Source organism: Schistocerca gregaria, chromosome 4 (genome assembly GCF_023897955.1).
Source record: "Schistocerca gregaria isolate iqSchGreg1 chromosome 4, iqSchGreg1.2, whole genome shotgun sequence".
Classification (NCBI taxonomy): Eukaryota; Metazoa; Arthropoda; class Insecta; order Orthoptera; family Acrididae; genus Schistocerca; species Schistocerca gregaria.
The window spans coordinates 470691584-470763672 of NC_064923.1; the positions used below are offsets into that span (position 1 = coordinate 470691584).

The 72089-nt window shown below is 41.8% G+C and overlaps 3 non-coding genes across 3 annotated transcripts; 2 read left to right on the top strand and 1 right to left on the bottom strand.

Annotated features, from left to right (window-relative positions):
* Positions 1-17466: 17466 nt before the first annotated feature.
* Trnas-cga (transfer RNA serine (anticodon CGA)) lies at positions 17467-17541 on the bottom strand. The gene has a single exon. It is a non-coding gene; the product is annotated as a tRNA-Ser (tRNA).
* A 5912-nt stretch (positions 17542-23453) lies between these two features.
* On the top strand, positions 23454-23528 carry Trnas-cga (transfer RNA serine (anticodon CGA)). Its single transcript has one exon. It is a non-coding gene; the product is annotated as a tRNA-Ser (tRNA).
* Positions 23529-23753: 225 nt separating this feature from the next.
* On the top strand, positions 23754-23828 carry Trnas-cga (transfer RNA serine (anticodon CGA)). The gene has a single exon. It is a non-coding gene; the product is annotated as a tRNA-Ser (tRNA).
* Positions 23829-72089: the final 48261 nt, after the last annotated feature.

Below are 72089 nucleotides of genomic sequence, written 5' to 3' on the forward strand. Positions count from 1 at the left end.
TCATTCGGAAGGACGACTGTTCAATCCCGCGTCCGGCCATCCTCATTTAGGTTTTCCGTGCTTTCCCTAAATCACTCTAGACAAATGCCAGGCTGGTTCCTCTGAAAGGGCACGGCCGACTTCCTTCCCCATCCTTCCCTAATCCGATGAGACCGATGACCACGCTGTCTGGTCTCCTTCCCCAAAACCAACTAACCAACCAACTCTGATGAAAAATATTAAGTTCCCTGATATGACCTGATATGAATGTCTCATCCAACAATGAATCTTAACTACGCACGACTGCAAAGCCAATAAATAAAAAAATATTACCTTCATTCCTTTTCACACACTTTCTTTAATATCCTTACATGTCAATTCATTCTAAATCACTAAACGGAGCCTTCCCCTCTGTTTCGCAATATTCAAGCACAAATCATTTTACCTAAACTCAGATGTACTTAACTTTATGTCTACATTGCCACGTGTTCTTTACTTGACGTCTCTCTCACTACTACTCTAATGATACAACCCCCGCGCTCCTCGCTGACAAGCAGTGATGACAAAACGAACACATCTTCCAGCGACCGAGCTACACCGACCGAAGACTGCCCGCAAATAATTAGCGATTAATTGAAGCATAGTGTTTGAGATATCCAAAGTATATACAAATTCTAGAAAATCTAATAAAAACAGCCCCAATAGACCTGTTTCAACATCATCGGCCGGCACGACATCGCCTGCAGAACCTCTACTGGGCTAGCGGCGACATCGGTTGGACCATAGACGATTGGAAAACAGTGTCTTAGTCAACTGAATGCCGATTTCAGTTGGTAAGAGGTGATGATAGGGCGCGAGTGTGGCGCAGATTCCAAGAAGCCACGGACCCAAGTTGCCAGCAAAACAAAAACCAACATTTGTATACAAAGTATAAATAAGAATTCTTATTCGTTGAAAATGAGTTTTCAAACCATAGACTCTTTCCCACAATATCTGGAAACATAAATAAATGGAAGTGCACATAAACATTCTATTTGCCTTTATTTATGTTTCCAGATACACTCCTGGAAATGGAAAAAAGAACACATTGACACCGCTGTGTCAGACCCACCATACTTGCTCCGGACACTGCGAGAGGGCTGTACAAGCAATGATCACACGCACGGCACAGCGGACACACCAGGAACCGCGGTGTTGGATGTCGAATGGCGCTAGCTGCGCAGCATTTGTGCACCGCCGCCGTCAGTGTCAGCCAGTTTGCCGTGGCATACGGAGCTCCATCGCAGTCTTTAACACTGGTAGCATGCCGCGACAGCGTGGACGTGAACCGTATGTGCAGTTGACGGACTTTGATCGAGGGCGTATAGTGGGCATGCGGGAGGCCGGGTGGACGTACCGCCGAATTGCTCAATACGTGGGGCGTGAGGTCTCCACAGTACATCGATGTTGTCGCCAGTGGTCGGCGGAAGGTGCACGTGCCCGTCGACCTGGGACCGGACCGCAGCGACGCACGAATGCACGCCAAGACCGTAGGATCCTACGCAGTGCCGTAGGGGACCGCACCGCCACTTCCCAGCAAATTAGGGACACTGTTGCTCCTGGGGTATCGGCGAGGACCATTCGCAACCGTCTCCATGAAGCTGGGCTACGGTCCTGCACACCGTTAGGCCGTCTTCCGCTCACGCCCCAACATCGTGCAGCCCGCCTCCAGTAGTGTCGCGACAGGCGTGAATGGAGGGACGAATGGAGACGTGTCGTCTTCAGCGATGAGAGTCGCTTCTGCCTTGGTGCCAATGATGGTCGTATGCGTGTTTGGCGCCGTGCAGGTGAGCGCCACAATCAGGGCTGCATACGACCGAGACACACAGGGCCAACACCCGGCATCATGGTGTGGGGAGCGATCTCCTACACTGGCCGTACACCTCTGGTGATCGTCGAGGGGACACTGAATAGTGCACGGTACATCCAAACCGTCATCGAACCCATCGTTCTACCATTCCTAGACCGGCAAGGGAACTTGCTGTTCCAACAGGACAATGCACGTAAGCATGTATCCCGTGCCACCCAACGTGCTCTAGAAGGTGTAAGTCAACTACCCTGGCCAGCAAGATCTCCGGATCTGTCCTCCATTGAGCATGTTTGGGACTGGATAAAGCGTCGTCTCACGCGGTCTGCACGTCCAGCACGAACGCTGGTCCAACTGAGGCGCCAGGTGAAAATGGCATGGCAAGCCGTTCCACAGGACTACATCCAGCATCTCTACGATCGTCTCCATGGGAGAATAGGAGCCTGCATTGCTTCGAAAGGTGGATATACACTGTACTAGTGCCGACATTGTGCATGCTCTGTTGCCTGTGTCTATGTGCCTGTGGCTCTGTCAGTGTGATCATGTGATGTATATGACCCCAGGAATGTGTCAATAAAGTTTCGCCTTCCTGGGACAATGAATTCACGGTGTTCTTATTTCAATTTCCAGGAGTGTATTATGGGAAAGAGTCTGTGGTAAAAAACTCATTTTCAAAGAATAAGAATTCGTATTTAGTTATTTATACTTTATACAGGGTGTGTCACCTAGCGTTACCGCTGGATTTATTTCGTAAACCACATCAAATACTGACGAACCGGTTCCACAGACCGAACGCGAGGACAGGGGCTAGTGTAATTGTTTAGTACAAACCATACAAAAATTCACGGAAGTATGTTTTTTAACACAAACCTACGTTTTTTTTAAATGGAACCACGTTAGTTTTGTTAGCACATCTGAACATATAAACAAATACATAATCAGTGCCGTTTGTTGCATTGTAAAATGTTAATTACATCCGGAGGTATTGTAACCTAAGGTTGACCATAACTGGCGCCTCAAAGACGCGGCTGCTACGGCCTGGAATACGTAATGCGTCTGATTCGCATGTTTAGGTTTAGGGACTGGATCTTAGTTGCTAATAATACTCAGAACTGACTGCTACTAAGCATCATAAATCAATAACTGTCATAATTGTTTTTATATTTCTTTCGTAACTGTACTTAAAACTAAGAAACTCATTCATGGACGTTTTCGTGCCTCGCCGATAGTCGAGCACAACAAACAAATAAAAATAAAAAGAGAATGTGTTTGTGTTTGTGTGTGTGTGTGTGTGTGTGTGTGTGTGTGTGTGAGAGAGAGAGAGAGAGAGAGAGAGAGAGAGAGAGAGAGAGAGAGAGAGGGGGGGGGGGGAGAGGGGGGGGGGGGAATTGTTGTAAAGACATTGAGTACTGGTATGTAAAGAAATCTTTTATTAAAATGACTCGTTCCACATCATTACGAAACGTATTCATGATCTATGGAACAAGTATTAATCTAATTTAATCTAATCATATCATATTGCTGATTATCCATGAAGAGTCATGAAGTACCGAAATTTTTGCCTATATCAGTAACCAAATCTAATCTTGAAACTAAAAAACGGCAGTTTTTATAATAAGCCGGGACTCATATGAAGCCCCTTTCATCCCTGTTAACTAACCATGAAAGATGTCTGGTATACCTCAATTAAGAAGTAACGAAGTGTGTATGAATTTAAACATGAAGCGCATGATGTGAAGTTCTGCGACGGAGATACGCACACAAGACGTAATCGGATTGTTGACTAAGTAAAATCAAATGTTACGTATCGGTTTTTCTTGCCAGCTGATAGGTGTTTAATCTAAAATAAGGGCACAAATTTTTGTGCCTGAGCGACAATCGAACCGCACTCCTATCGTTCTTCTTTACTGTCCACGAATATTGCTGAAGTATCAATTTCTTACTCAGGAACAGTAAGATGTGTGCGTGTTTGTCCAGAAATTATTGGCAACGTGAACAGACGTTAAAAATGCACGTTAATTTTCACTAGCAGGCCGATGTGTACGTGATAGTGCTTGAAATGAAATTATGAATATTTTTGAACTGGATCAGGATTCGGACCCACATATTTACCTTTCGAGAAGACCTAGAGACTGCACTCTTGGAAAAAGGAATGAAGTGATTGAACTATACCGTTCCGAGAGATTTAGATCCTGGAAAGAGGAGATACGAATTCGAATCACAGTCTAGCACCAAATTTTTCAACGTCTCTAGTTCAATCAAGTACAAGTAAAATAAGAGCCCTGTTCCTTTAGACGGCTATCAGTTCATCAAATAAAATAAAATTTTCTAATCTAAATAAGTTTACTGGTGACAATATTTCTGTTTGCCCTGACCTCTACCTATGTCATTTTCCAACGTAAATCGGCTTTGTCGAGTTTGGAATGAAGGAACGCGATGTTAAATGCGGATTCTGGATTATAACAGCTTTCTCTTGAGGTTACCAGAGGTAAAGTAAATCTGTTTGTGTCTCTTAAAAGTAAATGTCGGAACCCACGCATTGCACTTGTGATAGTTCGTTCCATCAGACCATTGTGGCAACATTTCCCAGCCCCAGGAGTGTGCTGTAACGAATGGTGGGCTTAGCTTACAAAATTAGTCACGGTGGAAAAAATGCGAGTCTATTAAACGGTTAAGTTGAAGCAATCTTCTGACGTGGTGATTATGCTATTCTCATGTCAGCAGAATGTAAAGGCTCTTGTAGGCATCATAGCCTCGTTGTAAAGCCATTCTGAAATATTCACTAATTCAGCAAATTTCTTAGTTCGAGAAAATCCACTGTGAAGTTTGAAGTTACCGGATAATTAAATTATTACCATCATTGTTACTATCATTTTCTTCATACCGTTTCTGGAACACATGTGCTTGAAGATCATTTAATGCCTTTTGGTCATTATAGAAGTAGTTGCCCAAGAAGAGGTTCTTTCTCTGTCTACGGAGTCCTTTTCATGTTAATATCAAACATCAACAATTACTCGCAGATTACATTAAAACTAAAGTAATTGATGAAGATTTTACTTGATAACAAAACCGTGCTGCCTTGCTTCATTTACTTGCGCCTAGAAATGGCTGTCGAATACTGCCAAACCAAAAGCCAAGGGATCTTTCTACCTTCCAATATATGTCGCTGTCAGTTCTTCCGTATGATTTGGTCGACGTGACCTGTTTCAAGTTGTGTATGACACAGAATGTTTTAGAAAATCAATTGTTTTCCTTTACAATAAACAGAAAGATTTTCATTCTAAGCTATCCAAGTCCAAAAGTTTCGCAATATTAGTTCAAATTTAATATCGGCTTCCATAATGTAAGGAAAGTATTTCACAGTTGCAAAACCCGCATTCGACTCATTGTCCTTACACTTAGTCTCTGGCCATAAATTCTGGCTCAAAGTGACGCTAGTTTAAGTAAGCTAATGTAGCGAAGACTGTTTGCGAGTGGTCTTTCTCACCGGAAAATATGCAATTCACTCATTGGGCTCCTTAAGTACACTTTAACAGTAATTTCTGTGTGTATGCAATGCATACGGATTGTAGAATTTAATGGTGCTCTCTCTTCCACTTCTGTGTACAATGTGCCTGACCTAAACGGGCCCTTTATCATTACAGGGCCTGGACGGTGCAACATCATATTTACAACAGTAATGTGCTTATACTGACAACCTCATAGTTCGTTTTACCCGATTTTGTAATCATTTAAGTAAAAAAACATGACCTTCGAGTGGGAGACATTTCGTCCCCCTTTTCCTTCTGTGAAATTTGTCAGTAAGCTTTTTGACTTCGAAACAGCGAAATGCGGCAGAGTACGGCTGGTAAACGATTTACAAACCACGATTTAGTGCCGTTAACACTATTTCTTTAAACACTGGCGTAGCTGAAGGAATTTAGTTTCTTTTTAAATCGTCTTATGCAGCAACGTTCACAGATATCTCAAATAGGAAAAGCTCTTTACCCAGGTACGAAGGTTGTAAAACAAACTTCCCACAGTTTGTGTCAGGTTGATCTTTTCGTCTGATAGCACTGCGTAAGTATTTTGTGTTGTTGTTGTGGTCTTCAGTCCTGAGACTGGTTTGACGCAGCTCTCCATGCTCCATTTTGTGTAAGAGGTATTAAAGCAGTGTTTCTGTAGCCCACTAATGGGTACAGTACTGATAAATATTCAAAATGATCATCAACCTAAGTCTGCGTTCATCCACAAACAGAGGCGTATTTGTAATATTGAAGGTAGACTAGGTATCCTTGTCTTCCTTGAGTGGGTATTGGAAGGCGTTTACACACACGTATACAAGGGTAATCCCAAAGGTAAGGTCTCCTAAGGGACACGCAAGTGCCAACGCAGGAACAAACGAGAGATCCTTAATTTTAATGGCAAGCAAAAACCACCGTGTTGGCTGCATGGTGACAAGGTGATAAAGAGCAAGACTATGGATGCGAAGGTCTCAGGTTCGATCCCTCGCCATTCCCACGATTTTTATGTGCCGTTTTATACACATTTCCCCTGATGTGAAAAATGCCGAGTTGCACTGTGGTCCGAAAGCCACGTAAAACTGTGGATTCCCCTATTAACTGGCTAGGTAAGTCAACTCAAAGGTCGGATGACAGCAACAGCATACCACCTCCAACAATTCCGTGCCTATTAAAGAACTGTGGTGTTCAAACCACTCTTGCGACTGATGACTGCTTTACTTTCTATGTGTTCCAAAACTAATGATCTTCGGGTTATTAACATGTTTGTGTTTTCATGCTGTAGCTTTGATACCAGTAAACGTAAGTAACCGGCCGATCACTGTCACCGTTCGAGTTGTCAAGGTGGTAGACGACGATGCTGTCGACCCCAGTTACAATTTTGGTCATGGCTATGTTTCAGTCGAATACCCCTATGGGCCTTTCTGCGTATTTCAAGATATACTTTTATACACTTGGTACGCTTCCAAACAGATATCTGATAGAGCTGCATTTAGCAACATGAATCAGATATGTTTTCCGTGCAATATATCGGACAACACGTCAGAGCAGCGAGATTTCGTTTATGTGTTGCGCATGGTGCAAGAAATATTTGTGTTTTGCTTGCTTCTGTGGTAGGTTTCACCCCACTAAATGCGAACAAGCTCACGAATAGACTGTCAATAACTGGAATTAATCAATAACACACTTTAAAGTTGTATTTTTGCATTATGTATCCAATGAAAATAACTGTAAACAGGTTATATGCCTATTTGGTTATTATTGCGCTTCTCGATGATTTCCTCAAAAAATAAAAATAAAAATAAAGAGAGAGAGAGAGACAGAGAGAGAAGACAGAAATGTATTTCAAATATCAGCTCGGTGACCTCATGTTCGTCTCGTGATGTAAAGCAAGGATAGATGATAGGTAATATCTCGTTGTACTAGCGATATGTATGGCTACAGGGTTCTTTGTTTTCTCTCTGCAAACAACTAGAACAGAATTCAGTAACAATGTGGTAAGAACACCCACCCAGTGGGCCAATCAAACACTTAGCCATTCTTGATTATTTTGTTAATCGTCTGTAATGCAGTAAACATCCTTGATTTGTAATTACTACCATTGTTATTGTTATTCGTCACCCCACAACAGCTTTCCTATCACTCATTGCCGCCGATGCACGTAACGAATGGATCAGGGTGAATGGAATGTGGGATGTTTCGTCACGGAGAATATACACATTTATCTCGGCGTCTTGCGTCAGGGTACTATGAAAATCTCAATAAGAAAAGACGAGAATAACACCCAACTATTTCTGTCCTCTTAACACCATGACGACAGACAAATTGTCGTCTCACTGTATTTTGATTACAATTCGTTAGCCTTTTTGCGACCTCATTTTAATACCTCGTGGGAGCAGGTATAATATTTTGCTTTTTGAACACCGTACAATAACACACAAACATAGTAGACGGCAGGATACAAAGAAAAAATCAGACTCATGGGTGTGGATCCAGTTCTTCATAAGAAGACTAAGCAAGAGGGAAACATTAGGAAAGCAATGAATACGCTGGTTAGTATACATTATGTGTATAGATCTGAAGATGAAAAAGCGCAGAGCTGCACATTGCCGGCATCTGCACTTTAGTTTGTCTTAATGGTCATAATTTTTAGTTTCTTCTCTTCTGAATTATCAAATGAATTGATTATTATGTGGTACAGAATAATTAGGTAACTGTGTTTCTTACAGCTTCCATTCGCACCAACATTTTTCTACATTCTCGTGCAATTCATGAAATTCTACTTGTATGATCACAAGACTGCACATAGATGCAATCGATTTCGAGGTGCAAAGTGTTTGTTATCTTACTTTTCCTGACAGGTTGGCAAAGTTGACTTCCAAAGACTTTTCATTGCACTGAAATAATCTTTTGTCACAAAGTAACATGGTAAGTGTTTTATTCGTATTTATTTTGTGGGAAACTGTAATAGTGATGGAAGATTACACACCTGAATGTTTGACACAGCTGGTAGGAGAAAACGCTGCATATTAACCAAACCCCGCACCTCCGCTCCGTATCCTCCTATGACACGAGCACAGAATTCTCCTCCTATAACGCTACAGAGCTGTTCCTAGCACATCTGAGAATTGGTAACATCGTCACAAACATTTGGCAACAATGTGACAGTGCAAACACTTCTGCGTATGGTACTGAACTGACTCACTAAATTCACTTGATATTCCCTTTCCATTTGTTTGACTCGTGGTATATAATCCTCCCGTAAACTAAGACACTGAGACAGAAATTACAATTTTTTGGCTAAAGAAATGCTTTTCTTCAATGAGTGACAAATTTTAATATCTTTCACGATGCGTTATGAGGCTGAGCGCCTAATACCATGACGAGAGTGGCGTACTGGCAGCAGTGTGTCGGTATCCCCGTGGCACCGCCCGTGTCTCGTGTTTCAATGGTTAAGAAAATCGTCAGTTCTCACCGTGGTAGGGGCAGCGCGTGCAAGCTTTTTGTGTGTATTATTTCATGGAGCTGCGAATTCCCAGAAAAAATTATGTAACAAAATCAGACGAAAACCTTTACTCATCAAATCCTCTTGGTATCTCGACTCACTAAGTTGTGTTAAAGGTCGTGGATCTCGGCTCTCTAACTACCAAGCTGCCATACAATACAAGCGTCTCCGAAGAAATTCGAATCGACCGTTACGATACGAAATTCAATAATGTTCTTCAGTTAAGACTCCCATGCTAGGGTGATAACTATGAAGGAAATAAATTGATTCGCAAATCGCAAGAAAATACTTTCAGCTCAAAGTGCAATGGTATAATAATTAGAACGGCGTGTGACAAGGGCCTCCCATCGGGTAGACCACTCGCCTGGTGCAAGTCTTCCGATTTGACGCCACTTCGGCGACTTGCGCGCCGATGGGGATGAAATGATCATGATTAGAACAATACACCACCAAGTCCCTGAGCGGAGAAAACCTCCAACGTAGCCGGTAATCGAACCCGCGCCCTTAGGATTCACATTCTGTGGCGCTGGCCACTCAGCTACCGGGGGCGGAAAGTGCAATTGTGAAAAACTTACAATGCTGCACGTCAGGTAACGCCTCTTTCCGCTGCTGACAAGCAAATATTGGGTTTCTAGGAATACGTAACTTTATTTATGAAATGCCACATTTGCATACCTGTTGAGTATGACACAGCATACCATTTAAACACAGACCCAATCGAAATCTAAGTGAGTAGTATCTCACTAATTCGTGCAGATAGATGCACGCTTGTGTACAGATACTCAGTTTTGTTAAAACAGACTTTCGTCGTAAGGTTATCGTCGCTAGTTTAATTTCATTTCTTACAATACAGTGCACAGTTTTCGTAAGGTTTCTTTTAGTCTTGTTAAAACAATACCAAACATGAGAGAGAAATTAGTCATCACCGATATATGAGAATTCTCTGATGTTACTTATAACAGTCTGACAGTGCACATGCAGTCTATTGATTAAATGCATGTAGAAAACTTGATCTGAGTTAAAGCTGTCAAACAAGGTTTGAAGAAGAAGAATAAAATGCCACCGACAGCTAATGTAGAAAATACGTTTCTGACTATTTTGGCACGATGCTCTCTCACCTTACATAATACAAAAGCTTCGAAACTCATCTGCTGCCTGGCCGTCTATTAAACCTGAAAAAACAAAATGATGCAGAAGTAAGCCTTTTTTCCACATGCGACTATTTTGAGTTGAGAAGTGAAGAGAATTATGTTCAGAGTTCCATTAAATTGATAACTTCAGCAGACAGCAGAACTGCGTTTAAAAAAAAATGTAGTAGCGAATGTAATAGAACACACGACGTCTTATCAACAGTGCGCGACGCTTACAGTTACGCTACTAGCTCTGACGTAGCTACAGCACCTCTGGAAGTGAACAGCAGTCCCTCCAGAACTTCGGCAACCCACAGTGCTGTGAGATAATGCATATGGCCGGATCTAGACTTCTGAGACACTGACAGTTACAGCATTTCTTTTGCACTGCACGATTGTTTCAACAAACAGATAGTGCAATAGAGTATCTCAAATGGAAAAGAACAATTCCTATTAAAATTTCTACATCCTACACTGTTGGCAGTTTTGTGTAGGTGGCAGTTATTTTATTTCGGTGATTACAAAATAGAGTCGAATGTATGCACTGGGAAGCCAAGGCAGCTAGTTCATGGCGATTCGGTCAACCAAGTAAATGAATGTTCTGAACATCCTGCAAACCACTACAGGGAGCCTATGTGTCAGAGTTCTCATCTTATGTGCCGCAACGGTGTTACGATAGAGAGGTGAGTCGTAGAGAAGAGGGTTTGGTGGTCTGTTGCACTGCTGATAGTTTCATATGATGTTGGTCTCGGTTTGATTCCAGTTTCTGCCGATAGTTTTTGATAGGGAGAGGCAGATTCTATTCTCTACTGGCTACGCCAAGTGAAGCAGGGATAATGGCATTGTGGTCTGAAAATCACATTAAACATGATATTCCTTCTCTACCAGTTAGACGTTAGGTAGAACCACAATAAAGTAAGGAGTCGCGACATGTAGAAACTCTGTCACCTGTAACCATTCATATACTAGTTATTTATTTCTAGTGACGAAACAAACCCAGTGTATGGTCACAGGACACTTATTCCGTCTTTTATTTGAGCTTCTGTGTGTCGACAAAATTGGATCTGAACTGGGAATGCAACTCAGACCGCCCTTAACGCGGAATTTGATCCCTTCGTGGCAATACAGCTCGACTACAACCTGTTGTTTGTTCAAAACTGCAGATTCCTCAGACATCTCCACATATTGCGCATGAATGGGTTGGAATCTTGGCCCAGCACTAAGCATTTCACTATGTATTATCAAGCTCTAGCATGAGAACACCTATCTGCTGGTGAATAATAATTTTTATTTTTAATGCGTTTTCATTCGTTGTCAACACTAACGATATCTGACGTTTTTGACTCCCAGTGAGACACAGAACTATTTGCGAGATCACTGTAAGTTCAAGGATGTAATTCCGAGCTGCTGGTGGAGAAAAATTCGGTAGGTGTCGTCTTTTTGTGTGTAGTCAACAACGATATGTTTGGGGTTCGATTCTCAGTCAGCACTGAACACTTCGTCATATTATTCCTAGTTCAAACATGCTCACATGTCGCTGCTGGTGTAACAAACCCATACTTAACGTTCCCCTTCTCTAGAATACAACAGCGATATGTGCCGAGTTGTAGTCCTGGGAAGGAAAATATAAATGTTTCGTCTCGTCATTTCAGTTAATACATCTAGCTACTGCCGAGAAAATCCGATATGTCAAAGTTCATTGTGATTCGATAACAATAAGATTAGGTTCTGGGTTGGAATCCCTGTCCAACACAAAGCTTTACCTCCCTGCATTTCAAGTAAGTTACTTGTGAAGAAGCAGTATTTAACATCTCTCGTAGTTCGTTAACAGGGACAATAGATGCTGGGTAGGAATTCGCGCCCGTTAAAAATGTTTGCGTTACGTAATTTAAAGTTGATATTTGCTAACTGATACTGTCTAAAATCGAGGTATATCTCTCTCTTTATGCCTAGTCAGGAATGACTGTTAGTTTCCGTCAGTCACTATATTTTAGTTTGCATAACCTGGGTTTGAAAGCGTATGCCTAAGGAGTCGGTTCGTCGCGTCAATTGAAGTTCATACATATTCTCAACTAGCTGCTCGTGAATAACGTAAATTTTTAATAACATTTTGTGTTAAATAACAAGTATGCTATGTTACTTTGAAGAGGAAATCATGAATACGACGAACTTACTACGTGCATTACCTATCTGACGTAATAATGAGAGTGCTAACATTTCAGGTATGTCAGTTATTGCAATAAAAGCGAGCTTACAAGCCTTAAGGACAGTCTTATCTGTGATGATGCGTTCCCTGATATTTTTAGTATCGTGGTATTTCATTACATTCTTAGTTATTGCGATACATAGTAGTGTTTTCTAGTGGTGACCTGTTGGAACCATTTTCAACAGTCAAACGACTGCATCAAGAAGCGATTAGAGGACGTGCTAGACACCTGCGTTATGTGGGTTGCATGGGAATCAGGCGAAATACAATCCAAGTCGTTCGGATACTTTTGACTGTACTTCGTTAACAATCCGATTAGGTGCTAGGTTCGCATCCCTGTTAGAAGCTTTATATGATGGCATTTCAATTTTAAACGTGAGCATACCTTGTTCCTTGTGAATGACACCATGTTAAACGTCGTTGGGGGTAGTTCCCAGGACAGTAACTGTTGTGACAGGATTCCCAGTTCAGTACAAACATTTTGGTCATTTATTTTGAGGATCTGAATTGATAACTGATACTGGTGCAAACGTCTATAATTCACGTCTCTTTATGCCTAGTGATCCAGTCTCAATAAGGTACAAACATAGCTTAGCTTAGTTAGCAATGGCTATAGGTGCTGGGTTGGAATCCAGGTCCAGAACGACGACGTTGGTCATGTCATTTAAAGTTCAAATTTGTGTACACGTAACTGTTGATGTGTTACGAGATCAATGATATTACTGGTGATTCGCTGTTAATGTTGAGATTTCCTTAGAGTGCTTGTTGCCGTCAATCGCGTTTTTCTACCGGTTCGTCCAATATCCAGTTTCCAGAGCCACTCGCCGTTGAGCGACCTTCAGCAAGTGGATGGAAAACCTTTTCGAGAGCGAAAAACTTTTTCCACTTGCCGTACAGCTTTGTAACTCCATATATTGTCTCAAGTATTTAATTTTGACTAAGGATTACCGTACGATATATGTAAAATAATCCGTTTTCTCAGAACTTTTGGAACGTAACTTGTAATTAAGGTTAGTTTATGAGTGTTATGGGATGTCTCATCGCTAAGAACGTGTTTTCTAATATGTTTTGTATGACGATATTAGTTGACGCTTAGACAGACTGCCATAAAGACCTTTGGTCTCTTAGCAGTCTCTTGCGGTACCCATTGTGTGTAGTCAAATGACTGTACCCAATGGGGTCTTGGTGTTTAGAGGACCTGCAACACAGCTAAGTTATGTTGGTTGTATTCGGCAGTGACCCACTTTTTTTGCTGTCAAGTGTACATATCACTATCTCATGACTTTCGTCACCTTTATTATGAATTGCGGAAGTCAGCTGGTATCTACGTGCATGCTGTTACCAAGTTACATGTATTTGTGAAATCAGTACATTTGAAGATGCTTAGGGAATCCGTTTCTTCTTCTATAATCCGAAACATTATATAGTCAAGAAACTTCCTGGCAGATTAAAACTGTGTGCCGAACCGAGCATCGAAATCGGGACCTTTGTCTTCCGCAGGCAAGTGCTCCACCAACTGAGCTACCCAAGCACGACTCACGCCCCATCCTCATAGCTTTACTTCTGCCAGTACCTCGTCTCTCACCTTCCAAACTTTACAGAAGCTCCGGGTGGAGCACTTCCCCGCGAAATGCAAACCTCCCGAGTTCGAGTCTCGGTCCGGCACAAAGTTTTAATCTGCCAGGAAGTTTCATATAAGCCCACACTTCGCTGCAGAGTGAAAATCTCATTCTGGAAACATCCCCCAGGCTGTGGCTAAGCCATGTCTCCTCAATATCCTTTCTTTCAGTATTGCTAGGTCCACTAGGTTCGCAGGAGAGCTTCTGTAACGTTTGTAAGGTAGGAGACGAGATACTGCCAGAGGTAAAGCTGTGAGGACGGGGCCTGACTCGTGCTTGGGTAGCTCAGCTGGTAGAGCATTTGCCCGAGGAAGGCAAAGGTCCCGGGTTCGAGTCTAGGTCCGGCACACAGTTTTAATCTGCCAGGAAGTTTCATATCACCGCACACTTCGCTGCAGAGTGAAAATCTCATTCTGGATTATGTAGTCAGTTCAGCCATCTCTCCCCTTCAGTGTTTTTTATCCTATGGTCTTCTGGTAGTGGTTCATAGGATTAGATTTATGTGTGCAGTTTTATTTGACTTACGTTGCATGTGTCTTCCTGATACCAAATGTCTTAAACTTCGTGTTCACTTGGTTTGTTATGTAATCTTGTTTTCTTGTGTAATCTAAATGTGTGTGCTATTTCTTATATCAATTTTCCTAATTCAACTACTGATTAACTGAGTACATAGGGGCACACTCTTTGTTTATGGCCATTTCGTAATTACTTGTTACAAGGTGTTACCTTTATCGCAACTATTTGTTGCACATGATACAGCTTGCTAAGTATTTAACATCTCAGAAAATTTTCCTTGTTTATAACAATACATACTCCGTGCTTACGAGTCCTAATTTCAGCAGAGAAGGTACATGGTTTCTGTGCAGGGAGATGCTGTGCCTCGTTCTATGAAGTTCATGTTGTACAAACTAAATTACGTCGCACATTACCTCGATGTGGCTGGTATTACCTAGCAAAAAACCGTACCTTTAGTCTAATCGCTCCCAGCTTTTCTCTTTTGATATCTCATTACTGTGATTACATTAACGGGCATCGATCCTCATTGGATAGTGTTCGACAATAAGTTGTTCACTATTAGAATTAGTTAGTTTTGAAAGTATCTTGTGAGCGAATTTCATGTTCACTGAAGATTTGTTATTCATTAGTATGAATTGGAATTTATTAAGCTGTTACTATTTATTAACCTGTTGCAGTTTATTAAGCTACGCGATTTATGTAAGCACGCGTTTTCATTGTCATAGTCAGATAGCGATCTTGCAGTTATTGGGTCTCCGTTTGTTTATAACAGTGCACAATTTCACTCATTCAGGCTTGGTGGTTCTATGTACACTAGCTGTTCAATTACTAAAACAGTCATATTACAGGATCTTACTGGAAATTAATTACGCTAGATGTAAGTCGTGAATGTCACAGTAAATTAACTAGAAACTCCAGAAATATCCCAGTATAAGCCAAAATATTCGGGACAGATAAAGCTTTGCCAGACAGTTAGTCGAAACCGGATCCCTGGATTATCTTCCTGCGGGCACGTAGATCTAACCTGTCACAAGCGTTCATCCTTGCTAACACCTCGCGAAGAGAGAGACGTCATTCTAGTAATGCCTCCGAGCCGATTGTTAAGCAACTACTGATGCTCTATCTCTTCTCTTGAGGGCTTAGCAAGAGCGAGTGCGTAGGCACAATGTCAGTACTAGCGTAAAGCTCTGAGTCTGTTTTTGTGGCAGGCCACGTGTTACTCCATTAGATAAGAATACTTGAAATAAAAGGCAATGTAATTTAGTGTTTCGGTCTATTTTAGTTTGTAACTATGATGTGCGAGGGAGTTAGAATATAAATAAAATAGTTTTCTGCGTCCGACACCTCTTTATTTTACCACTATGCGTTTCGATTCTTCACACCATTATCTTTAGGTGCAGAACTATTTAGTTATATCGATTGTATTAATGAGAGCACAGACGCCCTTCGACTGCAGTACGCCAAGAGTAAGAGAGGACAGATTAGGTTGCGTCTTTTGCTGCTCATAAAATTATGTATTTAGAAAAGGTACTGTTAAACTTAAGAAAAATGTGAGTTTGTTAGAGTAAAGTGTACTCACATGCAAGCAGAGTCGAAAAAAGGCTGCATACTGCTACTTGCTGAACGCGCTCTCTGCTTTACATTGTTTACGCTCTCACTTCAAAGATGTTATTAATGTCAGAGATATTATTGCTTGCATTTAAGTACAAATGTAAATGAATGGAGCAGTTGCTGGACCGTGCCAATTCATTACTGTCTATCACAAGTCGATTATTATCTTATACAGTTACATTCAAAAATGTTTTTCTTTGTAAAGAAAGCTTCATATATAAAGTTTTTGTTCTCTTGATAGCATGTAGATACATTGAGTTACTACTGTCGGCTTGGATAAGCTGCTATCTTGAGATCTCCAAGGTTCAAACATTAGAAAAAGTTACAGATGTAATCGTAAAACTTACAGATGTAATCGTAAATTAAAGATTTTTCTTTTTGAGATAGATTCATTATACAGTTTATGGGTTCATGTTGCGCGATAAATTGTACGTATGTTTTTTTTTTTTTACCATCGTAACGGACTGTGAATTTTAAAACACAGTTACCTTTACATAAGTTCATACAGTCAATATACAAATTCCAATGTACTCCTAAGTAACTTTATCTCACATATTGCTATATCATGTAGTATTCTTCTTCTCTCGCACTAGATGTCATATTGAACTTTCCAATTATATTACCGTTGTACATGTTGTAACGTGTACACCGATGCCCGAAACATGGCACTGAAGTGATAGCGTCTTGGTGTATTACAATAATGGATGCATTAGCCTAGGTTACTGATTTAAAGTGGATAATTAAATATTTCACAACGTGTGCACACATATACATTTCCTTACACAGTGATAATATGAGATAGATAGTAAGGAAATAGTGGAACATAACTTACAATTGGTAAAATTTTGTTTATCGATGACTATGCCATCACTCAACGTCCAGGTAACAACTAAATAGGGTGATTATCTAAGCGTGATACTATAGTAATTTACAGACAGGCATCATGGCATTTGATGGCTTTAGAGGCCAATACACAGATTAAGTAGATAGAGAAATAACGAATTACCAGTGAAAAGCATGCAGATACAGAACTTCTAATGGACAACATGTGTCTGTATTCCAATGGCATTCCAATCATTGAGACTAAGAAAATGTATAATTGTGCACTCATTGTGAAATATGTAATTGTCCACTTTAAATCAATAACTTAGACCTTGGGTGATAGCATATCTATCCATAATATATACACCCATTATTGTAATATGCCAAGACGCTATCACTTCTACACCACGTTTTCTGCATCAATGTTTACATTACTATTAAACAAATCTGTCAGTGTTAAAGCACATCAGAATGACAAGTCAGTAGAAACTGATGTTTTCGAAACTGCCTTCAAGTGGTCAATTAGAATCAACTGTTGAATGACTCTGAGACAGAAATTAATGTTCAGAAAGTAAATGAAGTGAAAATTCATTACAGGTTTGAGTATACTATAGCTTGAAAGTTGAATATGATGTCCACTGAGAGAGAAACAGTATTATGGACCCAGAATGAGATTTTCACTCTGCAGCGGAGTGTGCGCTGATATGAAACTTCCTGGCAGATTAAAACTGTGTGCCCGACCGAGACTCGAACTCGGGACCTTTGCCTTTCGCGGGCAAGTGCTCTACCAACTGAGCTACCGAAGCACGACTCACGTCCGGTACTCACAGCCTTACTTCTGCCAGTATCCGTCTCCTACCTTCCAAACTTAACAGAAGCTCTTCTGCGAACCTTGCAGAACTAGCACTCCTGAAAGAAAGGATACTGCGGAGACATGGCTTAGCCACAGCCTGGGGGATGTTTCCAGAATGAGATTTTCACTCTGCAGCGGAGTGTGCGCTGATATGAAACTTCCTGGCAGATTAAAACTGTGTGCCCGACCGAGACTCGAACTCGGGACCTTTGCCTTTCGCGGGCAAGTGCTCTACCAACTTTTTTTTTTTTTTTTTTTTTTTTTTTTTTTTTTTTTTTTTTAAGCTCAGATTTTACACTTCAAATGGAAAATAAAAATATTACAAAAAAAGAAAAGAAAAAAATCAGTCTGTGCATAAAATAACCTCCCATCTTTTTGGTTACTTTCATGGAAATGCGATGACAAAGCCACAAAACTGAAGTTGTACTAAGGCACTTATGCAAATAACATGTACAGAAATATGTCAATGAATACTTAAAGAAAATGGTGTTTCTACACACACTAATTATTAAGCTCAACAAAAATATAATCACAGCCTACAATGCTTATTTCACAAACTACTAACTACATTTTTTTTTTTTTGAGAATGCATTTAAAAAAAAAAAAAAACAAGGCAGCCATGCGCAAAAAGTTGCCAATAAAGTGAACTAAAAAGGGCCATCTTGCTCGCCGCGGTCACATTGCTAGGCGGGCGGCCAGGAACGGGCGGTCGTCATTGCATTGGACATCACCAGCCACCAATCGTTGGAGCGCCCGGGGCCGCTGCACACAGTCAGAGACTGTTTCTGTTACCATAGGGGAATCGTGGAAAGATCACATCTACAAGTTAATGTCTTCTCACACCCGGCACACCCCAGCTGGGTGGTGGGTCCATGAATGACGAACCCAAATAGTTCGCAAAAAGGTTCCGGTAATCCTGTCTGTTCGTTAAGACCAGAAACTCGTCGATCATATAGTACCATAAATCGAGGACGTCTTTGTCTCCATCGCGGTATATGTAGTGTATCGCCATTCCTCGTACCCAATTAACCGCATTCATCCGTGTCATAGGGAAATAGACAGCGTCGGGATGAAAGAGTTCTTGGGGTAAAATCGAAACGTAGAGGCGGCGGAGCAGGAAAGCCAGGATCTGGCGGATCAGTTTCCAGCACTCACGCGCGGGGCCACAGTTCAGTCTATGTTCGTCCGTGTCTAACGTCGTGCAACGGGGGCACACAGGGTCGTCAATTAGGTGAATGGCATGCAGCCGTTGTCGGGTTGGAAGTTTCTCGTTAACGACCACATACCACGTCGATCGCACGAAAGTAGACAGGAACGGTGCGTGGATGGCTCGCCATACTCGTGGCCAGTCGACCGTAGGGTGGCGCCGTACAATGTCGTTATCCGGAGTCCAGTGCTGGAGAGCACTATAATAAGTCTTCGCTGTCGGATTCCGTGTCTCCGATATAACCCGCAACACATAGCTATGCTCTACGAAAAACGTTCTAATGTGTGACAGCGAGGGCGATAAATGTCCAACTGGTACTGGTGGGTACAGCGTACGTGGGGCCACTTCTTCAATCAGTAGGCCGGGGAGACTGGCTGTTGGTGAAAGCCAGAGTCGCCTCATGGAACGGAGATACAGTGCCAGCGCTCTGTGCTTGACGTGAGTGAGTCCAACACCGCCTTTGTCGAAGGGTAAAGTAAGCGTAACAAAACGGATCTTGAAAACAGCACCATCGTTCACCACGTGTCCAAACACTGCCTGTATCCTGGAAGCCATCGTGTCCGTTATCGGCAGTACATGGGCGTAATGGTTAAGGTGAGAAGCCATGTACACATTAACGTATTGGGCGCGTTGCAAAATGTTCAATGATCTGAATTTATTGAGACGAGCCTCTAAACGGAGTCGTCGTAAGACCATACGATACGTAAAGGCCGCCGTGCGTTGTATTTGTCGATGGAGTGATATCCCTAAACACTTGAGCATCGGGACCTTTGTCAGAGGTACGGCCAGACCTGCAGGCATTCCTCGTCCTACCTCCATGTAGCGTGATTTCCGAAGGTTGAGCACACTGCCTGCCACCGCCCCATACTGGTGGAGCCAGGAAAACGCCGTGTGTATTTCGTCACCAGACCGTGCTAAGAACATCACATCGTCGGCGTATGCACCACATCGAAAGGTTACGGAACGGAGGGTAAGTCCTTCTAAGCGTCGCCGTAGTCCGTGAAGAGCTGGTTCGAGGGCAACGGCGAAGAGCATGGCAGAAAGAGGACAACCCTGCCGGACGGACCTGTTGACACGGATGGGGGCGGACCGACAGCCGTTGATCATAATCCTCGTGACAGCCCCATGGATCAATCGAAGCACAACAGACGTCGTCAGACGCGGGACACCGATGTGTTCCATAACAGTACGCAGGAAACCATGGTTAACGCGGTCGAAAGCATGGTCGAAGTCCAGCGCAACAAGAGCGCCTTGGAGGCGGCAAGTTTGCATGAGCGCCACCACGTCTCTATAGGTGCTTAAAGTCGTAAACACATTAGTGTCGCCCCCGAGGCAGGTTTGATCAGTGTGAATGGCCGCCATTACCGTAGGTTTGAGCCTCTCACGGATCATGCGTGTCAACAGCTTATAGTCAGTGTTTAGCATTGTCAACGGGCGAAAATCAAGAGGGCGACGGCCTCCGCCGGGTTTGGGCACAGGGATCAAGAGACCCTCAGTAAAGTCAGATGGTACCTGAAAATCGGCGTCCAGGAGTTCACTGTACATCCTGACCCACATTGGGCCCATGAGATCAAAGAACCGCTTGTAAAATTCAAGAGGGAGGCCGTCAGGGCCAGGCGTTTTGTTGGGAGAGCCACGCAACAGAGCCTCTCGCAGTTCTTCCAAAGTCACCGCCGACAAGAGCGTAGCATCATCTTGTAGGTTCCGAGAGACTGGTAGGTCAGATAGGACTTCCCTGACCCCTACATTCATGTGGGACTCCCTCTCGTAAAGAAGTTTATATGACTGTGTGAACGCTCGGACGATATCCATTTGTGCGTCAACGCGTCGCCCGTCCTCCGTCTCAACCTCGGTAATGAGCTGCCTCTTGCGTCTTCGGCGTTCTTGAATGATATGGTGGAGGGAAGGTCGTTCACCACGAACATCATCAGTCGTCCTCGCTCGCACCCGCACACCCGCAAGACGTACGGCGTTGATACGAAGCAATTGTGCCTTGACGCGTTGTACTGCTGATTGTCGCTCTGGCGACGGCGGTTGTACAGCCAGTTCGCGGAGCGCAGTATAGTAAAAATCAGTAGTCGCAGTATACCAGCGCGCTCGGTCGCGTCCATAGCTGACTAATGTTCGGCACAGTGCGGGTTTTGCACACCGTAACCACCATTGAAGTACAGAACGGTAGGTGGGTAAACGCCGGTGGCAATTGCTCCATGTGGACTCGACTGCGCGTCTGCAATTTATCTCATCAAGAAGGGCCACATTGAGGCGCCACGGACCCCTACTTCGGCGGACGCGCTGGCGGGGAAGGGTGAGAGTACACACATATGCGAGGTGATCCGTGAACGCTGCCGGCCACATCTCAGCGTCGACAACGGCCGATCGTAGGCCGCGGGTGACGTAGACTCGATCCAAACGGCTCGCGGAGTGACTAGTAAAGTAGGTGTGTGCTCGACGGTCGCCGTGTTGGATGATCCAGGTGTCCAACAAGGCCAAGTCCTGCACAAGTGCCTGGAGTGCCGGGCAGGTGGTATAGTGTGGCTCCTGGTCGGATGGGCGGAGCACACAATTAAAATCGCCGCCTACTACCAAGTGGTCGGTATTGCCCTGGAAGAGCGGGGCTATATCTTCGGCAAAAAAGGTGCGCCGTTCTCTCCTTTTGTCGGTGCCTGAAGGAGCATATAAGTTCACCAGTCGTACTGTACCAATCGTGAGTGCGACCCCCCGGGCCGACGGTAAATAGGAGACATCAGTGGCCATTATCCCTTCCCGCAGTAGAATCGCCGTACCTCCGCCGCCCACATCTGCAGGCATAGTGTAGGCGTCATATCCGTAGGCATCGAGACAGAGTCCTGATCGGACTTCTTGAAGGAAAACAACGTCCAGATCCGCAGCGCGTAACGTATCCTTCAGCATACGGGTCTTGACATCAGATGTAATGCCATTGACGTTGATCGTGGCGAGGCGGTATGCCTGGCCCATCAAGTCTCGGGAGGTGACCATGGTATGACAGGAGGGCAGTAGTCGTGACGTGGAGCGCCGGTCTTGCGAAGTGCTAGGCAACGACGAGAGGTGCTCATGCCGTCCTAGGCGTCTGTCGCCGGCCGCGTAGACGCTGCCATCGGCATCGGTGTATCGTCTTGGTTCTGAAACGCATCCTGCAACTCCATCTCCTGCGCCCAGTCGCCCAGGGACGTTGACACCACTGGATCTCGAGAGGCAGACGGAGGCAAGGGTGCATCCCCGGTGTCGGAGCTGCGGTGATCTCCCGCATCCCCATGTGGTCCAGACCCAGCGGTAGTGGGAGAAGACGTCGAACCGTGTGAGACGGTAGGGTCGCCTGTGTCGGCGCGGTGGAGCGGTTGAGGCACCTCGTCATCCAGCGGTGTCGCCTCGGGCTGTTCTACGTCGTCGGTTGTCTTGCGCCGCTTCTTATGACGCTTGGGTGATTTCTGCTTACGCTGCCGCGCCTCTGTTTCCGACGTAGGGCAAGGGGAGCACGCTGCATCCTGTGCTTCAACTTCCATCGCACCGTCGGCGAGCCGTTGTGACGGTGCGCCGGGGTCCGACGAAAGGACATCAGTAGCATCAGCACTGAAAGACGCTTGGGGCTCCGTGGAAGCTACTGCAGGGTCCTCCAAAGCTCGCACCAATACAGTGGGGTCGTCATATACAGCTGGCGTCTCCCGTCTCGCCGCCGCAACATACGTAATCGGCAGAGAGGTCGGTGTCGACGGACGAATCTGGTCGGTCGAGGGTGTCTGCACGAGACGGCGTTGCAGGCATTCGGTACGCATGTGTCCCGTCTGGCCACAACCGGAGCAGGTTCTCGGCTGACCGTCGTAAATAATTATTGCCCTGCAACCAGCGATCGTGAGATACGAAGGAATATGGCGATGCAGGTCAAGACGGACTTGTCGCACCCCGTTAAGGACAGGGTAGGTGTCGAAGGTCTTCCATTTTTCGGCCGTGTGGCCGAGAACTGTTCCATAGGGTCGAAGAGCAAGGGTGACCAAATCCGCTGGAACTTCAAAAGGGAGCTCAAACACGCGCACATTTTGGATTCCCAATCCAGCACGTTCAAGCGTCACCACACCCACGTTTCCGTCTGAGTGGCAGAACCGATAACCTGCCGTCGAGCGTCTGAGAAGTTTGTCACATGCTTCGTCGTCAGTGAACTTAAGATATACGACGCTGGAGACAATAGATAAGTGGATACCGATCAGCTCGTTAGGATCAACATGTACCACATCGCGTAAAAAACGCTCTACTTCGTGGGCCTTGGGTCTAGAGTACGTAGTGTCGAACTGCAGCTTGATCGTGGCTTTCCGATACGAAAGAGCCATCGTATGTCAGGAACGTGACGGCAATACGTAACACTAGCGCGCCGGCGCGGTAAACAACAACACACCCGGAAACGCGACACGGAGCGGCCGGGACGTACCGCACCGCTCCACAGCCAAAGGCCGACTTAGCACACTCCGCTGCAGAGTGAAAATCTCATTCTGGAAACATCCCCCAGGCTGTGGCTAAGCCATGTCTCCGCAGTATCCTTTCTTTCAGGAGTGCTAGTTCTGCAAGGTTCGCAGAAGAGCTTCTGTTAAGTTTGGAAGGTAGGAGACGGATACTGACAGAAGTAAGGCTGTGAGTACGGGACGTGAGTCGTGCTTCGGTAGCTCAGTTGGTAGAGCACTTGCCCGCGAAAGGCAAAGGTCCCGAGTTCGAGTCTCGGTCGGGCACACAGTTTTAATCTGCCAGGAAGTTTCATATCAGCGCACACTTCGCTGCAGAGTGAAAATCTCATTCTGGAAACATCCCCCAGGCTGTGGCTAAGCCATGTCTCCGCAGTATCCTTTCTTTCAGGAGTGCTAGTTCTGCAAGGTTCGCAGAAGAGCTTCTGTTAAGTTTGGAAGGTAGGAGACGGATACTGGCAGAAGTAAGGCTGTGAGTACGGGACGTGAGTCGTGCTTCGGTAGCTCAGTTGGTAGAGCACTTGCCCGCGAAAGGCAAAGGTCCCGAGTTCGAGTCTCGGTCGGGCACACAGTTTTAATCTGCCAGGAAGTTTCAGTATTATGGATATTACGATTTCTAAAAGTAGATGATCTGCAATGGTACTATAAAGTGACCAGTTCTCATAATGTTATCTACAGTACTGGCAATTAAAACTGCTACACCACGAAGATGACGTGCTACAGACGCGAAATTTAACCGACAGGAAGAAGATCCTGTGATATGCAAATGATTAGCTATTCAGAGCATTCACAAAAGGTTGGCGCCGGTGGCGACACCTACAACGTGAGGACATGAGGAAAGTTTCCAACCGATTTCTCATACACAAACAGCAGTTGACCGACGTTGCCTGGTGAAACGTTGTTGTGATGCCTCTTGTAAGGAGGAGAAATGCGTACCATCACGTTGTCTTTGATAAAGGTCGGATTGTAGCCTATCGCAATTGCGGTTTATCGTATCGCGACATTGCTGCTCGCGTTGGTCGAGATCCAATGACTGTTGACAGAATATGGAATCGGTGAGTTCAGGAAGGTAATACGGAACGCCGTGGTGGATCACAACGGCCTCGTATCACTAGCTGTCGAAATGACAGGCATCTTATCAGTATGGCTGTAACGGATCGTGCAGCCACGTCTCCAACGCTGAGTCAACAGGTGGGGTCGTTTGCAAGACAACAACCATATGCACGAACAGTTAGACGACGTTTGCAGCAGAATAGAGTATCAGCTCGGAGACCATGGCTTTGGTTATCCTTGACGCTGCATCACAGACAGGAGCGCTTGCGATGGTTTACTCACCGTCGAACCTAGGTGCACCAATGGCAAAACGTTATTTTTTCGGAGGAATTCAGGTTCTGTTTACAGCATCGTGATAGTCGAATCCGCGTTTGGCGACATCGCGGTGAACGCATATTGGAAGCGTGTATTCGTCATCGCCATACTGGCGTATCACCCGGCGTGACGGTATGGGGTGATATTGGTTACACGTCGCGGTCACCTCTTGTTCGCATTGACGGCACTTTCTACAGTCGACGTTACATTTCAGACGTGTTACGACCCGTGGCACTACCCTTCATTCGATCCCTGCGAAACCCTAAATTTGAACAGGATAACGCACGACCGCATGTTGCAGGTCCTGTGCGGGCCTTTCTGGATACCGAAAATGTTCGACTGCTGCCCTGGCCAACACATCCTCCAGATCTCTCACCAATTGAAAACGTCTGGTCAATGGTGGCCGAGGAACTGGCTCGTCACAATACGCCAGTCACTAATCTTGATGAACTGTGGTATCGTGTTAAAGCTGCATGGGCAGCTGTACCTGTACACGCCATCCAAGCTCTGTTTGACTCAATGCCCAGGCTTATCAAGGCCGTTATTAAGGCCAGAGGAGGGTGTTCTGGGTACTGATTTCTCAGGATCTATGCACCCAAATTGTGTGAAAATGTAATTACTTGTCAGTTCTAGTATAATATATTTGTCCAATGAATACCCGTTTATCATCTGCATTTCTTCTTGGTGTAGCAATTTTAATGGCCAGTGGTGTATGTTGTGTCCCATTTGACGTCGTTCATTCAACCTTTAACAAATATTTTACGTTAACTGCCTCATTGGAAGTAATTTTTCCGACACTAATAATTGACGAAATATTATCACCTGTTGTATTTCCTGTTTTATATGACTGACATTCTACTGTTTGCACTTTAAATGAGTCACATTGTGTTCTCTCACATATTATTGCAAGTACGTAACTACTGTTAAAAAATTGTCATTATTCATGTGACTGCTGCTATTTCATTGTACTCCTCTCTGTTACTCTAGGGCCCAACTGGTACCCTGCAGTATGTAACCAGCAATCAACTCAGACATATGGGGCATTTCTTGATGTGCTACACCCTTATGACCCTACGTTGCCATGAAATAGTTACGCCCCTATAATCGTGGGGTAATGTTATTTTAGGCCTATTCTGGAATTTGTATTTTTCTGTAGTAGCTTATGTAAAGATAATTTTATTATTTATTTCAAAACCACAGTCTGTTACCATGGTACAAAAAGAAAAATGCGGTTTATCCCAGAGCATGATTTCATAACCTGCACACAGAGAGAAGAACAAAAAGAACTAACGTAAAATCGTTACTGTATGATTACAGCTACAGGAGTTTGTACCTGTGCCAATCGGAAGATGTATTCTCTTCAACGTTTTGAAGGCTACATTCAATTTCATTTAGAGGGCAGAAGAATAGTACATCAGTGACATTATTAGCAAAAGCAGGTGATGATATTGGCTTTTGTCTACATTTGGGGGTTTGTAAATGGTATGAAAATGGTATGTTGATATTCCTTTTAGGTTTCATGGCAGCCAACCTCACAACCTCTAAAAAGTGCCCTTACAAAGTGTGACTAGAACATCGACCTGTACGATATCATTGAAATCATTCCACACATGAATTTTGAGAGTTGTTGAAGTAAATAATTGTCTTACGTAGTCAGATTTTAAAACACTTCGAGAAGCCACTGCATTCAATCATATGCAGTGATTCATTTTTTTTTTTTACTTCGTTATTCAATGCTGCAGAGCCTACAGCGAAGTGTGGGATTCTATTAGAGGTTCGAAGTCAAAAGGAATCTTATGATTATGTAGTATTTCGCACCCCCAGTTAATACAAAGATTAAGTTGTTTGAGGGTGATAATAAAGATGGCAGAGGTGATGAAAGGGAGAAAAGTGTCGAAATGAAATCGTGCTTGCTGGAAACGTGCCTTTCAAATGTGGATCTATTTCTGGAAATAGTGTTGAGTGTGTTCTTCCTGACTATTGGACAATGGAGAGAAAGAAGCTTTCTGTGAGAAGAATGAGTGTTTAATAGCAAAAAATAAGAATGTTAGTGTGAAAGTCGTAAGAATGTTTGGACACAGGGGCCAGAAGTAATTGACCAAGGAATGAATATTGCACTACAGCGGCCAATAATTTCAGTGCCATGGTTTCGAGAAACAAAATCAGGCCAGATGACGCTTCTCCAAAAGCAATTCGCTTATCACAAAGTTCAGCCAATAAAGCTGCTTTAAAAATATATTACCTCCAGCAAGTAAAAAATCTTTAAAATCTGTCAGTGTTAAAGCACATCAGAATGACAAGTCAGTAAAAACTGTTGTTTTCGAAACTGTCTTCAAAATGGTCAATTAGAATCAACTGTTGAATGACTCTGAGAGAGAAATTGATATTCAGAAAGTAAATTAATTTAAAATTGTGATGTTTGAAATTTTCCCGGCGTACTGATTGTTCCATAAAAATACGGGAGAAATGCCATAAGTCAGTAACATCTTGCCACGACATTTCGGCACAAAGTCTTTTTGCCGTCTTCAGGTGAGTACGGCTGGAGAAGTACTGGCGAATACGCGCTGAGCTCTGCAATTTAAAGCGAAAGGGGGCTGCATTCCGCGTGTACTGTTTAGCGTGCGCTTTCACAACTGCGTGCGCTGCGCCTGGCGCCCTCTGCGGTGAAAACTTGGCATTTAGATATCAGATCCATCTTCATCTTTATACCGATAACTACGTTGACTACGAAGTTTCTCTACAACGGGATTCCAAGCGGAATTTAACTGGTAACCGCTATCTCGATTGATAAGAGTCTCTCTGGCTGACAATATTATTTCTATGGATTCATTTATAATTGAACTCCAGAAATTTGATGTTTGAGCCACAATTTTTGTATCATTGTAATTCATAGAATGGCCAGTAGAAATGCAATGTTCAGCGATTGCGGACTTGGTGGGTTGGAGAAGGCGAGTATGCCCCTGGTGTTCCACAATACGTTCCTGCACCGTTCTTGTTGTCTGCCCTGTGTATGACTTACCGCAACCACAAGGAATCTTGTAGACACCTGATTTACATAGGCCCAGGTCATCCTTAACGGATCTACCCAGTGATGATATTTTAGTAGGAGGGCGAAAGATGACTCTAACTTGATGCTTCCTCAATATTCTACCTATCTGTGACGAGATGTTCCCAATAAAAGGTAGATAAGCCGTTGACCTGAAGTCCTTTTCTTCTTCCTTGTTGCGTCGTTTGTAGGACTGCATAGCTCTGTTCACTTGCTTAGCTGAAAAGCCATTCATCAGGAATACTTTTTGCAGGTGTTTCAGTTCCTCTTGAAGACTGTCGACGTCAGAAATAGTATGGGCACGGTGGAATAAAGTTTTAAGGACACCCATTGTTTGTGCCGGATGGTGGCAACTGGAAGCTTTCAGATACAAATCTGTATGGGTCGGTTTCCTATACAGCGAATGAACAAGTGTGCCATCATTCTTGCGCCGTACCAGAACATCTAAAAATGGCAAACAATCATCTTTTTCAGTTTCCATAGTGAACTTTATATTTTCATGTATGGAATTCATATGACGTAAAAATTCCTGGAGACGGTCCACGCCATGAGGCCATACTATGAAGGTGTCATCCACGTAACGCCGAAACACTATCGGTTTAAAAGTAGCAGAGTTGAGAGCTCTCTCTTCAAAATCTTCCATAAAAAGATTTGCCACCAGGGGAGACAAAGGACTCCCCCTGGTGACACCGTCAGATTGTTCATAAAATTCATTGTTGAATGTAAAATATGTAGAAGAGAGAGTACGCTCGAACAACGTTGTAATATCTGCATCAAACATATTACCGATCAGGTGTAATGAATCTACAAGAGGCGCCTTGATAAAGAGAGAAACCACGTCCAGGCTGACCAGCAAGTCGTTTCTTTGCAGCTGTAAAGACTGAATACGGCTGATGAAATCACTAGAGTTTTTTATGTGATGAGGGCATTTGCCTATAACTGGTTTAAGCAGTGATGCCAGAAACTTTGCTGGGTCGTAGGTGGCTGCCCCAATGTTACTCACGATCGGACGTAATGGTACATTTTCCTTATGGATCTTAGGCAGTCCATATAGCCTGGGAGGAACCGCGCTATTTGGTTTCTATCTCTTGATGACCTCCTTCGATAGAGAACTGTTTGACAAGAGTTCTGCTGTTTTTCGCATAACTCGGCTCGTGGGGTCCTTATCAATTTTGTGATAGGTGGAATCACATAATACAACATTAATCTTATTGACGTAATTATTCTTTGTCATAAGAACCATAGAATTTCCTTTGTCCGATTTTAAGACAACTGTATCCACATCAGCTCTTAAGTTACGGAGAACTCCCCCTTTCCATAGATGAGATATTACTCTTCATAGGTGCACCTCTAGAGAAAATTCATTACAGGTTTGAATGTGTCACCACATGAAGTCATACTGCTACACAAATGAAAGCCAGAGACAGTCTTTTAAGTGATGAAAATGATATTTTTTCATGGACTTGAATACTGATTCCTTCAGCACAGAATGTGAGAGATGTTCAGAAATGAACCCTGTTTTAACCTCACTGAGAATGTCACTACAACTGAAGACTGTCGACAAGTTAATTTTCAAATTACTAGGACCTCATCTGCAACTGTTCAGCCCAGCCCTTCATTTGGAGACCATATTCCTGAAAGGAAGACATCTGGCTACATTAAGCAAAGTAATGAATGGTAGCAGGACAAATATGATAAAGATATCATGATAGCAACATGCAACCTGCTTTAAACAGGCAACTTCATCTGCAAGGTAACTCTAGTCAGCTCAAATCTTGATATTATATATAAATCTGGAATATTTGCTGACTTTAAGGTACATGTTAAAAGTATGTTATAATTTCTTACAGCAATATTTTGTAAACATTAGAAATTGACAATAGGTCACTCAGATTACCACTTTACATTTCTCTGTGAAATCAGCATTGGTATTGCATATATCTTTCAGATCATTTGCAAATGACACTGATAAAACAGGTTTAACTAACATTTTCAAAAGTTTTGACACTGTACCTAATTTTCATAATTTATAATTTCAACACACAGCATTTTATTTAAAGTCCTCCAGTCATTGTCCAATAATTTCAAACAACAATATATACATTTGCTGTAGTCTGTTTTGTACATAAGCCCTTAAATATAAACTAATTCTGTTGCACCTCCTTAACATTCTTACTAAAATGAAGAAAACCACATTTACTTCTATGTATCAAACCATTTAATATAATAATTAAATTGTGATGTACTGTAATGAACAGGTAAGGCCCAACAATTGCACTTATCAGCTACCTTTGTACTTAATGAAAGTAAAAATATCTGTGACATGATTTACAACGGAGAACTCATTCGCAGAATGCAGCCTGTTTCCCACTCTACTTCTCTTGCAAGTCACTTTATTCTCATAAATTTCATCGTCTTTTAATTTCAGCTGTGCATTTTCTAAAAAATACAATTTTATCGGCAGGAAAAGACGGAACATACCTTGCATTGCACCTCTGCTGCTGTTCAAAGACATCTTTTCTCTAACACCATGTATGTAAACTAAACAATTCTCTACTTGAAGATGAAAGTGTGAACCACCGAAACGCATGGTGGCATTATAAATGGCTGACGCAAAAAAATATTTTATTTATACTTAGCAATAGTCACAGCTCTCATTATGCAAACGTTTATGGATGAAGTATTCATTAGAGATTTCGGAGAGTAGTAATAAATTTAGGAAACTCCCTATAAAGTAAACTGAGAAATACCTGAAGTATAATAGGAACCACCTTTCAACATTGTTTGATTGAATTTGTTTTGCCAACATGCGCATTGCTAGTCAGCACCATTAAGATCACGGATATATATTTAATAATAGACCCACTTGGTGAGATAATTAGTTACTATGGGGAGGGGGGAAACAGTTACAAATTATCGTGTAAGCTGTGATGACATAATGTGACTTTTTCCTTGACATTTATCTTGTTGATGTGGATCTATAACGCCAATGTTGACAGCTTATGTTGTAAGCTGGAATAAACATTGTTGTTGTTGTTGTTGTTGTGGTCTTCAGTCCTGAGACTGATTTCATGCACCTCGCCATGCGACTCTATCCTGTGCAAGCTTCTTCATCTCCCAGTACTGCAACCTACATCCTTCGGCTTAGTGTATTCATCTCTTTGTCTCCCTCTCTGATTATTACCCTCCACGCTGCCACAAGTACTAAATTGGTGATCACTTGATGCCTCAGAACATGTCCTACCAACCGATCCCTTTTTCTAGTCAAGTTGTGCCACAAATTCCTCTTCCCTCAATTCTATTCAATACCTTCTCATTAGTTGTGTGATCTACCCATATAATCTTCAGCATTCTTCTGTAGCACCACATTTCGAAATCTTCTATTCTCCTCTTGTCTAAACTAATTATCGTCCATGTTTCACTTCCATACTTGGCTACGCTCCATACAAATACTTTCAGAAACGAATAGCATCGGGGAGAGGCTACAACCCTGTCTCACCCTTCCCAACCCCTGCTTGCTTTGCATATCCCTCGACTCTTATAACTGCCATCTGGTTTCTGTACAAATTGTAAATAGCCTTTCGCACCCTGTATTTTACCCCTGCCACCTTCAGAATTTGAAAGAGAGTATTCCAGTCAACATTGTCAAAAGCTTTCTCTAAGGCTACAAATGCTAGAAACGTAGGTTTGTCTTTCCTTAATCTTTCTTCTAAGATAAGTCGTAGCGTCAGTATTGCCTCGCGTGTTCCAGTATTTCTACGGAATCCAAACTGATATTCTCTGAGGTCGGCTTCTGCCAGGTTTTCCATTCGTCTGTTAAGAATCCGCCTTAGCATTTTGCAGCTGTGACTTATAAAACTGAATGTTCGGTAATTTTCACATCTGTCAACACCTACCTTCTTTGGGATTGCAATTATTGTATTCTTCTGAAGTCTGAGGGAATTGCGCCTGTCTCATACATCTTGCTCACCATATGGTAGAGTTTTGTCAGGACTGGCACTCCCAAGGCTGTCAGTATTTCTAATGGAATGTTGCCTACTCCCAGAGCCTTGTTTCGACTTAGGTATTTCAGTGCTCTGTTAAACTCTTCACACATTATCGTATCTCCCATTCCATTCTCCTCTTCCATCTCCATAATATTGTCCTCAAGAACATCGCCCCTGTATAGACTCTCTATATACTCCTTCCACCTTTCTGCTTTCCCTTCTTTGCTTAGAACTGGATTTCCATCTGAGCTCTAGATATTCATACAAGTAGTTCTCTTTTCTCCAAAGGTCTCTTTAATTTTCCTATAGACAATATCTATCTTACCCCTCGTGAAATAACCCTCTATATCCTTACATTTGTCCTCTAGCCACCCCTGCTTAGCCATTTTGCAGTTCCTGTCGATCTCACTTTTGTATTCCTTTTTGCCTGTTTCATTTTCTGCATTTTTGTATTTTCTCACTTTATCAATTAAATTCAGTATCTCTCCTGTTACCCAAGGATTTCTACTAGCCCTCGTCTTTTTACCTACTTAATCATCTGCTGCCTTCACTATTGCATCCCTCAAAGATACCCATTCTTCTTCTACGGTATTTCTTTCTCCCATTCCTGTAAATTGTTCCCTTATGTTCTCCCTGAAACTCTGTACAACCTCTGGTTCTTTCAGTTTATTCAGGTCCCATCTCCTTAAATTCTCACCTTTTTGCAGTGCCTTTAGTTTTATTCTACAGTTCATAACCAATAGATTGTGGTTAGAGTCCACAGCTGCCCCTGGATATGTCTTACAATTTAAAACCAGTTTCCTGAATCTCTGCCTTACCATTATATAGTCTATCTGACAGCTTCCAGTATCTCCAGGCTTCTTCCATGTATACAACCTTCTTTTATGATTCTTGAACCAAGTTTTACCTATGATTAAGTTATGCTCTGTGCAAAATTGTACCAGGCGGCTTCCTCTTTCATTTCTTAACAATAATCCATATTCTCCTACTACGTTTCGTTCTCTTCCTTGTCCTACTGTTGAATTCCAGTCACCCATGACTATTAAATTTTCGTCTACCTTGACTACCACAATAATTTCTTTTATCTCATCGTACATTTCATCAATTTCTTCATCATCTGCGGAGCTAGTTGGCATATAAAGTTGTACTACTCCAGTAGTCGTGGGCTTCATGCCTATCTTGGCCACAATAATGCTTTCACTATGCTGCTATGCTGTTTGTAGTCGCTTACCCCCACTCCTATTTTTTTATTCATTATTAAACCTAGTCCTGCATTACCCCTATTTGATTTTGTATTTATAACTCCGTATTCACCTGACCAAAAGTCTTGTTCCTCCTGCCATGGAACTTCACTAATTCCCACTATATCTAACTTTAACCTATCCATTTCCCTTTTTAAATTTTCTAACCTACCTGCCCGATTAAGGAATCTGACATTCCACGCTCCGATCCGTAGAACGCCAGTTTTCTTTCTCCTGATAACAACGCCCTCTTGAGTAGTCCCCGCCCGGACATTGGAATGGGGGACTATTTTACCTCCGGAATATTTTACCCAAGAGGGTGCCATCATCATTTAATCATACAGTAAAGCTGCATGCCCTCGGGAAAAATTACCGCAGTAGTTTCCCCTTGCCTTCAGGCGTTCGAAGTACCACAAGAGCAAGGCCGTTTTGGTTACTGTAAAAAGGCCAGATCAGTCAATCATCCAGACTGTTGCCCCTGCAACTATTGAAATGGCTGCTGCCCCTCTTCAGGAACCACACGTTTGTCTGGCCTCTCAACAGATACCCACTTCGTTGTGGTTGCAGGTACTGTACGACCATCAGTATCGCTGAGGCACTCAATCCTCCCCACCAACGGCAAGGTCCATGGTTGGGGGAGGGGGGAGGGGGGGGGGAAGAAATAAACATAACAACTACAAATTACCTTTATCAAAATTCTTAATCACTAAGTTCTAAAACTTTCTCCTCCGACTATCAGCTGCAGCAGAAATACATTATCGGTCATTCATTCTTTACACTCGCAACTCTTTCACTGTGAGCACTACGTTTAAAAATTCCTGGAAACCAAAACAGAAGTTGATGATAAACTTGTTTTATTCGGTTCAATAACCGGTTTCGATCGCTGTGGTCATCATTAGATTGATTTTAAAAAATAACTTGGTATTTATAACAAGAGCAACATAATAAGTTTCAACAGTATAAGTAGTAGCGTTTGATTCGCATGATGTGATAACCATCTAACAAATAACTTTAGTGTCCTTTTAATTGTAGTGAAAGAACCAAATTAAATTAATAGCCATGCTCTGCATCGTTACCTGTGTTTTTTCGCTAACTGCTTGTCACCAGAAATTCAACCACTTAAAGCACGCAGACTTCACAGCTGTCATTAGAATCTGAAGTTTCAGGACTTTGTTGTACAGGGTGTTTGCAGCAAGTAGGAGACATGCTTGCTTTTTGGCTTATACGCTTCACGTATTTTGGATGTTTTCTTCATCTTCTCGTTTTCATTATTCTGCTTCTATCAATGCCTTGAATACAGAGTCAGCCAAAGCATTAAATTTAATCTTTCTCCATTCGACTGTTTTTCGCACTTCTTTTAGCTGGGACCTGTGGGCGTAGATCTTGCGAATTGCGTTGCAGCGTAACAGTGTGTCCCCTCACTCCTACAACGACAAAGAGCCTACTGAAGCACAGTGCGCCTAATTATAGCGTTCTCCTTAGTACACTTCCAGTAAGTTTACACAGTTCAAATGCAGGCAGCTCACCTACAATAGTTTCTGAGCTACAGAATTCACTGTAATATGAAATATACAATTTCCATAGCATTACGTAAAATTTGTCAGCTCGCCACACACAGTCATTGCACAAAGTTAGTCTCATGATTCTGCCATGTCCAGAATGTTCTGTTCCTTTTGGCGTCGATATACGACACACTTAATAGTTTACCCCTGTAACTTATAACAGCCAGCCTTCCTTACACATCGCACGAAACAATTAAACAAAAGAATTTTCATTCCACAACGAGAAAATTTCATATCGCTTGGACTGGGCGTGTACGTCCGTCAGTTTCCAAACGACGGAAGAAACTGGGGGCTTCCATTAACCAGAGAATAACTTTTCTAACAAATAAATATGTGTGAGCGCCCCCTTGTGTTAATGGAATCCACAAAGTAGCGAAAACAAAGCCACTTCTCCAATTGCTGTCCAAAGCTTTGATAAAAGAGCACAGACTCTAATGCCTTAATGCTCCATATACGTAATGTGTATCCCTTCCAAGAGTTGTCAAGTGCAATTTATCTGCTATTTCTCCTCGAATCCGAAATTCCGTTTTTACATTGTGCTTCTGGAGTCAGGCCAAACAAATGCTGCTCGTTACTTCACGTGTCGCCTATTGTCGACGAAATGTATAGGATTGTTTCACGCTACGAATAAAATGATTTCTAAAGCAGAACTTCGTGAGTCTGTTCGATAGCGCGGTCTCAGTTTTGTTTAGGGAGATATTCGTTTTATCGATATTGTTATTACCAGGGACACTAAAACACGGAGAATAACCAGTACTCCAGCAGTAACTGAGCAGCGCTGCTGCATAGTGACAGTAGTCAGCGCATACCGGGGCTGTGATGTCACTGCTGGATTACCGGTTATTCGTCGTGCTTTACTGCCCATTTTAACACATACCGATAAAACTAATTTCGCAGTAGACTAATTTGGGACTGCTCTATCGAAGGGTCCGTGAAGTTCCACTTTAGAAGTCATTTTGTTGGCAACGGCAAATAAATCGATGCTTTCCGTCAAGTATGGGCATCGCGTGAAGGACATGGTGAGCGGTACTTATTTTTTTTGGGGGGGGGGGGGGGGGGTGATTTCAGCTACGCACTGCGAAAACAAAATTTCAAATATACGCAGAAACACCAAAGAAAATGCCCCTGACGACTCCTAGCAGGAGTACATCAAATAACGAATGAGCATTGTTTTCATGCAGACTTGGAATCTGTTGTTTTGGAAGGAAGGAGATTGGTGTTTAACGTCCCGTCGACAACGAGGTCATTAGAGACGGAGCGCCATCTCGGTTGAGGGAAGGATAGGGAAGGAAGTCGGCCGTGCCGTTTCGAAGGAACAATCCCGGCATTTGCCTGAAGTAATCTGATGGTCGGACGCGGGATTGAACCGTCGTCCTCCCGTATGCGAGTCCAGTGTGCTAACCACTGCGCCACCTCGCTCGGTGTTGTTTTGGGTAACGGAGAATACACACAACAACACAAAATCAGCAACAAACAACTTATATTCATAATAATAGCATATTCAGTGTACGCTTTTAAGTGAGTTAGAAATTAAGGCCTAAAAAATCGCGTGAATCGTTCTCTAATAAGCAGTATGTGTTACTCGATGTTATGAAAGACAAAACTATTCATATAAGAACACATATATAATCGCAGAATGCGTATCATAAACTTCCAAACGGTGTCATTTAATCAGGACATTGCCAATTAGATTATGTTTCGTGGAAGGACTTTCCCTCACTTGTCAAGAGACAGTTTTCCATGTGAAGCTTGTGATCACCGGACTGTACTCGTCCACGCTAAATTAGATACAAAATCCTTCCATTTCGTTTCATTGAGCAAATATCTAAGACCACACTGATGCTGATCTCATTGCATGAATGTAAACTTTAAAGTCACTGAGTCTTCTGGCTGGTTTCCAGAAGAGCTTTCAGTATCTTCGTATCAAGTTTCAGGTTCTCCCTGACGTTGGAGCTTAACTACGATACAATACCCCATTCCACTTCGTAAAGACTCATCATAGCCGTTCATCAAGTTACAGAATTGATACGCTATCTGCAGCTGGCGGAAACCACACTACAAACGGAAAACAGTGCTGCAATAGTTCCACATTTTCATTGCCGACAGAAGGATGTGTGTCTGCCTCTCTATACACTGTAACGCAGCATACAACGTTCTTGGTTGCTAGCGCATTAACATAAACGATTGAAACATCAGAACATGCAGTTAAGAGCGATTTATGGTCGATGAAAGTAATGGCGGATCTGAACAGGTTTTTATGGGTCTTCTGTCTCTTGACTGGTTTTGGGACGCACTTTCAATTATTCTTCTGTGCGATTGTCTTCATTGATAGTACCACTTCCACCTTTTATTTGTTGGACACATTCATATTTCTGACTTGAGTTCAGTTTTTTACTCTCTACAACTCATTCGAGTCCAATGAAATTTATTTCCTGGTTTCTTAACACATGTATCACCTCCATTCTTCTGAGTGTTTTCCGTATGTTACTCTGTTCCCCGATTCTGTAGAAAATTACCTCATTTCTTGGCTTATCGGTCCACATAATTTCTAACGTCCTTCTATACGACTACATCTTACCGAGTACAACGAAGAATGCAAGCACTTATATTCAACATATTATAATGCAAACAGATTAGTTCTAAATCAGAAGAAGATATAGTGAACACAACTTCGAAAAGATTACATTAACTGAGGCATTAAGAACCATAAAAGCCCAAAACATAGACACAAAGTTTGGAGAAAAATGGATGTACGTGAAAATCGAACTTTTTAACCAAGTCTCAACATCCTATATTTCCTATTAAAAATAATGTATACTCTTTGTGTTATTACATTTTTATGAATATTTGGGATTATCATATTTAATGTTAATCAACAAAATTTTCGAATGTAGGCTAGTGGCAGTACTCTCTTTTTGACTGTTGTATTGCTTGCAATTAATGTGAAACTAGAACCAGAAAACAGATACTAACTGTTCCACAAACACACACAACCCTTCCTGGTGCACGTTATCATCATTTTCATTAAGCACATTCTCTGGTTTGAAGTTCAGGCATGAAATCTTGTATTGTAAGGCTTAGTGTTTCAAGCTTGATCTAGTACTTTTAAGTCTTTGTGCTTCAAATATATTTGGACATTAGATTTTTCAAGGTCTATACTGATTGGAGTCGGGGGGGGGGGGGGGGTAAATAACGGATTGTGGTTTTCTTTGATCTGAGTGGAAGAAAATTGTGGCCTTCGATTACTCCAATGAAGAATACGCTACTTCACACATGTTCACAATGTGATCATTGTAAAATTCCCGCAATCTACATTGTTACCACTGACATCAAGTTTTGATTTGATAGTCGGTAACATTTTGAAAGGTTCTGAAATCATCGGCGTCCATTTTACAGACTGGAATTGTGAAACAGTGGAATGCGAGGTTATGGTGGGGCGTTTCTTCAAGATCTTCCAGGTTTTATGAAGAAGTGGGTGTCACCGCAGCCGGTGTACATTCCTACACCAATGAAAATTTTTGCTTTGGGCCCATATGGAAGTGAATATCAGAGAAACCGCTAAGACAGCTCTTCACAAATGTTCACATACAGAGTAGGGGTATAGCATTGATGAAGCTGTTCACTGTAAGATCAACAGATATCAGGGGCCATGCATACATCGACGACAGTGTGCCTTAGGAACTTACGGTTCTCAGAAACTCAATTTTTTTTTCGTCTGGCTTATAACTGGTTTGATGCGAATCACCACAATTTCAACTCCAATACTAACCTGTTCATATCAGAGTAGCACTATTCCAATGTCCATCTTCTCCCCAAAGTTCTTATGCTCTACGACCCTCGGCAGTACCTTGGAAACTACTGTCCGATATGTTAACACATGTCTTATCATCCCGTCCATTTTTCTAGTTACTGCTTCCTACATATTTCTTGTCTCTTCAGTTCTGCGAAGAACCTCCTCATTTCGTATCTTATCAGTCCACTAAATTTTCAGTACCCATCTGGAATGGTGCATCTCCAAGGCACCAATTACATTATTTTATGGTTCCCCACAGTTCACTTTGCTACTTATGAGGGCTATAAGGGAATTGTCCTAATTATCCTCTCCCGACAACATTTAAGCCCAGGATTAGAATTTATTAATAGTGGAAACAAATCCCTTAATGAGTCTCCAATCATTACAGGTTGATGTGAATAAAGCCGTTTAGATTGCTTAATATATTTCTTTACTTACAACATTTAATCTACTGCCATTATCAGATCAAAACCTAAAACTTGCAAGGCACAATTTAATGACCGATTCAATAAAATGTATGCCTAAGGCCTAGGAGTTTACTGAAACTGACACTGAATATTGTTTTACAAGCTCTAGCTTTAGATCTGATGACAGTAGCTGAAATATTGTTATAAATAAAGAACTGTACTTAGCGATGTAGAGGGCTTTATTCACAAAAAAGCTATAGAATGTTTTAATAGAAAGTTTTATAATCTAGGTGCGTATTTATAAATATCTTATGTGTTTATAACGGCCGAATTAGCACACTCACCGAGTACAATTTTAAACTGATATATTCCGAAGGATATTAAATACTGTGGAGAGAGATGATATGGAAAACGTATTGCTTGAACTACTGTACAGGGGCCTACAGGAAAATTTGCAAATTTTCGTGACAGATTTCGCCTGCATACATATTAATTCAGTTCACAACTATCTGTTCCTCTCAATGAAAAACAAAGTCGAAATATTAAGACTCATGTACACATTTTATTTCATCTTAGATAGAAGTGCTATTCTATCCTTCGTTTTAATGTTTTACAAGATCCGTGTCTTTTGCAACTGCAGGTCTTTGCTTAACATCTGCCCAAAAATCCTTCGTTCAGTCATTTCAGACTTTATAGTTGCACATTTCACATTCAGATCCAAAAGTGGAAAAAGATATGAAAATAGTACGAGAGCACATAAATTCTAGGGGGGCTGGGGTCACAGTAATTGACATAATTTCACTTTTACGCAAACTAAAACAGAATTGTACACAAATATGTCAGCATATAATAATAGAAAGACGTAAAGAGACATTGATATGGAGATTTTCCACAGTGCCAGAAATCGGCAGGAGAAACTTGATATAGCCTGCATTTGGGCAAACCATAGGAACTAGACATGACTCTGAACGAACGAAATACATTTTCTCGCGTAACGCATACTTCATATTGTAATACCGTGTCAGAATAACGATGAAGTTACTGGTAAACATAGGATGTTTCCTATATCCCTATGTTGCGTTATACATCTGCACATTGCACTTTTGTGTTATAATCTTTAGTAACTGTTACTGACATGTATTATGTCTATAGACTTTTATTTTATTTTATTAGTTTTCAAAACTGTTCTCAGATATCTGAGTGCGCTAACATACGCACCTGTTGTTTGGTATGTAACCAGGTAACTATCACCTGAATCTTTCCCGTTGATTCGGTTTTACAAAGAGTACTCTACGGCACTGGCCCCTTGCTTAGCTTGCACTTATCGCGAATTTCTGGTCCAAAGCGAAGTCCCAAGCCACTGGAAAACAGCGCAGATAACTCTTTCATGTAAGAAGGCTGAACGAACGGACCTGCAAAATTACAGAACAGTCTTTATCATCTGTTTGTTACGGAGCTCTTGAACATATTCTGAGTTCTAATATAATAAATTTCCTGGAGTCCTGAAAGTTTATGTTCAGGAATCAGCTCGGTTTTAGAAAGCATAGGTTGTGCGAAACTCAGATTGCCCTTTTCTCACGTGATATTCTGCGAACTATGGATGAAGGGAAATACACAGATTCCATATTTCTAGATTTCCGCAGACCGTTTGAAACGGGTCCCCACTGTAGACAACAATGGTAGGAGCTTCTGGAACACGTTCTCAGGTATGCGAGTGGCTGGAAGTTTTCTGAAGTAACAGAAACCAGTATGTCGTCTTCGACGGCGAGTGTTCATAAGAGACAAGGATTTCGTGCAACGTGGCCCAGAGAAATGTGATAGCACCGCTATTTTTTCATTATACATTAATGAACTGACGGACTGAGCGGGCAGGAATCTGCGGTTGTTTTTTGATGATGCTGTGGCGTACGGGAAGGTGTCGAAGTTGAATGACTGTAGGAAGACACAAAATAACTTACACAAAATTTCTAGTTGTTGCGATGAATGGCACCTACGTCTAAATGTAGAGAAATGTAATCCAATGCGGCTGAGTAGGAAAAAGAAACCTGTAATGTTCGGATACAGTATTTGTATTGTCCTCCTTGACACAAACACGTCGTTTGAATATCTAAAAATGGCTCTGAGCACTAAGGAACTTAACATCTGAGGTCATCAGTCCCCTATAACGTAGAGCTACTTAAACCTAACTAACCTAAGGACACCACACACATCCATGCCCGAGGCAGGATTCAAACCTGCGACCGCAGCGGTCACGCGGTTCCAGACTGAAGTGCCTAGAACCACACGGCCACACTGGCCGGATTCATAACAATTACTGAGACCACATCACACCACCACTGCACAAAATATTCCCCGTGGACACGTAACGTGTACTCATGTTCAGTAAAAATACATGGTCATCTTTAGCATATTGGATTAAGTAATGGACAGCTAACTGGTGTATTCGCTAACAAACAAAAACGTCGGATAGGTGTGCAATAGGCAACAAAGGTAGAGAGGTCCGAATGACCCTCGACGGAAGAGCCAGAGAGCGACGGGAAGAGTTGGGTGCTTTCACTGTGGAGCTCGGACGCCGCCACCCGGAAGAAGCTCACTTGATCTGGGTGCCCGCTTTGTGCCCCGTGTGGCCGACCAGTTATTGCATTGGAGGGCCGCGCTGGCGTAATGGCGGGGCTCCGTTTGAGGCGCGCCGGGCGCTCCTTGGCAAATGAAATTGCATCGTCTATCAAGACGGGCTCTCGACGGCCGCAGAAGAGGCTCACGGCGGACCAAGCGCCCGAGATGAAGAGCCCGCGAGGATCGCGAGCTGACGTAAGGCCGCCGCAGGCGATGGCTTCAGCCGTCCAGCACCTGGAACTGGAACTAGCTGTCACAAAGGATAAAGGAACGCCGAGGAACGACACAAAACAAATGTCATGATTTGTGTAATACAGCTAATCCGTTGCAACGAGATTTAACTAGATCTGGTTTCGACACCGACTATGAGTGTCTTCATAAGGAAAAACGAAGATAATTACCTGTAAAAGATTACACAACTATTAATACAGAGGAAAACAGCTGAAAGGAAATTTAAGCGCAAAATGCTCTCATCATATAAAATAACTTCTTAAAATCATATTCAAAGCCATATAAAAATTACAGGTCTCGGAACTGACGTAACAGTGGTACTAGTTGGAAAAGTTTTAGCTACATGACGTGTAGCGCTGCACGGAGCTAAGGGCTGTACAAGGAAATGAGCACTGGAGGTAGCATCGGATTAAGAGCTTCACAGGCCGAAGTTGCCACAACATGGGCACGAAACAACAAATATACTAACAATCGAAGAAATCAGCTGCTTACATTAACAACAAAATTTTAAATTCCAAAAAAGGGCAGCTCGTTTTGTATTATTACGTAATAGGGGAGAGAGTGTGGCAGATATGATACGCGAGTTGGGATGGAAGTCATTAAAGCAAAGACGTTTTTCGTCGCGGTGAGATCTATTTACGAAATTTCAGTCACCAGCTTTCCCTTTCGAATGCGAAAATATTTTGTTGAGCCCAACCTACATAGGTAGGAATGGTCATCATAATAAAATAAGAGAAATCAGAGCTCGAACAGAATGGTTTAGGTATTCGTTTTTCCCGCTCGCTGGTTCGATGAACCCTCTGCCAAACACTTAAAGGTGAATTGCAGAGTAATCATGTATATGTAGATGTAGAAGTGTTCATCTCGCAGGTCAACATCCAGTATTACCCAAAATAAAAATTTATGCAGGACAGGGCAATAGTTTTGAAGGAAAACGAATTCCAATTTTAAATTGGCTCTCCGAACATTTATCTCAACATTTTTATTTCCTAAATTCACATGAAATTTGGAAGAAATAAGGATCTTCCTTATTGAAACAATTTTCAAAATTAAATTCGTTATTTCTGCGATTCCTATGTCTGTGTTATCGTCCATGTTGTGGGAACAGTTTGTTTACTCTTTACCTAATCGAGGTATTGTCTGAAAAAAATACACAAATATTCAATTGGATATTGACAAGATTTGATAGCTGTGCACTGACTGTCAGGTTGATTTTAAATGTTCGTAAATGCAAAACTGAACGCTTAACAATACGAAAAAAAATACAATATCAGTGGGTCACGAGAGGAACCGGTCAACTCACACACATACCTGGATGCAATAAATCGTACGGGTACAAATACTACAATCATATAGGTTCAGTTGGAGGTAAAGGAGGTGACAAGCTTCGTTTCATTGCTAGAACAACAAAGAAATCCAATCAGTGTACAAAAGAGACTGTCTACGAAAACATTCGTGTCACCCATCCTAGAAAATTGATCAGGTGTTTGGGAATCGTACCAAACAAGATTAACAGGGGATACTGAACGTATACAGTGATTGTCAGCACTAACGACAACAGGTGTCTTTGACACTTAGGAGAGTGTCATGGAGATGCTAAAAAAACTGAACTGGTAGACGGTCCAAGGTAGACGCAAACTGTCCCTAGAAAGCCTACTTAAAAAGATTCAAGAACAAATTTTAAATTATAAATCTAGGAATATACTACAAACCACTACGTACGACTTCCGTAGGTTTGGGGCGACGAAGTTAGATTAATTACAGCGCGCTCAAAGGAGTTTAAACAATCATTCTTCCCGCACTCCATACGTCAATATACGAGGGTTGGAACTTTAATAGTGGCAACTATTTATTTACTGCTCGTACAAAATAGATGCGTGTTTCTAAGTTTTACTGACCTTCAACGTAGTCACCACCAGTGTGCATAACCCGTTGCCAGCGATGTGGAAGCTGTAGGATACTCTCAGAAGTGCCAGTTCGAGCTGCGCAGTCTATTGCCCGACGAATTTGTAGCAGTTCTGAAGCGAATCCCGTGAAGTGTTTCCTTCAGTTCAGACACTGAGTTGAACTCACGAGGGCTTAGGGGAGTGCAGTAGTTGGTATAGCACTTAGCAGCCCCATCAGTCAAACAAAGCAGTAACAGCTTGCACTGTACGTGCTTGAGCATTGTCCTCCAAAATGATGGTCAGGTCCTGTAGACAGTGTCATCACTTCTACCTCTAAGCTGGTCGTAGGTCGTATTAGAAAAATGAACAGCACAGAGACGGAAGTGAGGACACTTTTTTCAGGACCTGACCATCATTTTGCAGGACAATTGTCAAGCAGAGTGCAAGCTGTTACTGATTTGTGAGACTGAAGGGGCTGCTAAGTGCTATACCACCTACTGCACTCCCCTAACTTAAGCCCTCGTAAGTTCAGCTCGATTTCTAAACTGAAGGAAACACTTCACGGCATTCTCTTCAGAACTGTTACAAATTCGTCGGGCAATAGACAGCGCTGCTCGAACTGTCAACACAATTGGCATTGCTAAGAGTACCCTACTACTTCCACATCGCTGGCAACGGATTATACGCAATGCTGGTGACTACCGTAAAGGTCAGTAAAACTTTGAAACACGTATCTATTTTGTACGAGCTGTAAATAAATAGTTTCTACTATTAAAGTTCCAACCCTCGTAACGGGAAGAAAGACCAATTAATGGCAAAATGGAAAGTTTTACTCTGCCATGCATTTTATGTTGGATTGCCGCGTATGGATGTAAATGTAGGTGCACGCTCTGCGTGAATATCCAATTCACGTCCTTAAACTGTTTTCGAAATGCTTGTTTCCTAATATCATTGTCTATGAATTTCATTATAGTTCAAAGTGAGTGACATTTTCGTACACTTCGATGTACTATTAATCGAGTATGAGTCCTCATTTTAATAGAATTGACGCTAGACTGCACCGCCCGTATCCCAAATACGGATCTAATTAATTCCGCGATCGATACTTGATAATACGCTGCAGAGATAGTGCTTAGGTAGTGCTTACGTTAATAACCGATAATAGGTTCTAGCTACAGCGCTTAGACAGGGCTGACGCTAACAGTAGGAGTCTTGTGCAGAAGCGATTTCTCTAAAACGCTTCAGAAGTTAGCTATAGACCTCCTAGGAGGGCTCTACTAATTCAAGAGGTCAAACGTACTTTTAATCGGCTATTTGCAGTTAATCCTCTCTTAGCTGATGTGAAATGGTGTTACTATCGCTGCAAAAGGATTGTTTTACTTTAGGAAGAAGCACCGGGAATCCATGATACATAGCTGCATACAATTTCAGAATTTACAGTAACTACGATCTTCACCATTTTGTAAACAGGTTTACTGAATCAATGATGTGGGCGAATACATTGCTCATGGTCAGGTGACAGATTACGTAGACACCATCAAACAAAGTATATCTACTTCGTAAAACTCGTAAACTTCACTTACTCCATTGCAGCCATGCCTCACACTCTACATCGACTTGCTTGTAAGTTATCTACATAAATCTAGTCTTCAAAACATAAACTTTTTTTCGCTCTTACTCTTATTTTGATTATTTCTGCCGTAACAGTTCCTAAGTGTAATTTCACATTAGGAAGTTTCTCTGAAAATATTGGTCCCGAAAGCTGAGGAATCAAGATGTAGATAATGTTTTAATCGAGTTAACTGTAAAGGACACAGACTGTAGAAGGAGGCCACAACTTCATCACAATAAGAATGTTTATAAGGATGTGGGCTGCAGTAAGTACACTGAGGTGAGAGACTTCTTCAGGATACACGATGCTGGAGACAAGCAACAGTAGATCCTATACTAAATGTAACATCTCTCATAATACATTAGACAGTTAGTGAGAGAGCACCTGTTTCTGCTGCTAATAAGGCGAGTACACCGTTTGTTTATTACATATTTTTTCAGTTACCTTTGTAGTTATTAGTATATTTTTGTAATTTCTTCTGTGTTTAAGTGCTTACTAGGAGCAACTTTTCATTTTAAAAACAGCTTAGCGTACAGTACCGCCGTTGCTATTCACCATTGTATCGACCTTCGCATCGTACAGGCTTTTGTATGTTTTGCTTAGAACAGCTCAGTGTCAGTTAGACCGTCAGCGAGAGAGCACCACGAGTTCCTGCTGCTAATAAGACAAGTACACCGTTTGTTTATCACATGTCTTTACGAGCTTCAAACGTGAGGGAGTTCATAAATGGGTAGGCACTGTGATTGCTGTGTACTGTTGCAAACTGAGTTGATGACCCTTCGCACACAGCTCCAGGCAGTCAGGCAGTGTTGCCTCCCGTCACACAGGTTGGGCTGCTTCCAAGGGGCATCACTGTGGGGGGGGGGGGGGGGGGGGAGGGGTCAGACACGAGGATGCGAGGGACGCCGAGAACGACCGACGTGTCCCCCAATCGATTCACTGCTGAGGTTGACCCCTCACCCGTGGTCAAGTGGGAGATCATTCCGAAGTCTGGCAGGCAGGAAAAGGTTTTTCGTGGGGCCAATCGTAGGGTCTCTCCAGTTCATTTGACAGGTTTCAGGTGTTATCTGTGGCTGACGAAGTCTGTGAGCTGGATGCAGTTCCAGAGGAAGCTTCTCGACCAGCAAGGTCTGAGCATTTACAGAGTGTGGGTTTGCTGGTAGTTGGGAGCACCAAAGTTAGGCGCGTAATGGGGCCCCTTAGGAACAGGAGGGGAAGGTAGCCAATGGGCACTCCGTGTGCATAATAGAGAGAGTTATTCTGGATGTGGAAATTGTGCTTCTGCATGTCATGAAGAGTACAGGGTGCAGCCAACTGCAGGTGGTAGCCTCTGTCGGTAACAATGACGTGTGTCACTTGGGACTGGAGGAGATTCTCTCTGGTTTAGGGAGGCTACCGGAAACGGTAAAGACTTACAGTCTTCATTCCGAGATTAAGGTGGAGCTCACCATCTGAAGCATTGTCGATAGAACCGACTGTGGTCCTTTGGTGTAGAGCCGAGTGGAGGGTCTGAAACAGAGCCTCAGGCCGTTCTATGACCGTGTAGGCTGCAGATTCCTTAACTTGCACCATCGGGTGGTGGGTTTCCGGGTTCCGCTTAATAGGTCAGGAGTCCACTACACACACGAGGTGGCTACACGGGTAGTGGGGGCTGTGTGGAAGGGACTGGGCAGTTTTTTAGGTCAGAGGGCAGAGGGTCTCAGGAAACCACAGAATGGGCGTCCATCTGAGAGGGGGCAAGTGAAACACAGTACGTTAGTTGTAGAAACGATCGGTATTGTAGTTGTAAACAGTCGGAGCTGTATTGGGGAAGAACCTGAGCTCCAAGCAATAATAGAAAGCACTGAAGCTCAAACAGTTATAGGTACAGAAAGCCGGCTAAAACCAGAATTAAGTTCAGCTGAATTTTTTTCAATCGATCTTACAGTGTTCAGAAAGGAGAGATTAAATGCAATTGGTGGTGGAGTATTTATTGCTGTCAGAAGTATTTTGCCTTGTAGGGAAATTGAAGTAGACAGTTCTTGCGAAATAGCATGGGTAGAGGTTATGCTTGACAATCGGACTTTTACTATTAATTGGATCGTTTTACCGACCCCCGAATCAGAAGATATAGTTGCTGAACAATACAACGAAAACTTGAATCTCGTTTCAAATAGGTAGCATATTGATACAATTTTAGGCGGTGGTGACTTCAATTTACCCTCGATCTGCTGGAAAAATTATATGTTTAAAGCTGGGGGCAGGCATTAAACGTCATCCGAAATTGTAATGAATGCTTTCTCAGAAAATTATTTTGAACAATTAGTTCATGACCCTGCTCGATGCGTAAATGGTTGCGAAAACATACTTTATCTTTTAGCAACAATTAATCCTGGACAAATAGGGAGTATCATGTCGAATACAGGGATTAAAGACCATAAGGCAGTTGCTGCTCGACTGAATACCGTAACACCCACAACCATCAAAAAGAGACGCAAAGTACATCCATTTTTAAAAAAAAGTCTCATAGAAATGCTCTTAACTCCTTTTTAAGATACAGTCTCAACTCATTCCGATCTGATCACGTAAACGTAGAAAAGATGTGGCATGATGTCAAAGAGATGGTGTCGACGGCAATTGAGAGAAATATACCACATAAATTAATAAGTGATGGTCCTGACCCCCATGGTACACCAAACGGGTCAGATCGTTGCTGCAGAAGCAACGAAAAAGGCATGCCAAATTTAAAAGAACGCAAAATCCCGAAGATTGGCAAAGTTTCGCAGAAGTTCGAAATATAGCGCCTGCTTCAATGCGAGATGCTTTTAATAATTTCCATATCGAAACTCTGTCTCGGTATCTGGAAGAAAACCCAAAGAGATTCTGGTCATACATAAAGCACACCAGTCGTAAGACGCAATCAATACCTTCACTGCGCGATAACAAAGGTGAAGTAATAGCTCCATATTTAGCAAATATATACAACCGCTCGCTCACAGAAATTTCCATACCTAAAGACTGGAAAGTTACTCAAGTCACCCAAATACCCAAAAAGGGAAGTAGTGGGAATCCGCTGAATTACAGCCCCATGTTACTCACGTCGATTTGCTGTAGGGTTTTGGAACATATACTGTATTAGAACTTTATGAAGTACCTCGAAGAAAATGGTTTACTGACACATTCTCAGCACGGATTCAGAAAATATCGTTCTTGCGGAACGCAACCAGCTCTTTATACTCATAAAGTAATGAGTGCCATCGACAGGGGATGTCAAATTGGCTCCATATTTTTAGATTTTCGGAAGGCTTTTGACACCGTTCCTCACAAGCGTCTTCTAACTAAACTGTGCGCCTATGGAATATAACCTCATTTGTGCAACTGGATTTGTGATTTCCAGTTAGAAAGGTCAAAGTTCGTACTAATAGACGGAAAGCCATTGAGTAAAACAAAATCAATATCCGGGGTTCCCCAAGGAACTGCTATAGGCCCCCAATTTTTCGTGATATACGTTAACGACATAGATAACAATCTGAGTAGCCCTCTTAGATTGTGTACAGATGATACTGTCATTTACCGTCTTGTAAAGTCATCAGATGACCAAAATGAATTGCAACATGATTTGGATAAGATATCGTATGGTGAGAAAAGTGGCAATTGACCCTGAATAAAAAAAAGTGTGAAGTTATTCACACGAGTACTAAAAGGAACCCGCTAAATTTCCATTACGCGGTAAGTCACACAAATTTGAAGGCTCTAAATTCAACTAATTACTTAGGGATTGCAATTGCAAATAACCTAAATTGGAACGATCACATAGATAATGTTGTGTAGACCAAATCAGAGACTGCGATTCATTGGCAGAACACTTAGAAGGTGCAACAGATCTATTAAAGAGACTACTAACACTACAAGTGTCCACCCTATTCTGGAGTTCTGCTGTGCGGTGTGGGGTCCGTATCAAGTGGGACTGACGGGTGACATTGAAAAAGTTCAAAGAAGGCTGGCTCGTTTTGTATTATCGTGAAATAGGGGAGATAGTGCCATAGACATGATACGTGAATTGGAGTGGCAATCATTAAAACAAAGACGTTTCTCGTTGCGACGGGATCTTCTCATGAAATTTCAATCACCAGTTTTCTCCACCGATTGCGAAAACATTCTGTTGGCACCCACCTACATAGGGAGAAATGATCATCACTAGAAAATAAGAGAAATCAGGCCTCGCACAGAAAAATTTAAGTGCTCGTTTTTCCCGCTCGGTGTTCGAGAGTGGAACGGTAGAGGGACAACTTGAAGGTGGTTCATTGAACCATCAGCCAGGCACTTTATTGTGAATATCAAAGTAATTACGTAGATGTAGATAATTAGTGTAGCGTCTAATATGAAGACTATGTGGGTAGTTGTAATCTTTAGTGAAAGAAAAAAACACAACTTAGTTGCATTTTGGTTAATTAGTTGCCGGTGTACGGTATAGGGAATGAAACTGGTTGTTGACAGAAACAATTTGAGTGATAATGACTAGAGTCAGTGTTTAAATTATGGGAAACAGATTACCATATAATAAATAAATAAATTTGATTTAGTAAAGTAGCTTTTAGCCTAAGATTGTTTTACTAGACACGGTCCAATTTAAGAGAGTATGTAGGAGCATCCAGTGTCAGGAACATCGGCTAGTTTAAACAGGTATGCATAAGTTGAAGATGAGAAATGATCACCATGAAGCAATATTCCAACATGAATGAAATTTTATTCGCAAATTGTACGCTGTACCCTATACAGGGTACATCATAGTTAATAGTGAAAACTGACGTTTTGAAAGTATACTACAATAGAGAAAAAAAACTTTTCGCTAAGCAAGGGTCCACAAACGAGCTGTTTCCGAGACACCTGCAAATGTATTGCTACACACACACTTGAAACGTGAAATTTTCACCCTAATTAGTCTCAAATTTCACTTATGGCTGACCTTAAAATAAATACTGTACTACTGAAGGACGGTAAATTTTATCTACAGCACAGTCGTACATGTCAGAGATGTACCAGGTTTCGTCCTCGCATCTGAATGGAATAAAATGGTTCAAATGGCTCTGAGCACTATGGGACTCAACTGCTGTGGTCATTAGTCCCCTAGAACTTAGAACTACTTAAACCTAACTAACCTAAGGACATCACACACATCCATGCCCGAGGCAGGATTCGAACCTGCGACCGTAGCAGTCGCACGGTTCCGGACTGGCCGCCTAGAAGCGCGAGACCACCGAGGCCGGCAATGGAATACTATACTCGTGTCTACAAGGGGTAGTTACTAACTGCTTCAAACATCCCATATCATTTCAGAAAACCAGACAAGACGGTAGAATTCTTTGCTTCAGTTCATCATAATTATCAACACACACCGCGTTTGAGATGATCCCAGACAGAAAACCAGAGGATTCGGCTCAGGTATCTTGAAGACTATAACTGGACCATACTAGTACATTAGATGTCGACTTACAACACCAACGAAATGTGCCGATGCCCCATTATCCATACACAGCTTTCGATAACTATGTGTGAAACTGATTACTAATTATATGGAGCCTTAATCGAAAACAACATTTCAAATACATTGGTGCTAAACAGGGCAATATTTCGTTCTCAGTTATCTCGCTAACGACTCGTTTGAAGAACCTTGTTTACTGAAATGTCGTTTGCTTCTGTTACCGTTTATTTTCGGCGAAGTTTTTTGTTAATTATGATGCACTCTATATATGATCATAACCGAAGCGTCACACGGTGATAATTCTGATGGGGACATTTGCATTTTTTCTTTAATTCTTCTTTATTTTATTTTGAAATATATAATTATTTGTATTACTATGTTTTAAATGGCAAATGTTTGCGTAAATCATGGAATCTAATGTATGAGGTCCATCCAGGAAGCAACAGACCTTTTGGTCTGTCGTGGCGGTCGCAGAACTACAGCCGCCATATTTGTGCCATAACGATCTTACGCTCAGTAAGAATCCAGCGGTGGTAGTGTGTGGTCTGTGTTTCTATTACTGTGCTTTCTGTGAAGTTTTAAAGTGTGCGCTGCAATAAAATAATCTGCCACTTGTGAAGTGTGTTCTGTGACTAAGTTTTTGTTGACAAAAACTCCAAATAAATTGAAATTTATCGCGATCTTTGTGATTCATCCGGAAAAAGAATAATGAGTGAATGCCGAGTGAGGCAGTGGTGCGTTAATTTTAAAAATGGCGGTACCAGTGTTCACAATGAAGACGGCAGTGGTAGGCCTAGCCGTGAGACTGACGAACCGGGAATGAAAATCAACGACAAAATCCCTCAAAATCATCGTTTCACGATAACTGATATTTTGAGACATTTTCCCCAAGTTTCACGGAGTTTGGTGCGTGAAATTGTGACGGAGAAGCTTGGCTACTAAAAAATTTTTGCTAGGTACGTTCCCTGAATTCTAATGGAAGACTACAAAAAACAGAGACTGGTTGCAGCACTGACCTTTCTCGAAGACCGCAAGGAAAATGGTAACAAAGATTGCGATCGTATCCTAACCGGGGACAAAACTTCGGTGCAGAATGTCAATTGTGGAAAAAAAATAGTCGATGGAGTGGGGATACAGAAATTCTCCCAAGAAACCAAGAAAGTGTTTGCAAACACTGTCAGCAAGAAAGACCATGGTTGTTGTGTATTGAGGCTCTAACGGAGCTATTCTAGTTCATTTCCTTGAATGTGGCACAGAAACGCAGAAAGGTATTGTCAACCAGTGATACAATTAACGCAGGCGATAAAAAACAAGCGTCGGGGAAAACGTAGCCACAGATTTTTGTTTCTTCATGACAACGCATGTCCACACGCCGTCAATCACATTCGAAAGCTCCTGCGGGATTTTGGATGGAAAGTGATCATTCACCATGCAGCCCGTATTTGGCACCGAGAGACTACCACCTCTTCCCAGCAATGAAGAAATTTCTTGCTAGACAACGCATTGATACGGACACCAAACTGCCTTCCGGTATAGACCAGTGATTGCAGTCGCAGGCGGCAGATTTCTATACAGACGGTATTGAAAAACTTGTACCACAGCACAAGTGACTTAGTAGTTTGAATGGCGATTACGTAGAAATATACAGTAAGAGAACACCTTCAAAATATAAAGTTTTGATTTCTCCATATTATTCATTTTTAGTTTCAAAAAGTCTGTTACTTTGTGAATAGCCCTTGTATACATCATTATTTCTGCAATATTTGCTTGAGTTTCGACATGAAGTATCGATTGCAAAAGGTCAAGTCTAATTTTTTTTATTTACTTGCGGCGCCATGCCGTGACAGGAATTTAGTATACTCCTTTCGATAGATCTGAACCTATAGTGACAGTTAAGAAGTCGAGTGAAGAAACACGTATTTTTATTCTAATTATCCAAAATGATTCTCAGTGACAAAGAGAGGACACCTAGTTCTCATAGCATAGTTTTCATAACATACCAGGAGTTGACCAGGAAATTAATAACAATCACATGCCAACATAACACACGATCAGAAAAACGTTCCAGACGATAAGTTACAAATTTTATTCTGAATGATCAAAGAAACAAAATCTTAGGTCAAACCTGAAACCAAAACCATTGAATCTACAGTTGGAACCTGAATAGGTCTCCAAGGAAAATCTGTGACGGTATTAAGGGAGATCTACTCAAATATCAATGGGCGATATTTAAACTACAGTCCTGGAAATTGAAATAAGAACACCGTGAATGCATTGTCCCAGGAAGGGGAAACTTTATTGACACATTCCTGGGGTCAGATACATCACATGATCACACTGACAGAACCACAGGCACATAGACACAGGCAACAGAGCATGCACAATAACGCCACTAGTACAGTGTATATCCACCTTTCGCAGCAATGCAGGCTGCTATTCTCCCATGGAGACGATCGTAGAGATGCTGGATGTAGTCCTGTGGAACGGCTTGCCATGCCATTTCCACCTGACGCCTCAGTTGGACCAGCGTTCGTGCTGGACGTGCAGACCGCGTGAGACGACGCTTCATCCAGTCCCAAACATGCTCAATGGGGGACAGATCCGGAGATCTTGCTGGCCAGGGTAGTTGACTTACACCTTCTAGAGCACGTTGGGTGGCACGGGATACATGCGGACGTGCATTGTCCTGTTGGAACAGCAAGTTCCCTTGCCGGTCTAGGAATGGTAGAACGATGGGTTCGATGACGGTTTGGATGTACCGTGCACTATTCAGTATCCCCTCGACGATCACCAGAGGTGTACGGCCAGTGTAGCAGATCGCTCCCCACACACCATGATGCCGGGTGTTGGCCCTGTGTGCCTCGGTCGTATGCAGTCCTGATTGTGGCGCTCACCTGCACGGCGCCAAACACGCATACGACCATCATTGGCACCAAGGCAGAAGCGACTCTCATCGCTGAAGACGACACGTCTCCATTCGTCCCTCCATTCACGCCTGTCGCGACACCACTGGAGGCGGGCTGCACGATGTTGGGGCGTGAGCGGAATACGGCCTAACGGTGTGCGGGACCGTAGCCCAGCTTCATGGAGACGGTTGCGAATGGTCCTCGCCGATACCCCAGGAGCAACAGTGTCCCTAATTTGCTGGGAAGTGGCGTGCGGTCCCCTACGGCACTGCGTAGGATCCTACGGTCTTGGCGTGAATCCGTGCGTCGCTGCGGTCCGGTCCCAGGTCGACGGGCACGTGCACCTTCCGCCGACCACTGGCGACAACATCAATGTACTGTGGAGACCTCACGCCCCACGTGTTGAGCAATTCGGCTGTACGTCCACCTGGCCTCCCGCATGCCCACTATACGCCCTCGTTCAAAGTCAGTCAACTGCACATACGGTTCACGTCCACGCTGTCGCGGCATGCTACCAGTGTTAAAGACTGCGATGGAGCTCCGTATGCCACGGCAAACTGGCTGACACTGACGGCGGCGGTGCACAAATGCTGCGCAGCTAGCGCCATTCGACGACTAACACCGCGGTTCCTGGTGTGTCCGCTGTGCCGTGCGTGTGATCATTGCTTGTACAGCCCTCTCGCAGTGTCCGGAGCAAGTATGGTGGGTCTGACACACCGGTGTCAATGTGTTCTTTTTTCCATTTCCAGGAGTGTAGAAACAAAGACAAACACTTCAAATAAAGTGCGGGAAGAAGTGATGGAGGTTAAACAGTAAATATTAGAATTAAAAAATAGGGTGAAAGAAGTGATTCCAGAAGCTACAGAGGATGTGTAGAAAAAGCAAGTTAAATTAGAAGTTATTGTAAACAGGCAAACTAAGGACTCCGGAAATACATTAAGAACCAAGTCAAATAGTATAGGACGAAATAAAAGATGAAGTGTAGAATTATGGTGGACAGGTTTCCCAGAATGTAAGAGACCAGATGGGAAGGAGACGGAATAAATAATGGAGACCACCACCACCGATGTAAAAGATAGATAGTCTTGCTAGAAAAACACGTTAAACATAGGATATAAAGCTATACACAGGAGATGGAGTGAACGCTAAAATGTTTGCTTTAAACGCAGTGGACTAATACACTCCATGCCATTCATTAACTTTAAAGCGTCATTTAACTGAAGACTGAACAGAGTAGCACAAGGAAAGAAAAGTTAGTACATCACTAAGAGGTTAAGGCTTACATGGGGATGCAAATGTTCCACAAATATTCGTTTTGACAATTTTGACAGTCCATAGAGAGCATTCTTGATTAATACTAGCCTAAAGGTTAACAAGAACAATAGTAGTGTGAGAAAGAAACCCAAATATCATTCTTGAACAGTAAAGGACACAACAAATTTACTAACAGGAAAGATACCACATGATAAGAGAGAAAAACTGATAGGTTTTATTCATAATCTAACAGAATTTTTGGAAACTGTAGGAGAAACTGTTAAACGCCAAGATGATCACAATAATAGATGAACTGAAGGGAACCATTACATGCATACATACATACATTAATCCTTGTTCCATAAATCATGAATACAACATTTTGTAATGATGTGGGATGTAGCACTTCAACATATTTCTTTACACAAAATAGTTAAATAATTTTTTACATTTACTACTAGATATCTAAGTATTCATTTATTCAGTAGAAGGAGTTGCCATCCAGAAATTCATTTAATTTGCTTTTAAATGTTGGTTGGCTATCTATCAGACTTTTAATACTATTTGCAAAGGACCAACGATTTTTGTGGGAGCTTAATTCACCCCTTTCTGTGCCAAAGTGAGATTTAATCCAGAACAGTGAATATCATCCTTTGTTCTAGTGTTGTAGCTATGCACTTCGCTGTTATTTTTTAATTGGGATGGGTTATTAATGACAAATTTCATAAGTGAATATATGTATTGCTAAGGTTCTGTGAATATCCCGAGTTCCTTAAATAAATGTCTGCAAGGTGATCTTGGGTGGGCTCCAGCTATTATTCTGATTACACTGTTTTGTGCAATGAATACATTCCCTCTTAATGACGAATTGCACCAAAATATGATGCCATATAAAAGCAGTGAATGAAAATAGGCATACTAGGGTAATTTGCTGGTATGTTTATCACCAAAATTTGCAATATCCCTAATAGCATAAGTAGCTAAACCTAACTGTTTCAGCAGATCATGGCTTTCTTTGGTACAATTTAATTACCCGTGAATGCACACAGCCAGAAATTTTGAGTATTGTACCTTAGCAACAGACTTCCATTCATAGTCTATATTTATCAATGGCGCTATGCTATTTACAGTACAGAATTGTACAAACAGCGTTTTCTCAAAATTTGGTGAGAGTCCATTTACAGAGAACCACTTAATAATTTTCTGAAATACATTATTTACAAATTCCTCAGCTGATCATTGCTTCTTGGGTGTGATTACTATACTTGTATCATCAGCAAAAAGAACTAACTTTGCATCTTCATGAATACAGAGTGACAGTAGGGGACCAAAGACTGAACCCAGTGGGACACCATTCTTCATACCTCCCCAGTTAGAGGACACTGCTATTTTTGTAGACTATCTGTACTGTTAATTTCAACCTTATGAATACTTCCAGTTAAGTATGAACTAAACCATTTGTGCACTGTCCCACTCATACAATAATACTTATGCTTATCTAGAAGAATTTCCTGATTCACACAATCAAAAGCCTTTGAGAGATCACAAAATATCCCTATGGGTGATGTTCGATGATTCATTGCATTTAATATTTGATCAGTGAAAGCTTGTATACCATTTTCTGTTGAAAAGCCTTTCTGAAAACCAAATTGACATTTTATTAGTACTTCACTTTTACAAATACGTGATGCTACTCTTGAATATATTAATTTTTAAAGAATTTTGGATAAAGCAGTCAAAAGTGAGATTGGGCAGTTGTTGTTAGCATCAGATTTATCTCCTTTTGTATGCAATGGTTTAACAATAGCATATTTCAGTGAGCTACTGCAGATGTGGCTGAGAATCCTACTTATTTGTTGGGAACAAGCTTTTAGTACTCTGTTGGAAATGCTACCAATTCCATGTGAGCTTTTACTTTTGAGTGAATTTATTATTTTTCTAATTTCAGTAGGAGAGGTGTGTTGAATTTCCATTTTATCAAATTCTGTTGGTACTGCCGCTTCCATATACTGCCTTGTATTTTCTAATGAATAACTGGGACCTATTTTCTCTACAACACTTAAAAATGATTATTAAAAATGTTTTCTGCCTCTGACTTCTTGTTAACAAACTTTTCATTGTGTTTGATAGAAATACAGTCTTCCTGTGCTTTCGGTTGCCCTGTTTCCTTTTTCACAATATTCCAAGTTGTTTTAATTTTATTATCAGATGTGCTAATCTCAGATATAATGCACATGCTTCTGGACTTTTTAATAACTTTTCTTAATACAGTGTAGTAGTTGTTCTAATGTTTCATTGTTTCAGGATCATTACTCTTCCTAGCTGTAAGATACATTTACCTTTTTTGTTTACAAGATATTTTTATCCCTTAAGGAAGTCATGGCTTTTCACATGGTTTCTTACAATTATGTTTCACTGTTTTCTTAGGGAAACTGTTTTCAAATATACGCACAAAGGTATCATGTAATATGTTAAATTTTAAATTAGCATCATGTTCCCGTACACCTCATCCCAATCTGTCTGTTGCAAGCTTTCCCTAAAATTTTGAAGTGTCAAATCTTTAATGGAACACACTCTTTTGGAGGACTGTTTTGCATTACTATACAGAGCTATATCATATTCTGTAACTAGCTGTGCATCATGATCAGACAGACCATTCTTAACAGGGAACATTTTTATTTGATTAAATTTATCTTGGTCTATGAAAACATTATCTACCAGTGTCCTACTTTCCTGTACCACCCAAGTAGGAAAATGAATAACTGATGTCAAATTGAAATAACCAAGTAATGCTTCAGCTCCAGCTCTCTATCTGACTGTTCAGAAATTCTACATTGAAATCCCCACAAACAATAATTTGCTTTCCTTTGTCTGACAGGTAGCACAAGAAAGAACCCAAGTTTTTCAGAAATAGTTGAAAATTTCCCATTGGGGACCCATACATGGCTACATTTATAAAAGTGCCTTTATTTAGTTTAAGCTCACATGCACAAGCAAAATTTTTCGCATTATGACTGATTTTAACATATATGAAACTCCTCTTCTCTCTGTCATTACGTCTACCTGCATATGCTGATAGCTTATATCCACCTACACTTACCATTTCCATACCTGTGAATATTTGATGTTCAGACAGGCATAGTACATCTATTTCACCCTCAGTTTCTAAATCTTCTATACAAACAAGAAGCTCATCTACTTTGTTTTGTAATCTCTAATATTCTAATGCAATAAATTAACATTGTTTTTTACTGTGCTTTTATGTGAATCTTTTGACATACTAATATTATTTTTCACTGTATTCTTATGATAATCTTGCGATATTTTCGCATCACTAGTACCTGCCTGTCTGAACTTTTCGTTAAGCTTAATTTCAATCAATATAGGATGGATGACTGGATACTGATCTTAGCCTAAGCAAGTACTCCCGTGAGTTTTAGTGCCACTGCCCCCCCCCCCCCCCATTAAGATTTTGCTATCATTCCAGCCAGTTTACCCTTTACTTTCGTATTGAGATGCAGGCCATGTCTTGTAAAGTCCCACCTACCAATACCATCAAGAGGTACCAAACCTATGCTTGACAAAGTAGCCACCAGAAGCAGCTGATCTAGGTCCATATTCACCCTCCTGACAGAGCTGTCCAATGGGGGATGGTCATACCGAATGAAAGCAGGAATGAAGTCAACATTTTTATGGTTCGTTGCAGATGCTATTTTACCAGGTCACAATCAATACTGTAGCCCTGATCCCTAACAATACTGTTTCCCACTCCACCCACTACCACAACACGATCCTGCTTTGTAAAAACTTTGCACAATGATCCTACATTCTCGATCACTTGGCTAAGACATACACTGGGCTTGAAAATACTTGTGACCTGGTACCTGTCACCTAATTTTTCCTGCAAAATCTGGCCCACACCTCTTCCATGGCTACTCCTAACAACAGAACGTTCCTCCTACTTTCTACTTTCTTCGCAACAGTTGGTTTCCTAGTGAAAGTCTGGTGATTGCTGACTACACTTACATCTACTACACTTCGAAGAACAGATTTGTTCACCACATTAGTTCGACAGGTATGAGAAGAAGAAGAAGATGAGGAGGGGGAGCAGGAGGAGGAGGAGGAGGAGAAGAATGAGGAGGAGGTCATAGCAGTTTTTAGGCGACATTGATATCATTAATCATAGGAAGGCAGAATCCCTAATGGGAAACCAGATTCTACAATAGTCAGGGTCAACTTTTCACCGATTTGAGGGGATGGAAAGATTACAGAAAATATGGAACTGAGAACAAGTATGTTCAGGTACTCTCATCTGAAGAAGGCAGACGGTAAATAAAGATCAGAATAACTGGAAATAGCAGAATGGAAGAAATTACTACTGAACTGAAAACAATAATTAGTGAAATTAGAGGCATACATGACGTAAAAAGGAAGAAAGCAGATATGATAATTTGCTAATTATGGACTGAACCAGTGAACATTAGTTTTACTGTGTAAAGCCAGATGAAGTAATGCTAAGATATCAACAGTGATTTAATAGCACAGAAGACTAACCGGAATACCACGAAAAATGGACGAATAAGAAATCTGTATACATCTTCATTACAAAAGTGACAAATACCAGCACTGCCGGCCATTAGCGCCGCTATACTTCTTAAGCCAGCCATGAGGTAAGACGCCACAGAAATTACGAGGTGAACTGAAATAAAGCAAGCAGTCATAGACGCAAAAGTATACACTAATAATCTTTCCTTCTATCTCGAGAGTACCTTGTTCTTTAACAAATTATTGGCATACCATTTACCATTTCTATCGCTAAGAATCCCTATAACCTGTTTAAGTAATTCCAAATTTTAACTGATGAAATTTGATGGCGGTGATTGCTTGGTGGGCATGAAAATCTACTATAATCTCTGTCTTATTTCTGATTTGTCAAGACTCGCTGATGTGTAGCAAGCCAAGTGAACAATTGCTGAATACATATTTTATTGTTTCGCCACGCAATTCATAATTAAATCGTACTGTGGAGTCAAATGGCATTAAACCTTTGAGTGTCTCAGGTTAGTTCATCTCTCATTCACCATATTAAACTTAATCAGTAACTAGATTTGACGTAATTTTCTAAACTTTGGGTTTTCTGTGTTCATAAGAAATGAGACATTTTTCTTTGATGAAGTATAGGTGTTCAAACCACAAGTCGAATAGTGAAAGCAACACACTTCATTGGATGTGAAATGATCGAAGTTTAGAATCATTCAATAGTCAACAAATTTAAAAGAAATGTTCATTACAAACAAGACGAGCTTAGGGCATCACGCATATATATGGTCACTTATAATTTTTAAAATACACTGATGAGCCAAAACATGCTCACTGCCGACCATGAGATTGAATGCCACATGGTGGCCTCTTAGGCACTCGACACGATAAGGAAACTGTGTAAGTTGGGAACAGACAAATGGAGAATCTTTCTAACGACGATACCGCCAGTAAATGGGAAATACACTAACACAAGCAACTGGACTAAGGCCATATTTTTATGGCCACCTGATCACATAATGTGGAAATCTGAGACCTTCCTACTCTGTAAATTAGGAGTGAGGGCGCTATATAGATTATCTAATGACAGAGTATCATGCTGTTTCAGGTAAAAGTGTTTCGGAGCACACTGTTCATGGCACAAGGGGCCTTGCAGCAGATGACCTAGTAGTATGGCTGTACCTATTTTCATGCACAGTACAAGTTTGAGCCACTAGTCAGAACTGCAGTCACATGACAGCATCAATATGGTATTGCCAGGAGATTAAAAAATCCAAGATGGGGATAGTGGGAAATTTAAAAATGATACATGATGAATGTCAGGAAATTTATAAAAAGTAAAAGATGGTGACAGGGATGAACTACACTCCAGCCAATAACACTGCAGCATAAATTTTTTGCTGAAGCTAAAGAATCCACGTTACTGTTCATAAAATATTACATAAGCATGCAACAAACACAAACACACACATATACAAGCCGAATTTGCTTGGTTTTGCAGCATGTTAAAAATTATCCAACTGTACTATAGTGTTTCACATATCATTAAAAAATTCCCCCGGTAGGCGACACCCAATAGCTGGCATCCCCCATATCTGAGATTACCAGTAGCTGGAAAATAGTCCTCAGTAGCTGACACCCCCAGCAGTTCACAACTCCAGTAGCTTACACCCCCAGTAGCTGTAATCCTCTTCAGTTCAATGCAGGAAAAAGTATGACTTAACTTTCTCCATCATGTCTAAGGAAGTATAAATGTTCAAGCTTTGTCATTAGTGAAATACAATCGCACACACACACACACACACACACACACACACACACACACACACGAGCTCATACTAGAGACGTCACTGCCACCACTTGTTGTGAGGCCTTGTCGATACTACTGCAGGAGATTTCTCCCTATGTCTCAGTGTCTGTTAACGAACTGCCCATTTGGCTCTTAGGAGAAAGAGACACAATGCATGTCAACTCCTAGTGTTGCATGAAACACAACGAATATTTTTCAGAATAATAGGAAGGAAAAGAAGCTCACACCAAAAATACTCGAGATATAAATTTTATGCATATATTGTTTTTACATGCAATGTATTTACATTCAATTATTTTTACATTCAATTTTTCTGCGTTTAATTTTTATGTTTATTACGAATTCACAATCTGAACAATTATATTGGATCTAGAAATTCCCATTAAAAGTATATTAGGAACATGAGTAAGGAGTATGCGAATTCACATGTTACAAAAGTGGTAGTTACTTCAGATTACAGTGTGAAATTACATTTGTAATTTGTATTTTACACACAGTTACATGTATTTACATTTTTACGTTCTTTACAATTAACTCAGTCATAAATTTTTATGTTGTAGTGACCCCAAGCCACTGTGTTTAACATTGCAGGAAGTATGAAATATTATTTACTTTTGTTCAGCAAATTTGTTCTTTAATATCAGAAAAAACATTTTGCTTGGATTGAATCGTATTATACACAGTCGTTTATACTTCTAAGTCTTGCACATAATGCCTGTAGTTGTCAACAGTTAACTTATCTATGGAAGATTGTTTTACATCTTTTGCTTTGCACATTGTGCACCTAGACTTGGTCTTGAGAGTACACATTTTTGCTCGTAGATCAACAAAAACTTTATCTTTCAATAAACCAACCTCTTCTTTAACCACTTGTGAAACATAGTACCTATTGTCAACTGGTACTCCTGAAGTATTTATTCTTGTACACACATCGCTCCTGATATCCTTCCAGATATTCTGAGTTCTAATGTGATAGATCAAGCTACCTTTCTCTGTGTGTCATATTGTTACATGATATGTTGGAGACTTGTCTAATAAGCTTCCATAATGGAGGTCGAAAAGAAGCGTTTCTGAAACATCCAAACTAGCTGTTCCTACTGCAATAGGTTTATGAAGTCAACATTAAGCCTTCTCACTTCAGTCATGACTAAATTTTTGTTAAAAATAACGCTCCCTGGAAAATTAGATTTGACCATTAATGTAGCTGTCCTAAATCTGTCTTCTCGGGATTTTGCTAGTCTTAAGTCCTTCATCTACCACACATCGACATCCACATGCTAACACTCATCTCAGGCGTGGTTTTAATTTCAATCCAATGTATTTCCATAAATTTTACACTTGCCGTCCTGAGACTAAACGGGTCGTACTTATTCAATAGTCATGACAATCTGTAAGGCTTTATATTATACCGATAAATTATGCTAACAGCAACTTGAATATAATCCACATATGTTATAAAGATAAGATGTATCTATCTATCTATCTATTTGTCTATCTATTTGTGTGTAGGTTGCACAGCTCTTCCTAAAGCAATGCACTGTTTTCAAACAAATTTAGTACACATATCCTTTACGGCCAGCAACAATCCGTGTGGGATTATTATCACATCTCTATCGGAGTTTGGGAGATATGTCGTTGTAAACATTGTAATGCGTGAAAACTGCCGCATTGTGAGCAAGATTTAAATTTATTACTTCTTTGCTACTAATTCTATTGGCAACACATTTCGCAGACAGTACCCACAAATGTACATACAAAATTATATCTTTGTATGAAACATAAATCAAGTGATACGACATAAACACTGAATTGTCTGAAAAAAATCCGCTTCACGTATGACATTTAAATGTCTTACTTCTTTGCTGCTAACTGTATTAGTAACATTTATATCACACACAGTTTCCACATATGCCGCTGAAGATATCCACACAAATGTATCATATTACTACATATATTTCAAGAGATACGGCATCATAAAAAGGTCCGTATCATGCATGAATACTTTTATTCTCTTCTACTAATATAGTACAACTACAGTCGACTCAAGAAAATCCCTAACATCTGGCTGAGCTTTTGATAGCTTTTAACTGCGAAGCCTAAAAGGCTACAGGGAAAAAATAGCCGACTATAGAGCTATGAAGAGGCGTTGCCATAGAGAAGTTTACAAACTTGCATTGTAGATACGCGTTGCAGCTGCGCCCAGCGTACAGAAACTTTCGTTTCTAACGGAAAACTGGCAAAAATGAATACCCGAAGCGTGCTATTTTGCCAGCTAGTAATTAAATTAAACACATCAAACTAAAGGAATTTAATTCATGTTCTGTGTGATTAAGTTTATACAAGGTGAACCAGAAGTCAGCTGACAAAATTTCAAAGTCTGTGCAGAGATATTTTCTGAGTATTTTGTTAGGGGAGACCCATGGTCTGTGACTACTCGTTACAGAGTAATGGTGCAATTACGGTTTATTCAGTTTATCATCCCAGTTACCTTTATTGAAGGGCAAATACGTTCACAACTGTGAAAAAGTCTGTGTTGTAACACAGAATACACAGTCATGCAACAGCATTCAAACAGAGGCAAATGTGTTGTATTAGGTTTGTTGTTGATGAGAGAACATTTCAGCACAGCATCGGTGTGTCGTTCTCCCACTGGATCCATTTAACCCATAACGTAGGTGCACTGAAATGGATTTCTAAAAAATATAATATGAACTAAAAAATTATGAGATTACGTAATATATATACAAACATTGTCATGCTGCCTATACTTCTGATACATTCATCAGTGACATTACAACAACATCCAAATTCTATGACATAGTGTATCTATGGTTTTTATTGTACAGTGTCCCAGAAATGTTGCGACATTCTTCGAGGGGTTGCAGAAATCGTCTTGAGGGACAAATCGAGGATTGAGACCTGTGTCCAGTAACGTCATCCATCGGCCCTACAGAGCGTCGAACTCAAAGGCACCGGCGCCTGTCCATAGGCCACCCTTTTGGCAGCAAATATGACTTTGTACGTTGATGGATAGTAGGCGGGACGTCTCGCACTGAATAACCAACAACATTGTGAGACGTTCCGCCTGTGTTCCGTTAATATACGAAGTCACATTTGCTGCCGAAGGGGTGGGCTAGAGGCAAGCGCCAATAGCTATAATTTCGGCGTCTGTACTATCGTTAAATTATATTTCTGAAAATAGGTTTCTATACGCTATTTGTTCTTCAAGGCCCTCTCTACGAACCGTCGCCGTTAGTTTCAACATCTTTGGGATACCCTGTATAAGCTCAGAACACACTTCATTCTTACTACTTCCTTTTGTTTTCTTGATCAAACTGAAAAAAAATTTAATCCCATCAAGAAATATTATGAAAAACTTTTATTCTAAAACCGTTTCAGAGAGACCTCCCTTGGAACTGTAATGTGCGTTCTCTGACGGCCAAAAATATAGAGCGTTATTGCGATCTATTATTAAATTAGTTTTAATTCAAGTAAAACCAGCTTTTATTTGCTGTTGTCCTTGTAATTGGTGGTAGATAATATATGTATGCAGTACTTGTACTGTCATGGATGAGGGGAGAAAGGAAACGTAATTTCATAATCTGAGATTTAATCACAAATGTGTATCACAGGGAATAATTATTAATCCAGTCTATACTTCAGCATTTCGGCACACTCTTCATCTGCAACCTCCAGTATTACGTGTATCACTATTAACGAACAACAAATTCAACTGGAGAACGAGACAGAACTGAACAGTACTGAATGAAGGCTTGACGTTGAAGCGTAAAGTAGGCTTTACTATTGGAAGTGGGCTTTACTGTTGTCAGTGACAAATACCATAGGTGTACGAAACAAGTGTTGCGGAACAAGACACACAATGCATACCACAAAAATTTGAAGTGTTATCCCAATATTTTCATTGCAATAGAGATATAATGATTAATGAAGGAAAGAAATCATACTAAATATAATTAACCTGTAACGACCCATTGGAAACCATAGGGCTTTTGTACCAAAATACTCAAAAGATATCCCTGAACGACCTCAGAAATTTTGTGAGTTGGTTTCTGGTTAACCCTGTATTACAACGGTTCCTACTGGTTGCCTAGAAAAAGCTCGAGGCCTGTCAAATAACTACAGCTCTAGGCACATCAGAACCTACTGTTACTAACTATTCCACATTGCCCTCCTGAAATGTGTGTGACTCGGCAGTCCCCGAGTCTACACATATTCATGTTGGTAGCCATTGCATTTAATTTTTTATATTTTTCTACTTACGTTTTATTTTTATTTTACATTTAGTTTTTATTACACTCTTGCCTATCTTTCTCTGTTATGGATTTAACATTTCTTGTTGGTCTTCTACTTTGCTCTTGCGTTCTATTGACGTTGTTTTGACAATAAGTGTGCCCATTTGGTATTAAACGCTGGAAGCTGAGAAACTGGTTTTTAGGTATTCGACGTGCAATCAAGTTACTAATGTAATACAAATCTTGCTCTCTTGACTAAATCAAACTTCACTTTGTGACTGGTCTGTCGCGTTCCGTCTCTCACCGCATCATTTGGTGTAGGCCGCTTGGTGATGGCACGTGTGAGGAAGCCTCGTGAAAGGATAACGACTACGCAGTTCCCTTCATTCACCTGTGTCAGGGTGGATGAGTGAGTAGTTGTAGCATGTACACTTCGGTAATCAAGTTTCCTCACCTAGAAGTGAATAATGTAGGATTTCTCACATGATGCAGAATTATAGAGTACTGCCGGCAGTGCCATCTGAAACAGACGCGAAACCAGTTTGCGTTATCTCATTTAACTGTTATATCCGCCTCGGCCACATTCATAGTATACATGAATACGGCACTTGCTGCAGAGATGTCACCGAAGAGGTTTTGGATCAGTCAGTATTCTCGAGGGAAATACGAACGTGCACTAATATAGTTCAGTTGTTGTTCAATATTTCCAGCTAAGTACTGCCGAGAGGTCAAACCCTGTACACTTTTTATTCTTTATCAAATACTGCAGCAGTTCAAAGAGCAGTTAGTCACTATTCCTATCATACATGAATTCCGAATGTTCTTCTGTTCGCTATGTTCCTCCCACGCTGAATTTTTTCTCGGCAAACAGCAGAATTCTCTAATCGAATGTTTAAGTAAAGTTTCCAACGAGAAACGCCACACACTTGAAAAGTATAGAACCATTGGGTGGTTGTGCCAGCTAATCTAAGACCCGTCAGACTTACTGGCTTAAACGATCTGTACTCTGCATATTTCCGCATTTGGAAATATGCAGCCCTATAATACTTTTATTTTGAAATATATTGAATGTTTCTACCCACAGTTTTAGAAACAAGGGAGATCCCATTTTTAATAGGTAATGAATAATTTATTTTGTTCAAATGAAAAATGCCAGCTTCTAAAGTTTTTTAGCTACAGAGTTCAAATATGGAACATATTCCTGATTAAATCATATATACCAACATTTCCATACCAAATTATTGAGGTTTTCTTAAAAATGGTACATAATCTGAAACTTTCAATGTAGTCTCGACTAAAACTAGATTAACCTCACATATTAATGCTTCAAAGTAATTTTGATATTGTAGCGTTATATAGTCTATAGAGTTACAAATTTGCAACTTTATATATCATAACTGTACAAATATTTTATGCTTCAGCTACAATTTTATTCACGAAAACCACTGGATGGATTAGTTTCAGATTTGGTAAGCAGGACTATTTAAACACCATATCTAATCATACTACCAAAATATGTCTGAAAAGTACAATATGCTGTTATTCCTCACGTGTTCTTCGGTGCATAGGGACTCTACTGTTAACACTGCACCAACTATTGATCTGCTTGCTTGTACCTAAACTCTGGTATAGGCACTTACGAGCTGCTCACACAAGATTATCAATCAACTACTGTTTCCCTTCACAACAGCTCTAACAGTTATACATACTGCGTACCTCACTTCACAGTGAATAACCATTTGCAGCTATTAGTAGTACGTTATAAACGGATGTCATATTAGAGAGAGTTATTATTACCTCTAAGGAAAAGTTCTGACTGATATGTGATAATGACGTAATACACACTGGTGTGCAAAAAGTTAGGAAGAACATAATTTCGTATAATATGTCAGTGTCACGTAACGTAGCTCGATGAAACTTGGAGTCATACATAGAAAGAACTGCTATAGAACAGAAGGTAAGTGACAGAAAAACGCTATGATATAAACAGAAGTGATACTCAAAGACAACATTTACAGTGAAGTCACAGCGATTAATTATAATCGCCTGGACATTACAACATGGTTCGTCGCTTAATAGGGTGTGTGGTCGCCGCTGAAGGTAGTGCAAGCTCTGCAATGAGCTTCCATGGTGGCCACAAATCTGCTAAGTGGCTGCATTCCACCACCAGCGCGGATGACAACCGCTGGATGGACGTTGGTTCACGTGGACGTGTTGCATTAATCCTTCCCAAAGCATGTCACACGTGATAGTTGTATTTTGTGTGGAGAGAACCGGCAGCCTACATTGTTCGTCGAGTATGCTCTCGTTGCAAGACTCCTCTAGCTGCACAGTTCGATTGTGTCGTGCACTGTCACGCATAAAAATGAAGTCAGGCGAAAATCTACCCCTGAAAGGACTTACATTGGGAAGTGGTACGCTGTTCAGCCAGAATATCGTGACCACCGCCCTACTATCGATATAAACCTGTACAAGCGATAGCGGCACCTGCCGAGGAATGACTGCTAGCCAGACATACTTATGGTGCATGTAGTATCAGTGATGGTGCAGTCCGTGTGTACAATGGGGAAGGCGTGCGATCTATCTGAATTTGGTCGTGGACGTATTGTGATGGCCCAGAGGCTCAGCACAAGCGTTTCTGAGACTGCGCGACTTGTCAGATGTTCGAGGAGTGCTGTTGTGAGTGTCTTCAACACATGGCAGCACTAAGGTAAAACCACGTCCAGATGTCGCTGGGTTAGGCTGCCACCCCTCTTTACAGATGTCTGACGCCGTAGGCTGGACAGAATGGTAAAACAGGACAGGCGGCGAGCTGTGGCGGAACTAACATCAGACTTTAAAACTGGACAAACTACAAGCGTTTGTGAATACGTACTGCACTGAACACTCCTAACGATGAGCCTCAGCAGCCGATGACCCATGCATACACCAATGTTAACACCACGACATCGGCAACAACGACTAAAACGGTCACGTGACCATTGGTACTGGACGTTGGCGCAGTGGCAGAGCGTTGTATGGTGTGATAAATCCTGAGACCTTCTTCATCATGCCAATGGGAGTGCGCGAATCCGTCGTCTTTCACTGTAACAGCTCCTTGTCACCTGTACTGCACCACAGGAAAAGCTGGAGGGGGCTTCATTATGCTCTGGGGAACATTCACGTGAACATCATAGGATCCAGTGCAGCTCGTGCATGGAACCATGACAGCCGAGAAGTATCGTACACTGGTTGCAGGCCACATACACCACTTCATCTACATCTACATCACTACTCTGCAATTCACATTTAAGTGCTTGGCAGAGGGTACATCGAACCACAATCATACTATCTCTCTACTAACACTCCCTAACAGCGCGCGGGAAAACGAACATCTAAACCTTTCTGTTCGAGCTCTGATTTCTCTTATTTTATTTTGATGATCATTCCTACCTATGTAGGTTGGGCTCAACAAAATATTTTCGCATTCGGAAAAGAATGTTGGTGACTGAAATTTCGTAAAAAGATCTCGCCGCGACGAAAACCGTCTTTGCTGTAATGACTTACATCCCAATTCGCGTAGCATATCTGTCACACTCTCTCCCCTATTACGTGATAATACAAAACGAGTTGCCCTTTTTTGCACCCTTTCGATGTCCTCCGTCAATCCCACCTGGTAAGGATCCCACACCGCGCAGCAATATTCTAACAGAGGACGAACGAGTGTAGTGTAAGCTGTGTCTGTAGTGGACTTGTTGCATCTTCTAAGTGTCCTGCCAATGAAGCACAACCTTTGGCTCGCCTTCCCCACAATATCATCTATGTGGTCTTTCCAACTGAAGTTGTTCGTAATTTTAACACCCAGATACTTAGCTGAATTGACAGCCTTGAGAATTGTACTATTTATCGAGTAATCGAATTCCAACGGATTTCTTTTGGAACTCATGTGGATCACCTCACACTTTTCGTTATTTAGCGTCAACTGCCACCTGCCACACCATACAGCAATCTTTTCAAAATCGCTTTGCAACTGATACTGGTCTTCGGATGACCTTACTAGACGGTAAATTACAGCATCATTTGCGAACAACCTAAGAGAACTGCTCAGATTGTCACCCAGGTCATTTATATAGGAACAGCAGAGGTCCCAGAACGCTTCCCTGGGGAACACCTGATATCACTTCAGTTTTACTCGATGATCTGCTGTCTATTACTACGAACTGCGACCTTCCTGACAGGAAATCACGAATCCAGTCGCACAGCTGAGACGGTACCCCACAGGCCCGCAGCTTGATTAGAAGTCGCTTGTGAGGAACGATGTCAAAAGCTTTCCGGAATTCTAGAAATACGGAATCAACTTGAGATCCCCTGTCGATAGCGGCCATTACTTCGTGCGAATAAAGAGATAGCTGCGTTGCACAAGAGCGATATTTTCTGAAGCCATGCTGATTACGTATCAATAGATCGTTCCTTTCGACGTGATTCATAATGTTTGAATACAGTATATACTCCAAAACCCTACTGCAAACCGACGTCAATGATATAGGTCTGTACTTAGCTGGATTACTCCTACTACTCTTCTTAAACACTGGTGCGACCTGCGCAATTTTCCAATCTGTAGGTATAGATCTATCGGTGTGCGAGCGGTTGTATATGAGTGCTAAGTAGGGAGCTATTGTATCAGTGTAATCTGAAAGGAACCTAATCGGTATACAATCTGGACCTGAAGACTTGCCCGTATCAAGCGATTTGAGTTGCTTCGCAACCCCTAAGGTATCTACTTCTAAGAAACTCATGCTAGCAGCTGTTCGTGTTTCAAATTCTGGAATATTCCATTCGTCTTCCCTGGTGAAGGAATTTCGGAAAACTGCGTTCAATAACTCCGCTTTAGCGACACAGTTGTCGGTAACAGTACCATCGGCACTGCGCAACGAAGGTATTGACTGCGTCTTGCCGCTTGTGTACTTTACATACGACCAGAATTTCTTCGGATTTTCTACCAGATTTCGAGACAATGTTTCGTTGTGGAGCCTATTAAAGGCATCTCGCATCGAAGTCTGTGCCAAATTTCGCGCGTCTGTAAATTTTAGCCAATCTTCGGGTTTTCGCGTTCTTCTGAACTTCGCATGCTTTTTCCGTTGCCTCTGCAACAGCGTTCGGACCTGTTTTGTGTACCACGGGGGATCCGTTCCATCTCTTACCAATTTATGAGGTATGAATGTCTCAATTGCTGTTGCTACTATATTTTTGAATTTGAGCCACATCTCGTCTACATTTGCATAGTCAGTTCGGAAGGAATGGAAATTGTCTTTTAGGAAGGCTTCTAGTGGGACTTTATCCGCTTTTTCAAATAAAATTATTTTGCATTTGCTTCTGATGGATTTGGAAGAACCTAGCAACCTAGCAACAACGACCTTGTGATCACTAATCCCTGTATCGGTCATGATGCTCTCTATCAGCTCTGGATTGTTTGTGACTAAGAGGTCAAGTGTGTTCTCGCAACCATTTACAATTCGCGTGAGTTCGTGGACTAATTGCTCGAAATAATTTTCGGAGAAACCATTTAGGACAATCTCGGAAGATATTTTCTGCCTACCACCGGTTTTGAACAAGTATTTTTGCCAACATATCGAGGGAAGGTTGAAGTCCCCACCAACTATAACCGTATGAGCGGGGTATTTATTTGCTACGAGACTCAAACTTTCTCTGAACTGTTCCGCATCTGTATCATCGGAGTCTGGGGGTCGGTAGAAGGAGCCAATTATTAACTTAGTTCGGCTGTTAAGTATAACCTCCACCCATACCAATTCGCACGGAGTATCTACTTCGACTTCACTACAAGATAAACCACTACTGACAGACACAAACACTCCACCACCAATTCTGCCTAATCTATCTTTCCTGAACACCGTCTGAGACTTCGTAAAAATTTCTGCAGAACTTATTTCAAGTTTTAGGCAGCTTTCTGTACCTATAACGATATCAGCTGCTGAGCTTTCTATTAGCGCTTGAAGCTCAGGGACTTTTCCAGCACAACTACAACAATTTACAACTATAATTCCGACTGTTCGTTGATCCAAGCACGTCCTGTATTTTCCATGCACCCTTTGACATTGCAGCCCACCCCGTACTTTCCCGAGGCTTTCTAACCTAAAAAACCGCCCAGTCCACGCCACACAGCCTCCGCTACTCGTGTAGCCGCCAGCAAAGTGTAGTGAACTCCTGACCTATTCAGCGGAACCCGAAACCCCAACACCCTAAGGCGCAAGTCAAAGAATCTGCAGCCAACACGGTCGCAAAACCGTCTGAGTCTCTGATTCAGACCCTCCACCCGGCTCTGCACCAAAGGTCCGCAGTCGGTTCTGTCGACGATGCTCCAGATGGTGAGCTCTGCCTTCATCTCGTAAGCAAGACCGGCAGCCTTCATCAAATCAGATAGCCGCTGGAATCCAGAGAGAATTTCCTCAGATCCAAAGCGACACACGTCATTAGTGCCGACATGTGCCACCACTTGCAGCTGGCTGCACCCTGTGCTCTTCATGGCATCCGGAAGGACCCTTTCCACATCAGGAATGACACCTCCCGGAATGCACACGGAGTGCACACTGGATTTCTTCCCCTCCTTAGCCGCCATATCCCTAAGCGGCCCCATTAAGAGGCCTAACATTGGAGTTCCCAACTACCAATCAGCCCACCCTCTGCGATTTCCCGGACCTTGAAGGCTGAGAATGATCATCTGAAACAGGGCAGGCAGCTGCATCTGGTTCAGCCAGAGACAGTGCCTGAAACCTGTTTGTCAGACGCACCGGGGAGGCTCTCTGATCAGCCTCCAGGGACGTCTTTCGCTGCCTGCCAAGCCTTGGAACGACCTCCCAATCA